The sequence below is a fragment of the Puccinia triticina genome, chromosome 3A (assembly GCF_026914185.1).
Source record: "Puccinia triticina chromosome 3A, complete sequence".
Classification (NCBI taxonomy): domain Eukaryota; kingdom Fungi; phylum Basidiomycota; class Pucciniomycetes; order Pucciniales; family Pucciniaceae; genus Puccinia; species Puccinia triticina.
The window spans coordinates 1320366-1391922 of NC_070560.1; the positions used below are offsets into that span (position 1 = coordinate 1320366).

General features: G+C 46.0%; 8 protein-coding genes across 8 annotated transcripts; 5 read left to right on the forward strand and 3 right to left on the reverse strand.

The window, feature by feature from the left end:
- Window positions 1–12202: 12202 nt before the first annotated feature.
- On the reverse strand, window positions 12203–14567 carry PtA15_3A151 (uncharacterized protein; the record flags this gene model as incomplete). Its single annotated transcript, XM_053167091.1, has 8 exons — window positions 12203–12510; window positions 12703–12799; window positions 12878–13116; window positions 13211–13641; window positions 13831–13951; window positions 14026–14118; window positions 14202–14289; window positions 14373–14567. 8 exons carry the CDS (start codon window positions 14565–14567, stop codon window positions 12203–12205), a joined length of 1572 nt encoding a protein of 523 aa, XP_053018342.1.
- Window positions 14568–14722: 155 nt separating this feature from the next.
- On the forward strand, window positions 14723–15310 carry PtA15_3A152 (uncharacterized protein; the record flags this gene model as incomplete). Its single annotated transcript, XM_053167092.1, has 3 exons — window positions 14723–14785; window positions 14858–14981; window positions 15063–15310. 3 exons carry the CDS (start codon window positions 14723–14725, stop codon window positions 15308–15310), a joined length of 435 nt encoding a protein of 144 aa, XP_053018343.1.
- Window positions 15311–18223: 2913 nt separating this feature from the next.
- PtA15_3A153 (uncharacterized protein) lies at window positions 18224–20390 on the forward strand (the record flags this gene model as incomplete). The annotated part of the gene is made up of 7 exons (XM_053167093.1): window positions 18224–18268; window positions 18356–18731; window positions 18812–19009; window positions 19109–19211; window positions 19289–19866; window positions 19936–20080; window positions 20195–20390. 7 exons carry the CDS (start codon window positions 18224–18226, stop codon window positions 20388–20390), a joined length of 1641 nt encoding a protein of 546 aa, XP_053018344.1.
- An 8134-nt stretch (window positions 20391–28524) lies between these two features.
- PtA15_3A154 (uncharacterized protein) lies at window positions 28525–30463 on the forward strand (the record flags this gene model as incomplete). The annotated part of the gene is made up of 4 exons (XM_053167094.1): window positions 28525–28644; window positions 28728–29262; window positions 29324–30204; window positions 30455–30463. 4 exons carry the CDS (start codon window positions 28525–28527, stop codon window positions 30461–30463), a joined length of 1545 nt encoding a protein of 514 aa, XP_053018345.1.
- Window positions 30464–31130: 667 nt separating this feature from the next.
- Window positions 31131–32220, forward strand: PtA15_3A155 (uncharacterized protein; the record flags this gene model as incomplete). Its single annotated transcript, XM_053167095.1, has 5 exons — window positions 31131–31456; window positions 31521–31659; window positions 31763–31874; window positions 31954–32068; window positions 32148–32220. The coding sequence occupies 5 exons, from the start codon at window positions 31131–31133 to the stop codon at window positions 32218–32220; spliced, it is 765 nt and encodes a 254-aa protein (XP_053018346.1).
- A 6187-nt stretch (window positions 32221–38407) lies between these two features.
- PtA15_3A156 (uncharacterized protein) lies at window positions 38408–40280 on the reverse strand (the record flags this gene model as incomplete). The annotated part of the gene is made up of 6 exons (XM_053167096.1): window positions 38408–38459; window positions 38568–38954; window positions 39056–39768; window positions 39829–39891; window positions 40004–40146; window positions 40211–40280. The coding sequence occupies 6 exons, from the start codon at window positions 40278–40280 to the stop codon at window positions 38408–38410; spliced, it is 1428 nt and encodes a 475-aa protein (XP_053018347.1).
- A 21970-nt stretch (window positions 40281–62250) lies between these two features.
- On the forward strand, window positions 62251–63729 carry PtA15_3A157 (uncharacterized protein; the record flags this gene model as incomplete). Its single annotated transcript, XM_053167097.1, has 2 exons — window positions 62251–63615; window positions 63721–63729. The coding sequence occupies 2 exons, from the start codon at window positions 62251–62253 to the stop codon at window positions 63727–63729; spliced, it is 1374 nt and encodes a 457-aa protein (XP_053018348.1).
- Window positions 63730–68286: 4557 nt separating this feature from the next.
- On the reverse strand, window positions 68287–69821 carry PtA15_3A158 (uncharacterized protein; the record flags this gene model as incomplete). The annotated part of the gene is made up of 3 exons (XM_053167098.1): window positions 68287–68478; window positions 68552–68815; window positions 68913–69821. The coding sequence occupies 3 exons, from the start codon at window positions 69819–69821 to the stop codon at window positions 68287–68289; spliced, it is 1365 nt and encodes a 454-aa protein (XP_053018349.1).
- Window positions 69822–71557: the final 1736 nt, after the last annotated feature.

A 71557-nucleotide genomic window follows, 5' to 3' on the forward strand; every position in this document is an offset into this window, starting at 1 on the left:
AGGTACGTCTCAGCCATAGGTGGCATACTCTCCTCAGTGGCTGAGTTGCACCGGCCATCGAAGGGAGTAAGGACTCTGTCCGATGGCTGTTCCAACTCAGCCCTGGAAGCCCTCCATGGCTGAGTTGTAACAGCCATTGAACGGAGTTGTTACTCCGTTCAATGGTCGGTGCAACCCGGTCCAGCGAGCTGGATACTGATGTATCCAGCCCGCCGAGAGGGTTCCTCCCAGTGAGCTGGATACTTATGTATCCAGATCGCTGGGAGGAGTCCTCCTGGCGAGCTGGATATACAATCCAGCTCGGCAAAGAACATCATTTCCCATGTCCACCCTCAGGTTTGGGCGAACGTGAGAGTGGATCTGGGTGGACATGTCAAACACGGTCCCTTGTGACATTGCCCACCATGTCACAGGGGCAACTGGGTCATCGCAGGGAGACTCCCTTCGATGGCCAGGTTGTACTGGCCATTGAAAGGAGTGTCTCCCCTCAATGGCTGGTACAACCCTGCCATCAAGAGGAGTTCACACTTCCTTCAATGGCCGAGTTGTACCAGCCATCAAAGGGAGTGTGTACTCTCCTCAATGGCTGATACAACCCAGCCATTGAAGGGATTGTGTACTCCCTTTGATGGTGGGTACAACTTGGCCATCACGGGTAGACTCCCAAGGAGTCCTCTTGGCAAGCTTGGTATATATATATATATATATATATCCAGCTTGGCAGGGAGGTCTCCAGATTGCCAGGAGGACCTCCCTCACCAAGCTGGATACATATGTATCCAGCTCACTGGGGCAAGTCCTCTTGGCAAGCTGGATTCATATGTATCCAGCTCACTGGGAGGAGTCATCCCAGCAAGCTGGTATGTCAGCTCACTGAGAGGAATCCTCCTGTCCTGTTGGGCTGAGAAGGCCTGTTAGGAGTGGTCCCTTGTCTTGGCAAGCTTAACCAGCTTGGCAAGGGAGGTCCTCCCAACAAGCTGTTCACATATCCAGCTCACTGAGTGGACTCACCTCTTTGACTGGAGGCATTCCTTGGGTCAATAAGGTGTACATAAATCTGAAAGGATTGATTGATTCCTCCGTTCAGAGGTGTGTAAACCTCCTTGAATGCAGGGATTCATCCCATTAAAGAGGTGTACATAAATCCAACAGGAGGGATTGATTCCTGTGGTCAGAGTTATGTACACCTCCTTGACCATAGGGATTCCTCAGGTCAAAGAGGTATGAACACCTGCTTGACCAGAGGGATCTCTTTGGTCAAAGAGGTGTACATAGCTCTTTGACAGGAATCCCTCCGGCCAAGTTGGTATGCCTCCTCACCCAGAGGGCTTCCTCTAGTCAAATAGGCAGTACACCTTTTTGACTGGTGGAATCCCTACAATTGAGGGGGCAAACTGTGATTGGAGGCATTCCTCCTGTCAGAGCTGTGCAATTTTTTGAATTCCAACCAGAGCCTCAGAGGTCAATTTCACTTGCAGCACCACAGTTGTACTGTTGTATTAGATGTAATCCAACAGTAAAAATTTGGTGCAAATAAGATAAACCGCAGGACACAGGTGTACGGAGAGTACTTGTAAAAGATACTTACCTGTTTTTCCGCCCAATATCCCGTAACCTGCACTGGCACCTGGCACCTGTAGATGAGTACTTGTTGTAAGCCTGAAATTACTCCCCTACAGGTGCTGAGGTACTTGCCCAGGAGTACTTTGTGCAATAACTAGAGATGGGTGCTTCGCATCCGGGTACCCGCGGCCAATTTTAGCCATTTCCTGGCATCCGCATCCGCATCCGCATCCGACAGCGGCCACCCGCGTGCCTGGGCGGATACCCGTGTGGGTATCTTCGGATACCCGCCCCTCAAAATGTGCTTACCGGTTGACTGCTGCATATGTCAGTCAACCGGGAGGCACTTCTCCTGGCTGTTGACCGGGGGGACTTCTCTTGGTTGACTGCTGCATAATGCTGTTGTCCAGGAGGGACACCTCCCGGTCGACTGCTTGATATGGCTGTTGACCGGGAGGGACTCCTCCCGGTTGACTGCTCAATATGGGGAGGGACTCCTCCCGGGAGACTCCTTGATATGGGGAGGGACTCCTCCCAGTTGACTGCTTGTTATGACTGTCAACCAGGAGGGATTCCTCCCGGTTGACTGGTGTGTATAGTTGTTGACCGGGAGGAATCCCTCCCAGTTGACTGGTATGTATACTTGTCAACCGGGAGGGATTCCTCCCGGTTGACTGGTGTGTATAGTTGTTGACCGGGAGGGATTCCTCCCGGTTGACTGGTTTGTATAGTCGTCCCTCCCGGTCAACTGGTATGTATAGTTGTCAACCGGGAGGGACTCCTCCCGGTTGACTGGTCAATATGCCTGTCAACCGGGAAGGACTCATCCCGGTCAACTATTGTATGTTGCTGTTGGCCAGGAGGGACTCCCCCCAATCAACAGCAACATAGAATGGCTTTATGCCTGCTGACCGCTGCAGCTCCCATACCCTAGGGAGAGCGGATACCCGCCCGAATACACGGGTACCCGCTGGATTCTGCCGGAATCTCAGACATCCGTGTTGAGTTGTCTGTTAGTCTGCTACCATGATGTATCACCACAGTATAGAGGGCTGTTGGATCGACCCATGAGCACTACCAACCAACCACCCAGCTGGCAGCCACAAGCGTCTGTAGCCTAGTTGGTAAAGGCAGCACACTAGTATGTGTCTCAGCATAACTGAGGTCGTGAGTTTGACTCTCACCAGACACATCTTCATTTTACAGTCTCTACAATCCGCATCCGCTGGCGGGTACCCGAGGGCCTCCAGCGGATAGTGGATACCCGCAACGGGTTACGTGCGCCCATCTCTAGCAATAACTATGAATAAGCATGAATTGCAATGCTGCAACATATGTCATAGTTGATGGTTACAGAAGAAAATATGCCTGGAAGTATCTTGATTGCCCCAGCCTCATTCTGTCATGTTAACTTACCATATAATACAAGCATTACTAAAGCAGACATTGATATCAGTTGAACATAACATCAAGCTAGCACATGACTGAGTTGAAACTGAGGCACAGATCACATCTGGCAGCCTTCCTGAAAGAAGTTACCATCTGGCACTCTCTGGAGAGTGCAACCATTCCCCCCCTGGTGAATATGTATAACTTTTTTGTTCCACATACTAGAGACATGAAAATTTGAGAGCACAGAGATTTATGCATAAATTGTACCCCCTGAATTTCTTAGCAATAGTGTGCCATCAGAACATGAGATATAAGGGGTGCGTGTTGGGCTTAGTAGGGAAATGACCGCCAGCCATATAAGGTTTTTTTTACACACACAAAAAGTCCAAAACTTTCAGGAATCTTTCCATAATGCATATAGTTTGTGCTATCAAATTATTAGCAATAGCTTTCCATTGTAGAATGACATATAAGGGGTGCGCGTAGGGCTTAGTAGGAAAATGACCGCCAACCATATACCTTTTTTGTTACACACCCAAAAAGTCCAAAACTTTCAGGAATCTTTCCATGATGCATATATTTTGTGCTATAAAATTATTAGCAATAGCTTTCCATTGTACAATGATGTATAAGGGGTGCGCGGAGGGCTTAGTAGGAAAATGGCTGCCAGCCTTATAACCTTTTTGTTACAGACCCAAACAGTCTGAGAATTTCATGAAATCTTTCATGTAGCATATTATTTGTGATATGAGATTCTTAGCAACTTGATGTGATAAAAATAGGAGATATGGGGTGTGCACGGCGGGCTTTATCTGCACACACCTTATATCTCTCTCATTTTGGTTACACCCCATGGCTAAGAATTTCATGGAAAGCTTAATATGCTACATTGAAAGTTTCCTGAAATTTTTAGACTGTCTGGGTCTGTAACAAAAAAGATATGAGGTTGGTGGTCATTTTCCTACTAAGCCCTCCGCGCACCCCTTATACATCATTGTACAATGGAAAACTATTGCTAATAATTTTATAGCACAAAATATATGCATCATGGAAAGATTCCTGAAAGTTTTGGACTTTTTGGGTGTGTAACAAAAAAGGTATATGGTTGGCGGTCATTTTCCTACTAAGCCCTACGGGCACCCCTTATATGTCATTCTACAATGGAAATCTATTGCTAATAATTTGATAGCACAAACAATATGCATTATGGAAAGATTCCTGAAAGTTTTGGACTTTTTGGGTGTGTAACAAAAAACCTTATATGGCTGGCGGTCATTTTCCTACTAAGCTCAACATGCACCCCTTATATCTCATGTTCTGATGACACACTATTGCTAAGAAATTCAGGGGGTACAATTTATGCATAAATTTCTGTGCTCTCAAATTTGTATGTCTCTAGTACATGGAACAAAAAAGTTATACATATTAAAAATAATAAATAATAATGCAAAAAATTAGCACAACAACTCCCAAAAAAAAATTATTTTGGGTTGACAACTCCCAAAAAACCCGTATCCAAAAAAAGGGTCTAGGTCGATGTTGAGCGCTGGTCAAAAAACAGTTGCGCTGACGTATGGGAGTCGTTTTTGTTGAGTTACACAGACCTATCACAGGAGCGACTCGGCGACTCGGCGGGGTGAGGAGGAACAACTGCGGTTTCACTATCATCATATTAGGTTTAGCTCCCAAGCTTGTATATTAGAAGATAGTTCATACCTTGTGTTTCCCCTTTCTCTCTTCCTCACTCACATTGTGTCTCATCGCCCTCACCATCTTCAGGTGCATTTTCATTTGTTCGCTTCTCTCCGTAGCTCACCGCCTCCATTCTGGCATTTCATAGGTACTGTTCTCTTTCCTGTTCTGGTCCATGTTCCTCTTTCTTCCTTGTCATGCAATGCACTCACTCACATCGTGTCTCATCGCCCGCACCATCTTCAGGTGCATTTTCATTTGTTTTCTTCTCTCCGTCCCATCACTCGGTCCGTAGCTCACCGCCTCCATTCTGGCATTTCATAGGTGCATTTTCATTTGTTTGCTTCTCTCCGTCCCATCACTTGGTCCGTAGCTCACCGCCTCCATTCTGGCATTTCATAGGTTATGAGCCCAGCGCTCCACTGACGCTAGAACCAGAACTCGCAAGAGCACGGAACCGATAGGACCGGTCCCCTTCTTTATCTTTCAACCTCGTAAAGCGAAGCACCGTGGCAGACCCAACAGGCTTCTCCAACAATCAGAAACCCCCAGTCATCTCTGATTGATCATCTCCATCATCATCTACATCAGGCGTGAAGGACGAAGACGAACAACAGTCCCTCGACTCCTTTCATACCGATACTACAGGAGAAACCGCCCGTCTAGCCAAGCAACTACAGCCAGAACCCATCATCGAGGACGCTACTCCTCAATCATCATTAAACATCATGTCCGAATCATCCCTCGGTCTCAACTCAATCAAATACTATACCAAAAAACTCAATGGGACCAACTTCACCACCTGGAGACGAGAACTCTACACCTCAATCAGTCTCCTAAACCTCGATCAATATGTCAACAAAAGCCTTGAATCTCTCCCCTTGACCTCCGACCGCGATCAGAAAGCCAAGTTAACCAACAACATCATCAGGATGCATCTCAATGGAGAAAACTCAGCCAGGTTTTTGGACGACGATGAAATCGACATCTATAAGCCAAAGGAGTTATGGGACTCCATCTGCAGCTACTACGCGGCCAAATCAATGGAGAACGGTGCCAATCTAATGCGAACTCTTGTGGCCTACAATTTCGGTACCGACTTGGCAAGCTTGACCATCAATGACTTCCGAGGCTTGTTCAAGCTCTTTGTTGAAGTCACCAAACACAAGTGGGAGAAGAAAACAGTTGAGGGGCTGTGGGTATACTGGGTCCTCATTACACTTCCGACTAAGTTCGCTCTGTTCAAGACACTCAAGTACACCAAATACGGCAAACCAGATTCAGTTATCTCAATGAGCAGTTTTCTTGCCGACCTGGAGCAGGAACTCAAACGCCAAGCGGACCCATCTGTCTCTCTGAACGCCTTGGCAGTGTCAAATCGTCAAATGGGACAAGGTCAATCCTCTTGATCCGCTCACCCCAAGAAGCCACGTTGGATCTGTGAAAACGGGGTGCACAACCCGGAGACAAACCATTCAGCTGGAAACTGCTATCAGCTTCATCCCGGCAGAGCGGTTGCTTATCATGAGGCGGCCCTAGAGAGACTCAAAGCCACCGCTGGAATAAATCCGAAATCCGGGTTACATGTGGGACATGGGATTATGGATGCAATTGTACTCAACAGTGGTGCCTTGGGACACTACCTCAGGCACAGGGAGTATTTCAACAACATGAAGACTGTTGCTACTGCTGTCTATGCGGCCAACGGATCCACCATTCCCATCATTGGACAGGGATCAGCAATCATTCACTTCCTGGCAGGTTCCTTGTGAATCAAACAAGCATACTACGCACCCAAACTTTCTGTCAGAAAATAAATGGCTCCACCAGGACTTGAACACAGGTTGGGCGAACTCTAGGTGCCTGGTTTACCACTAAGCTACAAAGCCTGAGTTGCAAGATTCATAATCTAACATCCTCCCGGAATCTGGATGCTCTAAGGCTCTCCTAGGCCCGCTGGTGTGCTCTCTCCTCTGCAGGTACGCTTGGCTCTTTGAGCTTGAGACTGTAAGTCTGTCAGAAAACAAATGGCTCTACCAGGACTTGAACCCAGGTTGGGCTAACTCTAGGTGCCTGCTTTACCACTAAGCTACAAAGCCTGAGTTGCCAGATTCATAACCTAACACTTTCCAACTCCCTCATTCCTCTCACTTTCTATCTACAACGGGGGTTCTCTCTTGCTCCAACTCATGGCGGGAAACGGTTCGAATGTCGCTCTCCTCAAGGTGTTCTCTTCACTGGCACCACTACATCCAACATACTCTTGATCAATCTCAATCCGCTCAAGGCATTATCAGTCAACATCCCGAGTGTCCTGGATCTTCATTGGGCGCTCGGTCATCCCAGCATCAACTATCTCAAGAAGGTGTTTCCCGACGTTCCCATCGACAAGGTTGACTGCTTGGTTTGCGATCTGTCCAAGATGCACCGGGTACCATTCTCAGGATCCTTTCCCCGACCCTCACGACCCCTTGAATGCATCCATATGGACTTGTGTGGACCAATCACACCTGCATCGCGAGGGGGGAACAGGTACTTTCTCAAGATTATCAACGGCTTTAGCAAGTATCGTTTCATATACCCCTTGCAATGTAAGTCCAACACTTTCCAAACTTTTGTCAGCTTCCTCAATCAAGCTGAAAATTTCATGGGTCATCTCCTTTAATCCGTAGTCTCCGATAACGGTGGAGAATTTGTCAATCATGCGTTCAAGACCCTATATGAAGGCAAGGGTATCGTTCATCACACCACAGCCCCGTACACGCCTCAGCAAAATCCCTTTGCAGAGCGGGGTAACAGGACGACCGTCGAGAAGGCGAGGACCCTCCTCATGACCAGCGGTATGTCCCTGTCGTGGTGGGGGGATGCTGTGACCACAGCCGTCTACCTTGAAAATCACACGCCCAACAGCTTGATCCAATGGGCATCTCCTTATGAGCTCTGGCACGGAACCAAGCCAGATCTCACTCGACTTGTTCCGTTTGGCTGCCGAGTTGTTGTCTACCAGGAGAAGAAATGGAGAGACTCGAAGTTCTCTCCTTCGGGGGTGGAAGCCATCTTCCTCGGTTATCATGATGGACATCACACCTACAAAGTGTGGGTTCCCTCTCAAGACCTCATCCAACACTCTCACCACATACGCACCTTTCCTCATGTCTTTCCCAATCTCACCTCAAGTAGTGAACCGGTGGGGCCCAAGTCATTATTTGACTTTGAACTCCCAGCGGCAACCATCCCAGGTCCTGAAGCTGAATCTGTGAGATCTCCATCCACGCCCAACGGGGACGTCCCGCAAACCTTGGTCATCAATGACAAAATCCCCAAATCCCTCGCTTCCGCTGACCACGACTTGCTAGTTCCCGCTCCGTCAGTCCCGGAGGGGAGTCCTATCTCTCCGTTTAAAGGGGAGTCCGATCCTCCACAAGGGGGTCCTCAATCCCCATCCAGCGGAACCGGCGCTAGTCAGGAATCTCTCATTTGTCCAGTAAGGGGTACGTCTATGTGCCATTCTACGACACGGCACCAAAGGACATCTCAAGCGACATCGACCCGGCAAACATAATTGCTGGGGGACGTCGAAACATGGCCATGCTGTTAGTGGACGAGCCGGCTTCCCCGAAGGATCCCATCACGTACGCGGAAGCGGTGGGTCGTTTGGATGGCGACGAGTGGCTTGTTGCCATCGAGGTTGAAGTGAACAACATCAAGCGTCACGAGGTCTGGGTGGTCGCTCCCCTCATACCGGGGAACAAGGAGCTTGATACGGTCTGGGTATTCAAGAGAAAATTCAATGCCGATGGGGAGCTTCTCAAGTACAAGGCTTGGCTTTGTGTCCGTGGGTTCCGAAAAATCAAGGGACTTAATTACAATCATACCTTTGCTCCGACCGGCAGAGTGTGCACTCTTTGCATGCTGTTTGGTCTCGCGGCGGCTCGAGGATGGGACATCCAGCAGATGGACGTCAAGTGTGCTTTCCTCAACGGGATTCCCGATGAGGATATTTTTATCAAGGTACCCGATGGCGTCGACATTGACATCCCTCCGGGCTACGGACTCAAGCTCCAGAAGTCACTCTATGGTCTCAAGCAGAGCCCCCGGTGCTGGTACAAAGCGCTGAAGGGCTTCTTCGAGTCTGTCAACTTTCAGCCAGCTGCTGCCAATCCCTGCCTCTTCATTCATCAAGACAAGTCGCAACCCTGTTTTGTGTTTGTTCACGTTGATGATATGGTTATCTTTGGTCCTGAAGTTCTGTTTTTCAAAGATCTCATCAAGGCTTGATTTGAAATGGAGGACCTTGGCAATTGCAATTGGGTTCTAGGCATGAGGGTAACGTGGAACAAAATCAACAAGACAGTCTCTTTGTGTCAGGACCGATACATCTCGGAAGTCCTGGAAGAATTTGGGATGTCAAACTGTCGGCCCATCACTGCACCCCTTCCCCTCAATGCACTCACGTGTCCCACCAATCCCTCCCCAGTCACACCCGGGTTCAACTACCGACGTGCCATTGGACTACTGAACTACCTGGTACAGTGCACTCGGCTGGACCTGGCGTTTGCATGCAGCTTCTTATCTCAGTTCCTCAACGCGCCAACCAAGACACACGAAAATTTTTTCCGACATGTTCTCCGATACCTCAAGTACTCAGCCCAACTGCGTCTGAACCTTGGCAACGTGCCTGGGGAACAACGCCTAGCCGGGTACTCAGATTCAAGCTACGCCAACGGTGTTGATGCCTCGTCCTTCTCGGGAAGCCTTGTCCTTTTTCATGGACCGGTGGGGTGGAGATGTGCCAAACAGGACAATGATGGCCCGGCACTATCCACAACAGAAGCAGAATACAGGGCCTGCTCCAAGACTGGCCAGGATCTCCGGTGGGCGGAACAATTGCTCAATGACATTTCCCCTTTTGTGAACATTGATTTCTTGGCTGTTCATCTCTACTGTGACAATCAAGGGTCACTAGCGCTCCTAGAAAATCCAATCTACCAACACCGGTCACGCCACATTATGGTCCGCCATCACATCAAAAAAGCCAAGGACTTCACGGTTTCTTATGTATCGACCAACAACAATGTCTCCGACATCTTGACCAAACCGTTATCTCCCATCAAAACCAGAAGGATCTGAAAACTTCTTCACCTCAATCTCCCATCAACCTAGGCACTGCCTGCCAAGCACGGGGGGCTGTTGAGTTACACAGACCTATCACAGGAGCAACTCGGCAACTCGGCGGGGTGAGGAGGAACAACTGCGGTTTCACTATCATCATATTAGGTTTAGCTCCAAAGCTTGTATATTAGAAGAAGTTCATACCTTGTGTTTCCCCTTTCTCTCTTCCTCACTCACATTGTGTCTCATCGCCCGCACCATCTTCAGGTGCATTTTCATTTGTTCGCTTCTCTCCGTCCCATCACTCGGTCCGTAGCTCACCGCCTCCATTCTGGCATTTCATAGGTACTGCCCTTTCTTTATCTTTCCTGTTCTGGTCCATGTTCCTCTTTCTTCCTTTTCATGCAATGCACTCACTCACATCGTGTCTCATTGCCCGCACCATCTTCAGGTGCATTTTCATTTGTTTTCTTCTCTCCGTCCCATCACTTGGTCCGTAGCTCACCGCCTCCATTCTGGCATTTCATAGGTGCATTTTCATTTGTTTGCTTCTCTCCGTCCCATCACTCGGTCCGTAGCTCACTGCCTCCATTCTGGCATTTCATAGTTTTCCCAAAAGTTGGGAGTTGTTTTTCCAAGACCCTATTTTTGTTGGCTTAGAAATTTATGATTTTATGGTGTTATGATTTTATGCAAGTCAACTTTGAACACCCTAAATGTAAACTCAAGTTCTAGGTGGAGCATGCATTGCGTTCTTGCATTTCATCTGTCATCAGTTTTTTGAGTTTTGCTTGTAGTGGATGACTTCCCATTTGCATTGAGAGAGATCTATATGCCCCTCTAAATCCTGAATACCAAAACCCCAAACAGCTCACATGAAAGCAGTGAACTACAGGCTTAAGAAATCATTTTCATTTTTACCCAAAATTACAAGTTTGGGTGATCAAATTGAGATCTAGGAGGCTCCCAGACTCAACAGGAAGTCATCCAGTAAAACAAAAACAGATTTGGAGCTGGATGAGTGACAACATTTGGTACAGCAATGGCAGAAAAGCTTGCCAATTCATGTGGCTGAAAATGAATCCTGCATTTCAGCCTCCAAGCCTGCATAGCTCCTGTATTTTAGGTTGCTTACATTAATGTGATCAGAAAGAAAACCTGCTTTCTTTTTTTCTAACTTTGGGTCCTCAAGGGTTGCACCATTGGATTCCTGGAGCAATTTTAACCCCCTCCCCCTCCCCCTCACACCACTGCAATGTCCTATGGCCAGCCCAGCACTCTAGTCAAGCCAACTCATCAGCCTGAAAGGGCAGGTCTGGCCCTACAGGATCAAGCAAAAGGGCAGGGAAGATGTCACACTTGCCTATTTCCCCCAAGAACTCCCTGTACACTTGTGAAGCTGTGATTCTTGCCATGCCTTTTGAACAATTGTAATCACAAGCTTCTCAAATTATTCTCCTCCACGTCAGACTCCTCAATATCCATCCCCCCTGGCAAGAAATATCCTGTAAATTTTGTTCTGTGATGGATTTATGTAACTAATCTGGCCACGTTGAGGCCTAGGAAGCTCAGAATTTCAAATTTTGAGACCAAAAATACCTGGAAGACCACTTCAGAACCAGTCCAGAGTAGGTGGATTGGGCTAGTAATTATGAGGGATAGTGAGAAAAAAAGCAAGGAATGAAAGCTGAGATAGCAGGCTACAAGTCTGTCTACTCAGTTTTTTTTAACCCACAAACTACACTTTTTAAATCATTTTCAAAGAAAATACCTGTTTTTTACAAGAAAAACTAAGGCCCTGTTTGGAGCCAATATAAATATAGGTGATATAATCATTTGTAAATTCAATAAAAAATACAAAACTCAACATAAAGAATCCATTTTTTTAGGAAACCTACAGTACTGGTCTCATCAACTATGAAGTCAGATTTAACTGATTCAGCCATCTTCAGCACCATAATACCATTATATTGCTTTGTTTTGGTCAAAAGCAATATAATGGTACTACAGTACTGAATATGGCTGAATCAGTTGAATCTGACTTCATAATTGAAGAGACCAGTATTGTAGGTTGCCTAGAAGAAATATTTGGAGGTTTTATGTTGCATTTTGTAGTTTTCATTGAATTAACCAATGATTATATCACCTATATTTATATTGGCTCCAAACAAAGCCTAAAGTCTGTAGAGCCAATGGTGTGACATTGGAGGTAAGTCTCTCCTTTGGAGTTGCCTTGCGCCTCCTTCAAGAGGCTTAGTTAAGCTCATTCCCTGATGGGGTTTTGACTGCCTGTACATTGAAGCTGTACAGGCCTGTGGCTGAAATGCAGAAAACATTTCAGTCACACAAATCAGCAAGTTTTTCTGACATTGCTGTAAAAAATTGACAATTCTTGAAAGTAACAATCACAAGTCAATGTTTTATGTTAATAGAGAAAGCTCAGTTAGTATGATGGGAAAGTGGGATCAACCACAAGACTGTAGGTCTCTAAGCCACCAACAAAATCCGTGAACTTCTCCTTTTTCCTACATTGGTTTTCTTGCTCCCAGTTGGGAACAGAGGCGGAAATGGACTTGTTCAAAGCATTTGCGGCCAATAGTGAATCGTTACCACGTCGACATACCACTAGCCAGTCGTCCTCGTAGCAGAGTGTACGGGCTCTATTTTCGTTCTCCGATGGGCTTCTTGTTATCTGTCTTAACTTTTCGATCGTTAACTCCGGGATTTCCAATACTTCAGTTATTGGGATGTCTTAATTCAGTGAATGTGATGATAAGTGTTGTCAATCCAATGCAGACAAGAAAGAAATAAGAACTAAAAGGTCAGATAATATATCCCTCACGAAATCGATATGATTTCTGGAAGAAATCCAGGATGCGTCCACTGAAGAAGAATGGATCTTTTTCCGACGAAGTCAATAAAAGGAGGAAAAGGTATACTGACTGATGGAGTTTGGCAGTGCACAAATCTCAAACTGAGTTCTCGGTCGGACATCGAGTAACCGAAACTGATTCAGCTGATATTTATTCGCAAGTAGATCCTAGGGAAATTGAAAAATAAATCACCATCGTCGTCAATAAACACAAAAACTTGAGCCCAAAAAATCTGATTAACATACACTAGCTGTGATACGCTTTGTGGAAGTTTGAAGGATGGGCTGCTCAGAATTCATCGAACACGCTTTCGCAAAGGTAGCCTCTTCCGAATTAGCTTCCACATGTTGCTCTGATGCTTGGGCTGCGATGCGCTCCATAAAGGCAGATTTACTGGTGGCGCCGCATCCCAGACAATCTTTGTTTGCATTACGCAACTTGATTGTCCGGAAAGATGGCACAAGCAGTAATTTCGGCTTGAGGTCTAAAAAATAATGAATGAATATTCGGAGTTGGATGTAAGCAATGCAAACTTTGGTGGCAAGAATATGACATGCAAAATCAAGGGTACTACAAACCGTGGTTGCCCATCAACAGACGAATAGCTTCCCAGGCCATGAGAACGCCGACGACGCCAACTGCAGGTCCCAAGACACCTTCATCTGCGCATCGCTCGGCACGGATTTGATTTGTCTCGGGGAATATACAGCGATAACATGGACCGCAATCGTGGGAGGAATCGGATAAGGGTGGCAGGTTCCAGACAGCTAGTTGGCCCTCCGTCCGGATCGCAGCACCGGACACTAAGGGGATTCCATAGGCGGCACAGGCATCTGATATCAAATAACGACTTGCTGGATTGTCGGTGCAATCGAGAACCAGCGAAAATTGACTCAGTTCCGGTAAGCAATTTGAATTGGAAGCAACCGATTTTTCTGTTCTTGGGCGCGACATTCTTGACATTAAAAAGGGTATTGGATAGGAAGTGATTTTGACAGATGAATTGCCCCTGAGTTGAAGAAGATCCAAAGGTATACATTGTCAGCCACTGAACTATTTCAGGCTAGCATTCGGTACGGGGTGATTCAGCCTCATTTAAGCATATGTTCACTTTGGCATGATTTGATTATTTGGGCTTGCCAGCGCATCTCGTTAGTGTTAGTACGCTAATATCCCAGTTGTTTGTGGCTGGGCTTACGCTGATAGGTTGATTCGGGCGGATTCCGCCTTGTTGAAACCAACGGTGGAGTCGGTATGCAAGACTTGGCGATGTAAGTTGGAGAGCTCGACGGTATCGTGGTCAACGATTGATATGTTTCCTAAAAACACGTCAAATGATAATGAGAAATATGAACATGCAGGCCATCTAGAGGAGAGACTGAAAAAAAGTTACCAACGCCTGCTCTCACAAGGTAAAGCAATGCGGGACAACCTAGCCCTCCTGCGCCAATGACAAGAACCGATGCTTTATTTAGTTTTAGTTGACCTGAAAATCAATCATGTCTACCATCAGCAGGCGTCCATGATTTGTTATTTAGAAGACAGATTTCATGGACGTAGGGACCATACCTGATAGTCCTACCTGGGAGACGATCATTTGACGTCCATAGCGTATATAATCATCGAGCGATAGCGGTTCCTGCTTGACCAAATCAACCTGAATACACGGGTGCGGGGCGGAAACTCAATGTTAGATTTTCACAATTCACTCTTGGGGATAAGAATGAAATAAACACACACATTTCGAGATTTTAATGCGTTACTGAGTTCGAGTTGAAGTTGAAGTAGTTTGGCATGAGTCTGCTGGATTTCTTTGGTGATTTCTTCAATCGGCCTTGAATTTCCTGGGTCGGTGTTTGCGTGCGGACATGGTGAATTACTAGTGGCCGTCATTCCTGGAGTGAAGTTGGTGTCCATCGGCCAATTGTTCGCCATACTTTTTATGTCAATACTCGAGCGCGTCCCGCAGCATCAATGAACCCCAAAATGGGGCCGAACGGCAGCACGAGGTCCAAGCTACGGTTTGAATTTGGCAAATTTCGAGGACGGCTTGAGCACTCCACAATCCAAAAACGAAACTCATCGACTCGATGGCCGCAACCACATCCTTGCCACCACCCGCACCGAGACCAACAGCATGGGAAGCACTGCAGGTTCGCCAAGTCTTCCCCATTCTTATGGACAACCACTCAAATTGACCTACAAATTCGCATACCTCTGTATAGTCGTTCAACCTCAACGATAGCCTTCAGGAGAGATTCGCGAGGGTACCATCTCAGAGAAAGGCGCTAATGTTTGGTATGGCAGGTGGAACATGCATCGGTGCCCTCCGGTTTATTTCAACCAGGCGTAAGAGATTCACACATGTTATTATGATTTTCGTTCAATTGTGGTCTCGAGTATGCGTACTGACGTTTTCATAAAAACCAGGGGGGTGGTCATCAGCCAATTGGGGTGTATACTCTTTCGTATTCTTATCTTCGATATCCTACTATGAACTGAGTAAAAAACGGCAAACCGAGGTCGAGCAAATCCAGCAAGTGGTTACTAAAATGAATCAAGTCAAGCCAAGTCCCAAGTTGACTGCCAATCTAGCTTCAGAAGGCGAGAGGCTGAGTGAAGAGAAGACGACAACTGCCGATCAAACTCAGAATAAGAAAAAATATTGGCTCTGGTGATTCCATTGTGATCGTCTTCCTGATCAGAGCATGTATCACAAACCCACTGTAAAGTTAATAAATTCATCAACATTCTCATCATCATCCACATGTCCGATTTTACTAATTAGATTATCCTCTTGATTCATCTGATTATGTGGAAAACTGTCTCACAAATCAGTTCATTTCTACTATTTTTTAAGGAAAAAAGCAACTTCTGAATGAATCAAACAAGGGGATTAATGTGCTGTAGATTGAATTTGCATTTTTTTGGAACTAGGGATTAAAACCCTCAACCAATAGTGATATTAACTTGAACCTCTTATCTTCATCAACACACCCAAAAACTAGGATTTACAAGAGATTGGATTCTCACCAAATGTGGCCCTGTGGAGATGGTATGGTGCCTTTGTAATATTGCATGTCAACTGGCAGCAGTTTCTTGAGTTTTTTTTTTTCACAGTGTATGGCATGTGAGAGAGATATTGATGTGGAATTGAATTCTGGGACTAGCCTTCAGGACAATACCACAGGTGCAAAAACAGTTCCTGTAAGACTAATCCCAAACGTTTGCAAAACAAATTCCTGCCATACCAATTCCAAACATTTTTGTGCTGAGAACAATGGTGGGCCAGCTACGCTAACCGTAGCGTTAGCGTGGCGTAGCGTAGCAGAATTCCGCTAAATTTTAGCGTAGCGTTAGCAAATTGCGCCTTCTCTGCGCTAACGCTACGTGCAAAGGGTGCGCAGCTAATTTAGCTGTTAGTGTAGCGTTAGCGCAGATGCGCGCAATTGCGGTAACGCTACACACGCAGGGCGCAAAAGAGCGCGCGCTACGGTGCGCCACAGTGCTTTTAGCTGAAAAAAAGGCATTTTTTTCCGCTAAAAGCGCTGTAGCGCAGCGTAGCGTAGTGTAGTGACTGTAGCGGCGCGCTAACACTAACAAACAATTGGCGCGCTGTTAGCGCCGCTGAAAATTAGCGCAGCGTAGCGGCGCTAACAGCGCGCTAACGCTACTCAAAATGGGCGGGCGCTTTTTGCCGCTACGCTAACGCTAAGTGGCCCTGTAGCGTAGTGTAGCGTAGCGGCCCACCGTTGCTGAGAATGGCCTGTTGGAATGTTTTGACTTCCAGTTTTTGGTTTGTTAGTCCCTTTGTGTAATATTTAGAGGGGTTCAAAGGTGACCAGGTACCACTTATAACATAGGAAATACACTTTTTCAGGTAGGTGTTTCTTCAACATAGTATCAAAGTGCATGGAAGCCACATTGTACTACATCCCCTGAGGCTGAGCCAGCTTGAACATTTTTCTTGTTACACCAGGAAAAAACAATGATCACTTGTCTGCAGGTGACACAGCAAAGTACAAAGGGGCCTTTTTACTATTTCATGTCACTTGTAGGCAAGTGATCATTGTTTTTTCCTGGTGTTAGTTGGTGTTCAAGAACAGCTTTGAAAACCAACTCACAAGTGCATGCAAGTTGTGAGGGGTCAACTTTGAATATGCTCAAAAAAAGAAAAAAGAAATAGAAAATAGAAACTTTCTACATTGGCAGGTCTCAGTCCCCTTCTCCCCTATTCTGGCAGAGAGCTTCTCTCTCCTGGCTAGGTGAACACCTTTCTCTCTTCCTACTTTGCTATCTCAGTTGTATTCTAGTTGTACTTACAATCAAAGAGCTTCTTGCTCCTGGCCAGTCCCCTTACAATCAAACAGCACGCCAGTTTGGAAATAGAAAGGTCTCAGGCTCTCAGTCTTGTTCTCCCTGCCAGTTTCTACATCATCATCAGTGAGGTTCCACTGGACCCTTATAACTTACTGTTGCAGGGAATGTAAGATGAACAGACCCAAAGTTCACTGGTGACTAACCTGTGACACTTTGGTGAGTGGGAAAAGATGGTTTTGATTCACTAAGAGGAAAACACCGGTAGCAATCTTGTAGTGACTATATATGTACAAGATTTCTGTGTTTTTTTGAAGCATACCATGTAGATACTATAAGCATATAGTTAGCTTAACACTTACAAGGACTTCCTGTCAATCTGGAATAAATCTATATTTTGAGATTTTGCAGGGAAATTTAAAATTTGGAACTCTGGATCACTTTGGGGAGCTTCCAGGACCTGTATTTCCGCACAAAATCTGAAATCTGTCAGCTTAGATCTGAATTAACAGATTGACAGGAAGTCCTCTAACTTCCCATTCATATTTACAGACCTTGCATCCTCTGGGCGCCTGCAGGGGCTGCAGATTGGATGGGAAGGATGACTTCCTGTTGGCTAAAATGCTTGATCTAGAGGGACATGCTAAACTTTACTGGCTAGTGGAGGACTTCCCGTCAATCTACAGCCCCCTGCAGAGTCAGATCTGCAGCCAGAAAACCTTAATTTTTGCGGGGAAATGCTGTCCCAGGGGCTGCAGATCTGGCTCTGCAGGGTCTGTGGATCTCGACGGGAAGTCCTCCAGTGAAAGTTGATTGAGAGTGGGTTTTCACCAGCAAACAAGGTTTAGCAGACCCCTCTAAATCAAGCCATTTAGGCAACAAAAAGTCCTGCAATCTTCTAGTGCTTCAGTGCTCCAGTTGGAGGTGACTTGCAAATCTGGGATGCGGACAACGACACAAGGGATTTGGGAAATTCTGGGATCTGTGGAATGAATTCCAGATTAATGGAGAGCTGCGTTGGTTTCTTTATTTGCTTGCTCCACTTGCGTTGTTTTGTGTTGCTTGTGAGGGATTTCCTTCGGGTTGATTCTCGAACACGGTCGAAGGAATCGGTGTTGAATTCGAAGGAGCGGGACTCCGGATCGAGCGGATCGATGGTGTCATCATCCACTATTACCCGATCCGGGGTGTAAACATTCCGGCTGTGAGGCCCAAGCCAGCACATAAATATATCACCCATCGGCCAAGAACCAACTCGAACACTACTCATCGGCATGTCAGACGCTCACCAACCGACCTCCTCTCGATGGTTTTGCCATGTACATAATCCATCTGCATCATCCTCTCTCTTATCGCAGTGTCACTTGACTGACCACTCGGAAATTCTGTCTGCTTTCCTACTCTAGGTTTGCGAAGCTTATTTCCCTCAGCCTTTCGACCCTCAAGAACCCCAGTGTGTGAGCTGTCATTCGAGCTTCGTCGAAGATATATCTGCCTCGTCGGCCTCCGAATCGCCTCTCAACCATCGGTCGAACCCAAATCTTTCCCACCACCATTTCATCGATTCCTTCCAAGATGACGATAGTCCGCCGATCCCAAGTACCAGGCAACGATACGAACAACAACAGCAGCAGAACCCTCGCCATCATCAACAAGGAGCCAACCGACAACCGTTCCACCAAGCTCCTTATATAAACTTCATCGACCCCCTTATCAACATCCTCTCAGCTCCCTCGATTCCCGATCCGGCCGATCATGATCAGCCCCCGCCCTCTTCTCGTCGTAAGCTTATGCTTCCGAAAACTCTAAAAAAGAGAGAGTAATTGAATCCAATTCTAACTACCTCATTCCATCCGCCTTAGCCGCACCTCAGCATCGATTAGGGCCTCATTCGTTCAGTAGTATAGGCGACTTTCTTGCTCAACATTACTCACCCCGGACCTTTGCAAGCCCAAATCCTTTTTCCGACCGCTCAGCTCAAAATAACGAGCATAACAACCACAACAGCAACAACCAAAACAGCCAAGATCCGTCCACCGGCCCCCGTTCGGATGCTCAGGGTATTTATACCTTCACCTTTGCCTCCCGGCCTTCAAACCCAAACCTCAATGGTTCAAATGAGGCTCATCATCGTGCCACTGATCAAAGGCCTTCAACAGAACTGCCAAGGTCATCGACTGATAGAAGAGCCCCAACCGAAGACGGATTTACGTTCGGTACTGTTGGTAACTCACCCCATCAGCCTCTAAATGGACTCTTATCGTGAGTGATTTTGATACAAAAGCCTCTTTTTACTCTTTCCAACCGGTTGAATTTGATCTCTTCTGAAATTCATCCAGTCTACTTCAGTCTGCCTTTGGCCTTACCCCCTCAAACAGTGCAGCGTCTGAAAACGAGCGTCGGACGCCAGAAAGAAGTGATTCGGCCAACACCCCCGGAGCCCAGCGACCTACTTCTAACGAACAGCCCCCTTCACCTCCATCTTCTTCGTCCGGATCCCCAGGGACTCGAACTGATCCTCACGAAGATCGGTCCGAGGAAAACTCTCATCGAACTCACCCCCGTCCTACTCCAAGATCGCCTCGGGTAAACATAGAGGAATCGCATCCCTTGCGCCAATTCATCAACCTCCTCAACTCGCTCAACCAATCTGATACTACCTCCCGCACCGGCGTCAACGGATTCGTCTTCAACGGGCCCACCGGCGGGTTCGGCTTTACCACTCAGTTCGACATGGAACACAACAGCCCATTCGGCCAAAACCTCGGCGATTACGTGCCCAATGACTCAGCTATGCAGGATATCTTGAACCAGTTGATCAACATGACCGGCGCTAATGGCGGCCATAACCCCGTCCCTGCCTCTGAATCTACTATCAAATCCTTAAGGAAATTCGAATTTGATTCTTCTTGTATCGGTTAGCTAAACTATTCCCTTCTCATCAATCATAGTTTTACGTCCTTGTATGTTAAAGGTTTCTCTGCAGGTCAAGAGGAATCCCTCGAATGCGCAATCTGTAAGGATACCTTTGCGGCCGGTGATTCATGTATGGAATTGCCCTGCAAACATTTCTTTCATGATGAAGATTGCATCACACTTTGGTTAAAGCAAAACGGATCGTGTCCAGTGTGGTAAGCTACCTATCTTTCACGTCTCTCATTTGGAAAAGTTATGGTTTTAGGCCAAGAATCAGCTTTGATCTCATAACACAGCAGAGCACTGATGATGATCAAATCTCCAAATAGTCGGTACTCGCTTGTTGACAACAACAACGATGATGATAATAATGCGCAAGGAGGAGAAAGAGCGAGGGATCGAAACGCACCAGAATCTTCGACGTCGGCGGACGACTCCCAGTACCGACCTGACCCAGCAGACTGGCTCGACCCGGACCGTTGGTACGACGAGGAACACTACGAGCCTCCGTTCGACTACGATTGATCCTCCCGCTAGCACTCCTAGCACTTCACTCCCTTTATTATCATCTTTTTTTGCTGTTTTGGTCCGACCCTGCATACATACATGAATGGCACAATAAGAAGATTTGTCACATTTTGATACATGTAAACTACGACGAAGAACTTACCCTTTCGTTCATTTTTCTGTTCCGAGTCATATTTTTCCTTCTGTTTTCCTGTTGCTTCACACATAGTAAGGAGAAATTGAGATGAGGCGTGTGCCCACAATATAGATATACATCTGGTTGATATATGACAGGAAGCCTCTCGATATCTTCTCTCCTTGTCATCTCTTCACTGAGAATACGCCTCATCATACATGTACTTTAGAATCACACTGTCAAATATATATGCCTCTGCTAAATTATATAGGTTCCAGAGGTTTTTACTTTTCTACTTAGCTTTAATTCAATGCATACTGTCAACTGCCTATTAGCCCACAGACCTTGGTGAACCCATTTTATAATGGGTTATAAGGCACATTGTGGGTGACCAGTGACAGTCTATTAGTCCATGAATTCATATGTTTTAAATGATAGCACCCTGTTAGCTCATCAACATCATGGCTAGAAAGATGTTGATAGGTCACAGCTCTATCAAGTTTAACCCCCAGCAGGCTATAGTAGGGTTTAGATAATGTCAATCCAGACCTGATGTAAAAATAAAGGTTGGTCTTGGGTAAAGATTTCCAAGTTCTGCTTCTCTTCAAGAATGTTTACCGGGCTAAGTGGTCACCAATGATGTATGATCCACACTACTATGTTCTGCTAATCTTCAGAGCTTCACAATATCTTCAACATAAAATTCTGCAAGTATGTAATGAGCTTCACACTCTGCAAGTAAAGTTTGCAAAGGTGTAATGTCAGCCCTTGGCTAGTCCAGACAGCGCCAAGGCTGACACGGCACGCACCACAGAAGAACTGTGTGCGCATAGTGCTGCCCCAACACGCGCCGAAGGCAACGAGTGCGCGCGCGTACGCAACTGAGTAGAATGCCTTTGAGTGTCATACCCGGCTGGGTAACACTCACGAGTTGTCGTGCTCAAGTGAGCACAATCCACGCGCATGTTCCACGCGTGGATTTAGTTGTCAAGCTCGAGTGAGTACAATCCATGCACGCGTGGATGTAGTTCAACAAGAAGCGTCGTGGAAACACGGTGCCAAAGTGCGGCCTTGGTATTTTGGCTATAAGAGACCTGGGGCCTCCGCCCCACGAAAGGTCGACCAGATTATTTTAGATTACAACGCCCGTCACCCTTGTTTGATACAAAACGACCGGGGCTTTCATCTAGCCATATCTCACTTCCTTTTACATCTTCAAACCGTCCTTCTATCACCTTCCACGCTTCCGCCTCCGCCGTCTCTTCCGCTACCACCTCTCCCTCCGCCGTTACCAGTTTCTCTCCACCTTCTGCTTCTCTCCACTCGCTACCTTACCCGGTAAGCTAGAGTTTCTTTTCACGAACCTTTTCAGGTTCAGGTACGACTCAGCTCTACCAGCCCCTCCACCGGAGGCGCGGCTTTCTCCTCCCGCTCCGCAGTCGAGTTTGAGCGTGTTTTCCTTTTTAGGAACTCACCATTTGTTCATTTCTATTCAGGGCGTCGCCACTTTAGAGACGCGCCCTGACATGTAATAAGAATGATGATAGTGACATAAAAACTCTTTCAATACTCAAAATACCGCTGTAAGTGTAAGTAAAGTGATGAGTAGTAAGTAGGATGATAACAACCTGAGAAAGAGAAAACCATCCAATCTATCCTCCTTCCTTAGTAATCCTTACTTCCACTCTTGTTGCTTCCTTTCCCACCCAACTCTTCTCAAAGGTGCTATCCCACACTAGTTTGTCATCTCTGCCCAAAATCTGTATGCTCTGCTCCCAGGCTCTCCTCCTCTCCAACACTTGACCTCCCATGTCCTCTGTCTAGCCCCCAACAGCCAGTCTCTCACCAGTGCCTCTGACCCAGCTCCACCCATGGTGGAACCCACTTTGACTGCTACACCACTTCTTTCCAGTCCACACCTTTGATCCATTGGAGTCCAGAACTGGCCCTCTGCTCTGCTCCACTATCCAATTGTAGCTCCCACTCTTTCCTCACCGCAATCTGGTATTTTCCTGGGTGAATTCCCTGGTTGCAAAGCATTCCACCTGATTTTTTCTGAGAATTTGGAAATCACCCTGCAAATGCTTAGGTGAGCTCAGCTGTGCATGCATTTCTGCCTGGGCTACCACCCAGTGGACATTCTACCAACCCATGTATATATAAACCACCACAACAGGTGCTTTTTTGGCACAATTGCACTGTTGGTTGCCTGCCTCCAATGTGTGTACGTTTGTTGCCAGGCTCTAAGTGTGCATGTCCATGCACCCATCCAGCCATCAAGACTGAACAGTCTTGCCAGCTGCAGCCTATTTTCCATTGAAAATTTTCAGTCAGTCTAGATCTTGACAGCTGAGATGATCCCTTCCCAGCAGCAGTGAAACTGATACTTTACATGTATTGTGTATTGTGCGGTATTGTATTGAAATGCATGTATTGTGTATCTGTTTTCCAATACAATACACATTGTTTTTGGAAAAGCTTATTGGACTGCCCAATACAGTGTATTTCACTGTGTATCAGTGAAAATACATGTGTATTGTATCTGTCACCAGGAAAAATCATTTGTCACCAGACATCAGGTGTAGGGATGGCACTTCGTACCCGGGTACCCAAACGGGTGCGGGTACCCAGACAGAATTTCACTAAAATCAGACACCCGCACCCGCGGAGCGGGTACCCGGGTGCAAATGGCGGGTACCCGGGTACAAGTCGCCTGTACCCGGGTGCAATTGGCAAGTACCCGGATGCAAGAGGCAAGTACCCAGTTGTCTGCCTTTTTCAACTAGTTTCGGTCATGTTTTAATTGCTATGCTAACTTCAATCCTCTTACTCTATCACAAGCACTCTTCCCTTCTCCCCTCTCTTTTGTTTCTGCTCAGCTTCCTGATTCACTTTCAACTGACGCAGCACTCCACTCTCTATCTTACCGTTCTTGGAGTAAAAAGCTACTGTCATCCCTCTTGTGAGGGACAAAGAACTGAGTCGGTGCCTTCTCGCCGACACATAATCCCGTCCAAAGTTGAAGGATCGCTCGACATCCACCGTTGTTCCTAGTTTAAAATACTGGTAGTTAGTATGAGAACAAGAAAAAATCCAGAACCAAATCACATACCTGGGCAACTGAGCACATCGAGTGCCATCTGTAGCAGGCCACCGTGAGTATTACCCGCACGGCCTTGTTGAATCCACCACTTGAGAGGATCAACTGGCTGCCCTTCTTCATCCAAGGTTAATCCTCCCACGAGCCAGATGTTGAGCGGATCAGTTGACAAATGTCCTTGCCGTGCTTCGCAAGCCCCGCTGAGTTGAGCAAGAACACCGGTCTGAGGCTATTGAGTTTTGTTAGCTTGTTTTTTGAATGGCTAGGAGGTGAAAAAATAACGGATAAACTTACCTTAGGATGGGGATTGGATGATTTGGATCCGGCTGCCTGAGGCGATGGTTTGTAGTGAAGCTCCCACATTTCTCGGGTCAGTCTGATTGATTCAGCAATCCATTCGCTTTCCCATTTCGCTAGTTTGAAGTACTCATCCTTGAATGAGGGATGGAGAACTTAATGAAGGAAAAGTTAGCATCCAAACCCGTATTGAATTACAAAGCAGATAATATTCATAAACCTACCCATAGCAACTCAGTATAGAGGCGAGCAGTCGGTCAAGGTGTAGTATTTGTTCGTCAATTGGAGGCCCCCACGGCAAGCGTTCCTTAAGGCTGGGGGATATACCTCTCGCTGATCGCTGATAGCCGTTGATAAGTGGCTAGTTATCTGGTCAATGAAGACCACTACCTGTGATATCCGAGCCCCTCCACGAGTCAACACTTGAAGGGTGATATCTTGAAATATCTGAAGTATGTTGACCAGGTCTTGCGCCAAGTCGAGGTCAGCCTGATTAATGTGATGAGCTCGCAATGTTCCATGCCACTTATCCTTCTGCCACTCAAGGCTGGATAGAGAAAGTTAGCATTGTTCATTTACATGAGTAACAAAAAGATCAGCTCACATGGCTTTTGAGCATCGTAGGATGCTTAATAGTTGGACCAATGTTGAATTCCATCGTGTCCTCACGTCACGCTCCACGGTATGCGGCTTTGAGCAATTCATTTCCTTACATATCTCGACAAAAAGCGACTTTGAGTTGGGAGACTTGTTGAGCTTGCGTGCTATAGATCGGAACTGGAAGGTTTTAGAAAAATTAAAAATGAAACAAAAACAATCAATCACTTTCAATTTTAGTGAAGGGAAGAGGTACAAGGGTCACCTTGGCCAATGTCTCCTTGCACGATCAAGAAGTATATCGGTCGTCATCCTCTTCATCACTCAACTCAAGAACATCGTCAATCTCCAGCTCAATCTCGTCATCATTGATCAGATCTGATGCCAGCTCTTCATTTGAAGCTGGATTGTTTGCATTATCTTCGTCGTCAGAATCTCCCAGTCCTTTATTAATGCTACGTGTGAGGTAATGAAAAGACATAATTAGTATTGATTGGATAGCAAGGGGAAAAACAATGACATACATTGCAATCTGATCTTCTGCATCGTCCCAATCCTCGACATCGGAGTCATCCTCGTCTACTACAGCACTTTTTTCTTGTTTGTGGCTTCCAAACGGTCGCAAGATGACCTGGACTATGAGATTCAAGATGTGGGCGAAACACCTCACCCAGTGCGCCTCACCTTTGAAGCGTTTCCATTTAAACTTCTTGATCTTTTCAACCATTGCCATGTTGTTTGTCGCGTTGTCGGTTACAATACCGCAGATCTTGCAGATAAAAAAATACTCATCAGCAAGAGTAATGTGGAATACTAAATATAATATACTTGCCTGATCCTGTACCCCAAATTTTTCAACAATTGCGCGGACTACTTCTGCCAGATACACACCAGTGTGTCTTTCTTTCAACCTAACAAAATCAAGGGGGACCGCCTCCAAAGAAAATCCCTCGGTTTTGCCTTTGACCAAGCGGTATATCACAGTACCTAGAACATCAAAGCCGTTTGGCGACTGCCAAGCGTCGAGCCCTAAATACATTGCCCCTTGATGTTTCTACGTCGTACAAACAAAAAAAGCCAAAATTACTATTTAGTCTGATAACAAAACGAAAAAACTAACCTTGAGTGTTTCTGTGAGCGATGACTGAACTGCCATATATATCATACCAATATCGTGCGAAACTGCCTTTCTTGTTGGTAGATTTTTCAAGACAACTGGATGTAGTATACCTCGGTGTGCGTCTTCACCAAGAGCCGAGAAAGGCCGAGCGCCTTCTGCGCACCAAATTGCACAGAGCTGCGGAACCTGTTGAATTGGAAAGCTGAGTCAGTCAAGGGACAGATTCAACAATTGGGGATATTGTGATGACTTACTTCACAGGGATCAATATCCCCAGTTCCGGATACCCCCAACGAAACAAGTCTTTGAGATTGGCGGTCCTCTTGCTGTTTTTTAAAACAGGTGGCAACATGCTTTGCAAGGTTTGTGGTGGAGTTTTCATGCCTAGGACGATTGATTTGTTTTCCACAGCTGGAAAGTAACATGATTGATCTGATCAGTAAATATCAAAACCAAATTCAGGTCAGAGAATCTACGCACCTCTTACAGGGGTATGCAATCATTTTTCGATCGTTTTTGTCCAGGCGATCCGACAGGAGCGGGCGGTCAAAGTTGGAGTAAGATGCACTAAGCTTATTTTGATGTAGTTGAACCGCCCTTGCTATTTTTTTTGTATTTTTTCAGTTATTCTAATAGTTTTCAGCAAAAAAAGAATAAGATGATTACCAAGCTCCCGTTTGTCCAATTCAAAGTGGCTTTCCAATGTTTGACTGTCTCCAGGTGTTGTGGTGTCCACGTCGGTGATTTGCAGTTCATCGTTGGAATTGGTGTGGATGGTTTTTTGTCTTTGATGAGTCGGTTCTTGAGAATGAGCTGCAGGACTGTTGACCAAGGATGAAGGTGAAGAGGGTATATTGCGACGCTTCTTGCTGATCCTTGTCATGGTGAAGGGCCGGTATTGGCTGGTGTGGCTCGTGGTCGGTGATGTGGAGTGCCTGGGATATGTGCCTTGCAGACTCATTGCAGTACACGGACTGGTGACAGGTGGGGCTGTGACATGTGCACAGACCCTGCGCACAGATTCTTGCAACTGTATCTGCTCACCAATCCATATGCATATGGATCGGTCAGATGGGCGGGTACCCGGGTATTTACTTTTTGGCTATCCCTGACACCCGCACCCGCACCCGTATCCGCAGGCGGGTACCCACGCAGAGGGCGGGTACCCGCCAACGGATACCAGGTACCCGCCAACGGGTACCCAAGGCCATCCCTACTTCCAATACAATACACAGTTTTGCAAAACTGTGTATCACCAATACAGATACAATACATGTATTGTATCAGTTTCACCATTGTTCCAAGCCATCAAGACTGCATGTCTTAGGCCCCGTTTGGCACCAATATAATTATAGGTGATATAATCGCTGATTAATTCAATAAAAAATACAAAATTCAACATAAAGCCTCCAAATTTTTTTTGTAGGCAACCTACAGTGCTGGTCTCTTCAACTGTGAACCCAGAATCAACTTATCCAGCCATCTTCAGCACCATAATACCATTATATCACTTCATATTGGTCAAAAGTGATATAATGGTATTATGGTGCTGAAGATGGCTGAATCAGTTGAATCTGATTTCAAAGTTGAAGAGACCAGGACTGTAGGTTGCCTACAAAAAAAATTTGGAGGCTTTTTGTTGAATTTTCTATTTTTTATTGAATTAATCAGTGATTATATCACCTATAATTATATCGGTGCCAAACAGGGCCTTAATGATCAGCCATTGAGACTGTAAATTCTTCATGGAAAAGATGTTCTGACCATTGAAACTGTGCAGGATTGTCTTGATTTTTGATATGGCTGGGAAGTAATCATCTTGGCCATCAAGACTAGTAGGGCAGTCTGATGGCCGAGATGATTACTCCAAGGCATCAAGCAGTCCTGCAAGTCCCCTCCATTGTGACTGCACCGCCTTGATGGCCAGGACAGAATCCCCTTCAAGGCTGTAAAGCCTTCATGGACAAGTTTTTTGGGCTATGGAGACCATGGAATCTTGATGGCTGGGGCAGTAACCGGGTAACACACCACTTTTTGGCCAAAACCGAGCACCTAGTACTGCACTTGGCACCACCAGCGGTGAGTGTAACTGTAAGTGGTGCCTGCCAAGCAGTGCAACAGGTAGAGTTGAGAGATACTTTTTTGACTTTGTTTTTTTTTTCAGATTGCTCAGTGCTTGCTGTTGTGCCAGTTCCTATGGCAATTTTGGGAAGTGATCTTGAGGCATAAAAACAAGCTTGGCATACCAATTTTCCTACAAAAGGAGACACATTTGGAAAATAAGGGGACCAAAAAACAGGGTGACAGAAGGAGAAGGGGAGAAAAATCAAAGGAAAATGATGCTGACCTCTTTGCAGTTATGTTTTGTTCCTGACTCCATGGGTGACAGTCTCATCTGGATTCTGATCATCATGTCTAACTTTAGCTCTTTTGCTTTATCTGGTGCTCTGCAGGTTGCCAGTTCTGTAATCATCTTTGCATCATCCCTGTCTTCTTCTCTATCTCCAGACAGTCCTCTTTTTTGATTCCCTGGTTGGCAGATTTTTGGCTGGATTACGTACACTGGCTGCATATCATGTACAATTCTGTCCTCAAGGTAATTGAGACTAACTCTCAGGACCTTTTGATAGGATGCCGTGTTCAAATACGCATCCTCCGGCGTGAACATATGAAAAGCCCGACTTTCATTGCTTTTGATTGAGGATAAACCTGCTTTTTTTGGGTGAATGAGGTTGAGCATTTCTCCGACTTCCAAACGCGACGCGATGGTCCACCGGATTATGTAAGCCACACACAATTATCTGTGCTCGACTGTCCGGTCTCAGCCAGCATCCTATGTACCACCAACCACCAACTCCACACCTCGACTCACCAAGCTAGCATCCCAGAATATATATTTGAAATGCCAGTCAAATCAAACAAGAATTCGCTCCAATACCAACTCTCCTTGGTCTCAGCACCCGAAGACTTCCCACCCGAGCTCAGCACACTCAGTGGCTTGGATTCTGCTCTCAGGTGTCCAGTCAGTTGTTTTCTGCTGTATGTATCTCGCATTGTCTGGATTCGAACCCTGACTTCTTAACATACATATGCCGTATCTAACAGGTCTGCAAAGAATTCTATCAAGCCCCGGTTATAATACATATCCAGAAATGCTGTCACACGTTCTGTTCAGCCTGCATCCGGACGTGCTTCAATAATAACTCGAATAACCATAAGATTGGCGCAACTGGATTGGGCGGGGTAGGTAACAGCCAGCGGTGTCCGATTTGTAAAGTGGAAGCCCAAGAAGAGAAAATCAAACCGGTCCCGACTCTGGAATCTGCTGTGATCAGTTGGCAGGATGCTAGAGAGGAAATTGTCAGGATCATCGAACGCAACCAATCACTTGAATCTCAATTGAATGAACTTCGATCCCGTTGTTCTGCTGACTCAAACCCACCCGCGGAAGAGAAAAATGGGAAACAGAAAAAAGCTCTTCACACGATTCCTCAACAGCAACCTGAGAAACGCTCCGGCCGTCCTGAGCCGAAAACCAGGGCCCAAAAAGCCAAGCTCAAGCGCAAGTCTCCAGAAGAACCCGCACAGGAAGACGGATCTGACGATGGAATTGAAATTCTAGATCACAATCCCACTGATCGTAAGCATTCTGAGCGCTGTCCCTTTTTGTAGATTAAAACCAATCTAATTCTTATCCGCAGCCTCGGCACCAGTCCGGTGCCCAATCTGTTCTACTCAGATGCTCAATGCCAAGATGGATTCACATCTGACAGCATGCCTAACGGAGAAGAGCAGAAATCAATCACAGTCAGCAATACCAGCCAAGAAGCTCAAGACCTCCCATCAACGCGGCACCAAACCGATCCAACAAAGAATTCCACTCCCACACTTTGCGAGTCTCAAAAACAAAGACATCAAAACGGAACTATCGAAACACGACTTGAGATCGGACGGAACGACGAGCATCCAGATGAGACGATTGAGTAGATACATCACCTTGTTCAATGCTAATCTGGATTCCAATCCTCTGTATCAAAAGTCACTCGAATCGTTGAGGAAGGAGTTATACGAGTGGGAAACCTTGCAAGATTCTGAGAACTTCAATCTGGATAAAAACCGACGAAAGATCTTTAGCAATCAGACCAGTTATCTGAAATCTAATCATTCTCAATTTGCCTCGTTGATCGAGCAAGCCTCTAAATCTTTCCAAGTTGCCCAGAAAACTGTCGACCGTCAACCTGTAGATTATCCTGGACCAGCCGAACCGACTGTTGGAGATGGCCACGATCCTCAGACTGATTCTAGAACAAAGAAAAATGTACAGCCTCATTCAGATATTGTCAGCTTAGAACCTACTCGTGATGATCAAAAACTTACCGAAACACTAGAATCATCAGATAACCATCATCCTCAAAAGGAAGAACCTACCCATAAGCCAGTCGACCATCCTCCTCCAGATCCTCCTCCACCACCACCTACCCATCCCCTCAAATCGGCTTCTCCAGACACTGATCATCATCCTCAAATCGACTCGCGGAAGAGTCAAATCGTGGATTCTAACTCCGATATTCCTCATCTAGAAGTTAGCCAAAAACACAATCAAGCCTCAACGACTGACCCAAAAACCAGTCACTCCTCCACATTATGATAAATCATCTAGAATCTTCTCGATGAGATCTTTGTTATACTGAGAAACTAGTTCGAGTCCTCCTTATATATAACTCTGATTTCGTTAACCTAGAACTTGAGTCATAATTCAAATGATCTCAAACATAGTGTTAGCAACATTTCCTTTTCTTGTAGACAGGTCATATGTTATATACCTTTTTCAGCTTTCTTAGATTGTCTTATATTTATTTAAAAAGCTTTGTAAATCCATCAGTAATCATCACAATCACGGTATAAAAGACTGTAACATTGTCGGCATCGGATGCCTATCCGGTTAAAAAGCAGCAGGATAATCACAGGTCTGGTTTTGCTTGCCACACCCCGAACACGGTCTGCCCCACGGCCTGCCCTGTGGTGTGAAGGATGGTTACAATTTGTGCGATGACTGGGTCTCTCTGTACGTTTGACTCACGCGGTGGCATCTGATTACTAGTTTAATCCAGAAAAAAATATCACTCGACTGCTTGTTTTCAGTTAGCTGTCAATTGGTCGGTGGCGACTGGGGGGAAAGCTGGGGGGATATGTACGAAAAGTGTGGCCCACCTGGGTCCACGACTCCACCGGCCTCAGCCGGGCCAGTTGGAGTCTTTGGCGTATGGGAGCCTGGCGGGATTTCTCCTCGAATTTTCTAACTCAATTTGGCAGGTACGCCAGACACCTGCCACCCTCAGTTCAGACAGGCCGTGTTTTTTGGAGAACGAGCGAAAAAATATGTAGACTACCATCCTTTTCAGAATCTGCCTGTGATATACATCTCAACAGCATCGGGCATTCTCATCCCCCAGTAGCGACAATTTTGCATTAACCGCTTGCACTCCCTCGTGCTGTTTTACACCAGTCATGGCGGCTCTTTCCTCTGGCATCGTCACTCTAACACTCGTTTTATTACTCCTTTCCATTCAAACAAATGCTTGGAGATCAACCCACGGCAAAACCCAGAACCAGCACACGAAAGCTGCCGCGAAGCTTAAATATGCGAACACGCACTCAGGCTATTCTTCAATCGCCAATTACCAGTCATCGATGGTCGTCCCTCGTCCGCCCACTCTAAATGCGGGTCCCTCATACCTACCTCAACCTCCAGTGCCGATTATCGCCAATCCAGTACCCATATCCCATCCTCCAGCATCACAGGGTGGCGCAGCAATCTCCGAGATGGCTCAAAAGTATGTCCGGCTTGAATTCACACTTTCGACTGCTTCTACAAGTCTGATGATGGTGAACATTTAGCTTTGTGGATGAGCACAACAAAGTGAGAAACGTTTATGGAGTGCCTCAGCTCACGTGGAACCCGCAACTGATCCCGTCGGCACATCGCCTCGCTGCTGCTTGCGCCTTCCGACACACGGACAATAACCCCTATGGAGAGGTGAATTCATGTCTTTTATTCATCAGTTGTTTCATCCATCGCAGCTACCGGAAATGATTTGTCTGCTCGCCTAACTTGTTTTTGCGTACAACTTCATTTGTAGAACATCGCGGCTGGCCAAACCTCACCGCAGGAGGTGGTGTCTCAGTGGGTCGAGGGACCGGAAGAAAAACTAGCATGGAACCCCAAAAATCCACAAGATTCACATTTCACCCGTGAGGCCACCTGGTTTTGCTCCTCATTTCATTCTCGAGATGAGTCAACTTAATTTTTTTCTGTTAATGCCTTTCCCAGAGGTTGTATGGGAGGCTACCCGGGAGCTAGGCTGTGCTGTTACGAGTTGTCCAACGATGGTTGGTGTTTCATTGCCCCAGTCTCCTATTCAATTCTGGGTATGCGAGTACAATCCGTAAGTCTGGTTCCCTGTGACAAGATGTTAATTATCAGGCCAGCGACGATCAAACACTAACTCCCTTCCGTGTTTCCAGATCGGGAAACGTAGAGACTCTTTACTTGAAAAACGTCCATGCTCTTGCTGGAGGCAAACCATCCCGTCGTTGAGTTATCTGCACTTGATGAAGGGCTTTGGTAACTGCATACTCGATGATGCAGTTGTTCATCTCCCTCTATCGCCCGTGGACCTCCTGTGAATTCACAGTGGCTCCTTAACTATACTCCCGTCTTTCAGAACAAAGCCTCGACTTAACATTCGCGCGGAATCAGATCTGCAGCTTCCATCTTTTCAAGCTCATTCACTTTCATCAGTCATTTGGCCTTTCTCAATTCCAATTTCAACTCCAACTGCTGTACTCTCTTTCTTTCCTTTTTCTTTTGTTCTTTCAACTTGCGTATGCACATATTTCAAATTGCTCTCCTGCATGCAGGTTTATTTTGCTTTTTTGTGGCTACTCCTTTCTGAAATTGTACCCACCAGTCTTTTCTGCTTCATTTTACAAATTTTGTTTTGTTGACATGAATAATTCACATTAGATAGTTATGGTGTTCAAACCTGATGCAATTTTTGCATAAAATTGTGGAGAATTTGGAAGGGAACTCAGAGTGGATGTAAGTGACACTTGATTTGATAGCTCCAACTGTTCAGCCAAATTAATAGTAGGGGGTTTCAAAGTAGATCTGTGCGTGCATGCAAGTCACTTTCCATAACCCAGTTTTGCGGGGAGACTGCAAGTCAACGTTCAACATTTGAGTTGAACGCTGGCTTGCCTTGCCTTGCAAGTTGTATGCGCGGGTCTACTTTGAAACTCCTTACTTATGCTGGAAGCAAGTCTAACAAGCTGGGCTACGCTGCAGAAAATGGTGATTACAGCGCAGCGCAGTGCCTGGCCGCTTTTTTCCCAAGGCAAATAGTGAAAGTGCCACTACCGCTACAAAAAAGTGTAGCGCAACGGCAGGCCGCTTTTCCCCGCCTCTACTCGATTTTCCACGTTATTCCACCACTTTCAGTGTTTCAAAGCTAGCTAAACAGCATCCCAGCAGCTGTGAAAGGGTGCCTCATCCGCTTTTCCGCTGCTTTTCGCTATTTTCCGCTGTTTTGGGTGCCTCTACCTAGAAGCAGGGTGTCCCGCTGGGCCGCACTACAAAACAGCGGAATGCCGCTTTTTGCAGGCTATTTTTGGTCAATATTAATCTTGATAAAATCTTGCAGTCCTCAAAAAGGAAAAGAGCAGCGGTTTTTGGCTACAAACGATTGTATCCCAGCAAACCAAAATCCGCTGCACTGTTTTTAATGCAGCTGTTTCAGTCTTGCTGCAAGCTCCCCCAAGACAAATTATTAGTGGGATTCAAAGTAAAAATCCGTGTGCATGCAAGTCACTTTGCATGTTGACTTGCCTCCAGCCAAATTTGAAAGTAACCTTGACCCCCCCACTTTGGGCCTTGTGTCCGCTTGATACAAGGCTCAACACCCAACACCCAACTCCAGCCGCCACCACTCCACCCCATTCAACCCATCCACCCGAGCCCGAGCCATCCACCCCTCCAACCATGCCACGACACACAGAACGGGCCACCCCCATCCGACAAATGACCCACCTCATCCAAGCTCAAGTTCGGGGAGCTCTAATCAAATCTATCTTTCTTTGTTTGTGCATAGTTTTACTCTATCTCTCAATCCGACTCTCCCCTTCTATTTCTTTGTCTGAAAATCATATAGGAATGCGATCTTTACGGGCAAGAAGATGTTGACGACACCAATGTCTGGCTGGGATGAAGATATCTCAATGTTCAGTTGCTGGGGCATCACGCCCTTGGGCACCTTTGCCTCGGACAAAAACCAGGACGCTTCTTTGAACGCCGAGACCATTGAGGATAGCCATGCAAGCACCCAGCCTCCGGCGGTCCAGATCACCTAAGGATGCCACCCGGACCCAGGAAATCCGGCTCGCCCCGGTTGGGTATTGGGTTGGGTCAGGTGATGTTGCATTGAGGTGGCTGATCTTGGATGAGAGTTGATGTGTGTGGTGGTAGGGTGGATGAGTGTTGCTGACAGGGGTGTGGTTCATGCCGACTTGCGTGGCAAGGCAAGCCGGCGTTCAAGTCAAATGTTGCCGACTCAGGCGCTCGTTTCCCCGATGCGGCCAGAGTCGGCCTATCGGCGAAACTGGTGGATGATGCCATTGCAATGGGTCCGGAGCGGATCCACCTCTCTTTCGATTTCAATCCCCGACCATCAAGGGAATTGCTGTACAGAAACTTAGGGCTGACAAAGGAAGACGCCTTATCCTCGGTTAAGTCCCTCATTTCCTCACACTCTTTAGATCCAGAGGCGTTACTGGTTTTCAGCGATGGGTCTTTCCACTCGGAGAAGGGAGGAGCGGGCGCGGCTATTTGCCCGACTCTGAACGTTTTCAGCGCATATTCCCTTGGGAAGAAGGCGATCCTGTCGAATCACGAAAGCGAAGCAGCGGGGGTTCTGGCTGCTGTCAGACTGGCCAAGGAGCTGTACAGGAAATCACAATATCGGCAAGTGTTAATCTTTGTTAATAACCAGGGTGTCATCCTGAGAACCAAGAATCCAGTTGCTCCGAAGCCAGGGCAATGGTTATTTTCTCAAATTAATGAAGCCATCGCAGACCTCCCAGCATGCTTAAAGGTCTCATTTGTATGGTGTCCGGGTCATAAGGACATCGTAGGCAATGAATTGGCGGATCAACTAGCCAAAGACGCGTTGGAGTCCCCCTCAGCGCAAATTTTGGATGTCAACAGCAATTGCAAGAAGGTCCTTCGTAGGATGGTGGAGGGCCTATAGACGCGTTGGAGTCCCCCTCAGCGCAAATTTTGGATGTCAACAGCAATTGCAAGAAGGTCCTTCGTAGGATGGTGGAGGGCCTATCCATCATAAAGCCGGCGCCCTCTGACTTACCTATAGGCTACAGCACTCTAGTCAACCAATTGGATTCAGGTCATTGTGCGCTGAAAAAACATCTTTTTCGCATTTGCAGGGCCTTCGATCCTCTTTGCCCAAATTGTGGGGCCAAGGAGACGGTGTTTCATCTGATGAATTTCTGCCCGAAATTCAAGGATCAACGGGCGGCTCTTCGAAAACAACTCCGACACTTGAAAGTTCGATTCAGGGCGGAGAGATTAGACAAAATCCTCAATAACCGGAAAGCGGAAGTGGCTTTGGCAAACTTCCTGAGCAAGACGAGTCGATTTCAAGATCAACTTCCCCCTCGATGATTCCCATTTCCCGTCTTTTCTTTTTCTTCTCAATTTTTTCTCCTTTTGTTTGTTACCAATTAAACATGTTATGACCTCCAGACCTCAACTTGATTTCACCCTCAGTTTAAATGTTGTGTAGTAGATTGTATAGTTGTTATCTCCTCTCATCATGACGTCTCTAAGATTCATAGTGAGCAATGCCAAAGGCCAAATTTCACTTTTTTAATAAATAAAAAAAAGTCAAATGTTGAACGTCGACTTGCCATTTTTGCATGCAAGCCTCCCCGCAAAACTGGGTTATGCAAAGTGGCCTGCATGCATGCGCGGGCCTACTTTGAAACCCCCTATTAATGGATGCATAAATCTCACACACATGGGGCAAAATTTATGAGTCAGCCTTTTTGCATACCAAAAAATTCCCATGCACACCAAAAAGGTGTGCAAGTTTGTGCACACCACATTACTTGGTGTGCATGTCTGTGTACACTACATTACTTGGTGTGCATGTCTGTGCACTCCAAGCATGGAGTGAAAGTTATGTACTCCAAAGACCACATTTTTGTGGAGTTCTCAATGACTGTTCAATGCTGGTCATTGGGTCTGGGAGGACTCATCCCTCCCAATGACCAATACAGACCGGTCATTGGGAGTAGGGATGGCAAAAGGGTACCTGTTTGCGGGTACCCGGCACCTGTGGGCAGGTCCCGGTGTCCAGTCTGAGCAAAATTTGAGGCAGGTACCCGCACCCGTGTCAGATACCTGCAGTCAAAATGCCTCCCATACTGGTTAGGGATAGCCCTGGGTAATAGATGGCAGGTACCCGGCGCCTTTAGGCGGGTACCTGTCTGTTGTTGCAGGTACCCACTGGTGGTTGCCAGGTGCGGGTGTGGGTGTCAAGAATTAGTGAAATTATAACCGCACCCGCAACAGGTACCCGGGTGCCATATGCCATCCCTAATTGGGAGCGTTGTTTCCTCCCAATTACCGGTCTTTATTGATAATCAAGAGGGATGAGTCCTCCCAATGACCAGCACTGGTCATCAAGAGGGTTGTTTCCTCCAAATGAATGGTCTATACCAGTCATTGAGAGGGGTGAGTCCTCCTGATGACCAGCACTAGTCATCATGAGGGTTGTTTCCTGTCAATGACTGGTCTGCCCTCTCCCTCATTGATGACCGGCTCAGAGAGTGCAGCAGGGTGCACTCCAAGGTTTTTTGGAGTGCGCTTGAGTGCACACCTTTTTTGTTGTGCGTGGGGGAATTTTTTGGTGTGCAAAAAGGCAGACCCAAATTTATGGAGATTCCAGTTTACCTATGAAAACAAAGGCATATCTATGATCTTATGCAGCTCAAATTTGATTACCCCTACAAAATGGCTTGAAATTTTTCTCCCAGAAAACATTGGAGGAATTCTTCTGGGCCAAATGCCTTTGTCTGGATGGAAAGGATAAACCTTACTGGCTGGTGAAAATTGATCAAGATCAAGTTTCACCAGCAAACAAGGCTTAGCAGATCACTCTAAATCAAGCCTCTTACATGATGGGAATTCCTCCATCATATGCACCCTGCTCCTGTGTCACCTCCACATAGTGCTGCAGTAGGTAAGTAGCATTTCATCAGTGTCAATCATTATCAGAGTCCAGACAAGGAAATATGGTTTTTTTCAAATGAAAATGAGATGTGTCATTAGTTGTGAATCATTATCAGACAAGGAAATATTGCTTTTTTAAATGAAAATGAGATGTGGTAAACGATATTATGAATGTACACTCATTCTTACTAGCTTTTTCAATTGTGAGAATTTTTTAAAATCATTAAAACTTAATCCACCAAAAATTATAAAGTTCCATATACAACACAGAAATAACAAGGCATGCTGGCCACCTTTTGTTTTACATGGATCAAACATTATCACTGACTCAACTGATTTTGTTCCTTAAGACACCTCCTTGTCACTGAAGACAATACATAGATAAGAATACGGCCAGAGTAGGTCACAATGATTTAGAAATCCCCAGCCCAATTCAATAGATTAGGGGGGTTCAAAATTGAAATTTGTACCACTTGAAAAACCTTTTTGAGGTGTTTATCATGAGCATTTAAGTTGCACTAATTGATCAGTAACACACAATCATGTACAGCTTGCCAGAATTTTAAAATTTTGGTCATAAAGGCCTTAAATTTAGGGTCAGCCTTTAAGCACTCCAATCAATTACCACATGCACTCCAAAAATGGAGCAAATTACTACGTACTCCAAAAATGCCAGAGTGCACAATTCATGCACTCTCCAGAAACTTGGAATGCACACTTTTCCACTCCAAAAATGAAGTGCATTACCTTGCAAGATGTTGGGCTTGGAGTGCACACTTCATACACTTCAAAAAGCATGATGTGCACATTATTGCACTCCAAAAAGGGAAATATTTTAATTTACCTCCAAAGTTATGTAAATTTTGATTGTGAACCCACCTAATCAATTGGAAGGTTGAATTTGAAGAGATTTTGAATTGCAGGCTAAGTACATACTAATGATTCAATTTCCAAAGAGGGTTGATTTGCAAAAGTATCTTGAATATTATTATGATGAACCACATTGAAAATGTGCTTCATTGTGGATTTCATGCAACTGGTAGACAAAATAAAATCCAACAGGGGGTGATTCTCCCAGAGTATCACACACAGGATAGATGTTTTGCAATGTTGGGAAGTGAAAGAGTGAAGGAGATGTTCACTTTGCTGGCTATCATTTGATGACATTGTTGCTGTTGAGACGCGTTGTAGTTCAAACCTCCTCCAAAGAGGCCCATTCCAATTACTTTTTTGGGTTGGCGGTATTTTATGAGCAAGAAGGTAAGAAGAGACAGGTATGTAAACAAAGATCTCAACAGCAACAGAGAGAAATTATTCAACAAGAACAACTGTTTTCTCTTCTTTATATATAATTTTATTGAGTGACAAGGCCTTTTGTTTTCTCTAGAGACACATGGATGGGGGACAGAGAGGCAGGGAATACTTAGACCACTGATGAAGCCCGGAAATACTTGGGTGGTAGCTTAGAGTGGTACGTTTAAAGCATGAATGAAAGCGGATTTTCCATGTAACCCTTGAATGCCTTCAACCTGAATGTTTTTCGAGTTAATCGCACCAGGCGTTCAGAAAAATTGGAAAAGGTCAGCTTCGTCGATGGAGCCAAGGGCTTCTGAGGATCGATGAGTTAGTTAACTTGCCATCTAGCTCCAACAGCCCCATCGACAACACGGTGATCGCAGCTCAAGGTGACCTTCATGACCTCAATCTCCTTGAATCCTTTGCCGGCAGGATCATCATCGATCGCCAACTTCTTCTCGGCCCCACCGACGGCCAAGATGCAAGATTGAGGCGAATTGATGATGGCCGTAAAATGACTGACTGAGCCGAACATGCCCAAGTTCGAGACGGTGAACGTCCCTCCTTGGTATTCTGGCGGGGTGAGTTGGTTGTTCTTCGCCTTCGTCGCCAAGGCTTTGATTTCCGCTGAGATCGATCCTAATCCTCGACTACCTACGTTCGTTACAATCGGTGTAATCAGACCAGTTGGCGTGGCAACTGCTACCGAAATGTCTACGTGATGGTTTCTATTGAATGAAAAGGGAAAAGTCGTACAGACCAAAACATGAGTTGTGATTGTGATATTCATTGATTGAAGAAAAAATGGATGAAGAGGCGGGGACTCAACTGTCTGACGAAGTCTTCTTGCCAGCTCGAGTTCACTTCCGGGACATCTGCACAGGCCAAGGCAGAAGCCTTGATGACGAAATCGTTAACGCTCAACTTGGTGGGAGCCTTCAGTCCACCGGCCTTCGAAGAAGCAGCTCGTTCTTCAGCAGCCTTGTTGAAAAGCGCTCGAAGACGGTTGACTCGATCCATCTGAATCTCGGATGTCAAGTAATAATGCGGTACGTCACGCTTACTTGCGCCCAATCGATTGGCGATGGTCCTTCTCATGTTTGATACTGGGAGGTCCTCATAGGGGGCGCCGGACGTCGACGCCGAAGAGGCGGACGAAGCTCCCCCAGCTTTCGAGTATGAGGCTAGGTCCGATTCGAGGATTCGTCCGTTGGGGCCAGATCCTTTGATCGACGCCAATGGAATCCCTTTCTCAAGGGCGATACGCTTAGCGGATGGGGTGGCGAAAATCGCAGACCTCGGTGCGGAGTGGCTGGATGGCTTGGAGGAGGGGGAGCTTGATGAGGATGGTGCGCTGGTTTCTTTGGCGGGCTCTGATTTCGATGGTTTAGGCTCTGAGGATTCTTTAGGAGTTGGTGGTGCTGCCGATGCTTCGCTTTCAGATATTAATTTTTCAACCTCGCTGGTGTTCACTTCCTCCCCTTCTTCTGCAAAGATTGCAATCGCTTTTCCGACTGGGACAGCTTTTGCGCCATCGGCCACCTGCATAGCAAGTCAGTAAGTCAAGTTGGATACGAAACAATTGAAATTCAGATTACTAACAATGATCTTCGCAATTTTACCATCGTCCTGAGCTTCAACATCCATTGTAGCTTTGTCAGTTTCCTGATAAAGCATGAAAATTCACATGAAAAGGTAAAAGATGTTAGCCAGGATGTTTGCATGATTGTTTCTCGGATTGATAGACGGGAAAGAAGCTCTGAGAGATAGAACTGACAATCTCAAGTAAGACATCTCCAACCGCAAAGCTTTCTCCCTCTTTCTTCTTCCAATTTGCGATGCCGCCCTCAGTCATCGTAGGGGACATAGCGGGCATCGTGAACTTGCTGAGTGCATAAGCCTGTGCCGAGCTATGAAGCTCTGGAGAGGATGGCAGCGATAAGTGTCGAAGAAGACAAACTGAATATGTAAAAAGGGCACTTACGACGAGCGGATGCTGTTGACCGCCGCAAGACCGAAGCTGATAAGGCATGGCGAGAGAGGACACCGAACATGATGGCGGGGGAGATGTTTCTACTGTTTGGCTGATGGATAGAAAAGCCGAGAAGTGGTTGGGACCGAGAAGGTATAGTGGTATCTTGCAGCTCGGCGGGAATTTGCTCGATCGATGTTGGCTGGTGTAATGGCCCTGGCCTGGGCGGAGAAGCCCCGTTGGAGTAGCACCCCCTCATAAGTACATAGTACTTCCGGAATAAATACGTTTCTGACCCACTCCGCTCCTGCGCGAGCTTGGGCTAACTCGGCCCAAGCTGCGCTGTCTGACTATGGACTTATGTCACCCTGAACCTCCCATTTCTTAATCTTTTGTACCCTGAGGCAGTGATTACCACCCAAGAAGTAGATCAAGGTCATTCCTGCATAGGCGTATGTAGACACGAGCACCAGCGAAGCAGCCAAGCTGCATGAGAGAAAGGCTCCAGTTTGTCGGGTAGGCCTCGCTGAGTTTGATTGGGTTGGGGTTTCATGTCCACATGGGAACCTCTCCCCGTAAATCACCGGTGCCGGTAGATGTAACCCCATCGAAATTGATAGCAAAGTAGTTGGAGTTGCTAATCTAAACAGGGGCTCACTGATTGCTCAGCAGCAATCTCATGCCATCAGATGGGGATGGCGCTCCACATTCTTAATACGAAATGTATCTTGTCTCACTCGTCACTTGATACCGCACAGTTATTCAGATCATCCTGCCAGCAGGTATTGGCTTGCGTGGAACCAGATAAATCAAATCTTTTTGTTAATGTCAGTTAGGTCTGTTTTTCGCATTCATGACATATGAGTTTTCATCGGAACCTTTCCCTAAAGAGGGGGGGATGCAACTTTACAGAACAAGTGAACAGCCCTTACATTTACTCATAAAATTGCACGATAACTGTACTTAAAATTCACTCAAAACAGCTCACTGGGAGATTAAACACTCGTCACATTTGTCAAGCTTACTCGCTATGAAAAGGGATACTTCCAAATTTTTGTTGACCTGCGGACGCCACCAAACATGTTGAAGTGCTGTGACTTTGTCAACAGATGTGAATCTTTCTGCAAGATAACCAGATCAGGAGTGATGATCTCTTCATAATCAAGGAATTCTTTTGATGTTCACCAGATTTGAAATATCCTAGTCAGTCAATTTCAAAGCTTGTGGCTGGCCTCAATTGTGACCTCCTTGCCTTTGAAGAGTGAAAGATATCCAGGAGGTTTGATTTATTTTCTAAAATGTTTTTTGGTTTTGTTTGTTTATCTAGGAAAGTTGGAACTCAATTTTACTTGTCATTAAATTTTGTTTATTTATGTTCAGAAATGGCTGCATAGTTTCATATAATTTGTAAGTAATTTTGACTGAGAATGGAGGACCTCCCATGCAATCTGGGACCCCCAAATTTGGATTTTTCTTTAGAACAAAAAAGTCTAGATTTTTGGTGGTAAATCTATCTTTTGGGCTCTAGATCACATTTGAGAGGCCTGCAGATCTTGATAGGAAGTCATCAATTATTAAGCAGCTCCAAGAAAAACATTTTTCAGTATTACAGTTTTATAAATTTGTGCAAAAACTTTGAATACCCCTCATAGCTGTATAAGCTAAACTTCAAACTAAGGCTCATTTCGTGTAGAGTTTCCAATCTTTCTGGATGATGATTCTCAAACCAAGTTGTATAAGCAAATACTGCTGTTGTTTCCAATAAAAGAGGATCTTCCTCATCAGAAAAGTATTTGATTAATTGTAGTTGAAGTGGTTGAAATCCTTTCCAGCTTCTGTTTTGTTCGCCCTCCCAAGGTGCAAGGTTTATTTCAGCTGTATAATAGCCGAAGAGAGGAAGTGATCCTTTGGGCCTGATGAGAATTTCAACAAGCCAGCCATATATTTGCTTTGTACTTGCCTTGTAATCATCTTGTGCGGTATAGAAGTGTTGGTGAGATTCAAGATGAATGTAATTGATTGCCACAAGGAGTCTTCTAAGCTTTCTATACAATATGTGCTCTTCTACTAATCTTATTTTAAAATCAGAATTTTCCAGAACATGTAGAACTTTTTTATCTGAATTTCCTCCCTCAAAGTAAGCTGTGATGGGCAATCTGGGGTGATTGCTCTGAAACTTTTTTTTCAGCTTTCCTCTGAGAATACGCAGGTGATTATGGAAACGCAAGTTGGAATCTGATGTGGAAATCCCACCTTTAATTGAGTGCTTAGGATAAGAAATCAGATTGGAAAACACTTCTTTTTTCCTTGCCAAGTTCAATAAAAATTCCATGTTTTGCTTGAAATTAGGACTTGAGGGAGGTTTTGAAAACTCTTCTGGAAATTCAGTTGGGGATGATAAATGGACTGACAAGTTGTGATTTTTACATATTCAAAATCAATTCATACCACATGTGAGTTTTATTTGAGCCATTTTGAGAATCAGTAATGTAGCTCATGTGACACCTGAGAGTAAATTTGTTTCCACTCACTTAGATTCTGAGTCTTGAAGCTTTGAAACAGAAAAGTAGCAGTTGGAAGTGCATTGACCTCATCACCATCCTGAGAGAAGTAATATGCCAATTTGACCTGAGTATCTCGATAATCATAATTGATATTCCATTCTAATTTTGATGATCTATTGATTCCAATGATTGGACCACTTTCAAGATCAGATCCAGAAATTTCACAGTCAACCCAGTCCAAAAGTTTCTCTTGCCAAACTAAGTACTTGAATGTTGGAATGTCACAAGTGTTCAAATATTCCTCCTGGAGTAAGTACAGGACTCTGATTAAATGATGGTAGCGAGTGAACAAAATCCTCCTTTTCTTAGAAGCATCCTTGGAAGAATTTAATACTCTTATTGCCACAGGACTTGTTTTTCCCCAAAACAGTGCAAGTGGTAATTTTGGATGAGGGATGAATGGGTTTTTGGAGGAGGAAGTTTGGATGCCAAATTCTGAATCAACCTTTGTACAGAATTTATCAAAACGCTGTTTTAGAACCAATAAAGAATGGTATCTAGCGGTCAAAGAATGTTCAGAAGTGCGATTGGTCACTTCGTTCTCCGGACTCAGATATTCAGCAGCAGATCTTTTCCTTGATCCATTTGAAGTTAAGCTGGCGTTGATGTCATTCGCGGACTGGCTGAACGGAGGTCCGATGATGCACAGTCGGCCAGCTGTTGAGACAGAAGCGAGTTAACTTGATGAAGCCTGATTCAGGTCAGCTACACCCATATGCTAACCAGACTAACCTGCTCCGGTATCACCTCTGGAAAGCTCTTGGTTTATCATTTGAGAAGGAATGCCACCAGCAGGCGCCTGATCCGACTCGCTCGGGTCCGTATGGACTCGATCATGGGCTTCAAAACCTGAGTTTTGGAGGTGAAGAATCTCTGATAAGCTTACAAAATCCTTGCCAATGAGTGATGTCAATCTAAGAGCCACAGAAAGAGAAACTGACTTGAACGAATGATGTATGGATCCCTGTTAGAAGTATTAGATGGATTGGAAGAAGATGAAACTGGAAGAAATGGATTGGAAGAAGATGAAGTCGGAAGGAATTGTTTTTCCCATTCAAGCAACATGCTTGGCGACTTTGGGGAGAGTGGAGCTGCATGAGGATCTTCGACTAAAAAATCTGCAGGCGATAATAGTTGACCGATGGAATGAGGGTGAACTTCAACCCCAGGATCTGTTTAAGTAAAAAAATATGCCGTAAGTTGATGTCCTCCTGGTAAAAAAGTCTTGTGCTCTCACGGATCCACCTGAACTAGAAGCATGGGTATTGTCAGTAGAAGTATCCAATGGATGGGGGGGAAATGGCATTGGAGATAAATCTTTTTCCAGTTCAAGCAGCATGCTATGTGAGGTTGGGGAGAGAGGTACTGAGGCAAGATCTTCAACTGCAAAAACTGAGGATGCTTGTTCATTTTGCATCATGGAAAGGGTTTGATCTTGTGCCTCTTCACATGGATTGGTAAAATGATTTGAAGAAACTATGGGAGGGGGCCATGCCAACAAATTAGCAGCGTTGAGTTCCTCTCCGGAGAAGCATGATTCTTCGATCGAGTTCACCCAATGATCAGAAATCTGCAGCTTGGCCAAGTTAGTTGGTAAAACTGTTAGAACAAAATGCAAGACCCGATTCAGCGCAAGCGGCCGTTGGAAAGTGGCATAAAATACCATATTTGAAGATTGTGCAAAACTTGCAACGCCAGAATCGGAAGAACTTCTCACGAGTATATATTCAGGCGTTGTCAAACCAATGTTTAGAAACTGGATGAAACAAGTTTCCTTGAGCAACTTTACTTATGTTTGCACTTTCATGAATACAAATGTACATAACCTCCTGCAATATTCAGCTTGTGTGGTGACGCTGCTCACTGAAGCATGGGTTAATTTTAAAAAGGGGCAGGCTAAATGCACACCAAAGATTTACTTCATGCACTCCAAAAATGGAGTGAACAGTAGTCCACTCCAAAATTTTTGGAGTGGATGATGGCAACGGTGGGCCGCTACGCTACACTACGCTACAGGGCCACTTAGCGTTAGCGTAGCGGCAAAAAGCGCCCGCTCATTCTGAGTAGCGTTAGCGCGCTGTTAGCGCCGCTACGCTGCGCTACGTTTCAGCGGCGCTAACAGCGCGCCAATTGTATGTTAGTGTTAGCGCGCCGCTACAGTCACTACGCTACGCTACGCTACGCTACGCTACGCTACGCTACGCTACGCTACGCTGCGCTACAGCGCTTTTAGCGGAAAAAAAGGCCTTTTTTCAGCTAAAAGCACTGTGGCGCACCGTAGCGCGCGCTCTTTTGCGCCCTGCGTGTGTAGCGTTAGCGCAATTGCGCGCATCTGCGCCAACGCTACGCTAACAGCTAAATTAGCTGCGCACCCTTTGCGCGTAGCGTTAGCGCAGAAAGGCGCAATTCCGCTAACGCTACGCTAAAAGTTAGCGGAATTCCGCTACGCTACGCCACGCTAACGCTACGGTTAGCGTAGCTGGCCCACCGTTGATGATGGTATACTCCAAAAATCCCCAAAAATTGGAGTGCCCAACCATGCACTCCAAAATTTTTGGAGTAGAAACCTGGACACTCCTTTCTACCGGTTGGGCAAGAGGAAACAAGTATAGAATTTCTGTCAAAACGTACCCAGGTACCATTTACACCGCCGGTACCCTCGCAGTTTTTACCAAAAACGGGCACCCGGCACCGCCTGGCGGGTACCACGGGTCTTTTAGGCGGGTACCAGTGGTACCCGCCAGCTTTTTTTCATCCAAAAGGTCACCAAGAGGTGTGCTTGATGACCGGAATGGACACGTCATCAAGAGGTCCTCCCCTTGATGACCGGCCTGTTCCGGTCATCAAACAGGTTGGTCATGGTCATTGAGGGTGCTCCCCCAACAACCAGCACGCACTTGTCATCGAGGGGAGTAACAACTCCCCTTGATGATTACACCAGGGACCGTCCTTGATGGCCGGTCCTGGCCGATGACCGGTCTATTTTCAGTCATTGAGGGCAGCTCAAAGTGGGCCAAGGGCCAGGGGTCAAAGGGTTACCCAATTAACCCAGCAGGGCAAAGCGGTACCCGGGTACCGCACCACTTTTTCCAAACAAATGGGCACCTGGAACCGTCTGGCGGGTGCGGGCGGTACCCTGGTACGGGTGCCGGGTACCAGTTGAAATTCTCTAGAAACAAGCATTGGTCATCAAGAGCAGAGTTGTGCTCAGCTTAATGACCAATTGGACCAGTCATCAAGAGGAGTGGTTTACTCCACTTGATGACCAGTCTCTGTTGCTCATCAAGAGGGTTGTTTGCTCTTCATGACCAGCCCAACTGGTTATTGAGGGGAGTGATTTGCTCCTCTCAATGACCAGTCTGCGCCGGGCATTTAGAGGAGGGTTTTGTCCTCTTGATGGCAATGGCTTTTCTGGCCAGTCATCAAGAGGCTTGTTTCCTCTTTCAGGTTTCTAATCTAAAAATTTTGGAGTGCATGGTTGGGCACCTCAATTTTTGGGGATTTTTGGAGTATACCAATTGGCATCATTCACTCCAAAAATTTTGGAGTGCATGGTTGGGCACTCCAATTTTGGGTATTTTTGTAGTATACCATCATCCACTTCAATATTTGTGGAGTGGACACATGTGCACACCAAAAATTTTGGTATTAGCCGCCTTTTAGTGGGCTTCTGTTACACTCCTGCCAAAAAAGTGCTGCAACACAGCACAGTAGGGAATGCCTTCGGGTACCCGCTGGGGGGTACCCGGCACCCGCGGGCGGGTACCCCTCACACCCGTTGCGCACCCGCCAGGCGGTGCCGGGTGCGGTGTCGGGTGTTGGCTTTTGGAGAAAAAACAACCCGGTACCCGGGTACCCGTAAGGGTACCCCCCCTTTGGGAGGCGCGGGGCGCGGGCCGGTGGGGCGAGGGAGGGATCATGGGCGCCGGTCAGACATTGGGTATCAGCTTAGTACAATCCACATCGAGAGCAAAGCTGCCATCTCGATGACCGGTACTGACCGATCATCGAGAGCAAAGCTCGCGATGTCCGGTTACATCCTCTTGAATCCCGGTCAGTAGCCGTCATCGAGAGGGCAGCTTTGCTCTCGATGACCGGCACGAGCCATCGAGAGTGTGTTTTCCTCTCGATCGCCGGTCAGTGCCAGCCTTCAAGAGTGTAGTACGTTGCTCTCGATGACCGGTACTGCTCTCAAGATGTCCGGTTACATCCTCTTGATGCCCGGTCAGTACCGTGACTGCCACCTCTTGTACATTTTTTTTATCTTCATGAAATTTACAAGCTTGTTTTGTGCGCTAAAAATTGGGGGGTACCCGCGGGTACCCTCCAAAAGTACCCGCGGTACCCGCCAGGCGGTGCCGGGTCACCTGTGAACAGCCTATAAGATGGTATGTTGAAGCCCCAGACTCGCGCACAGGAGAGGCTTCACAGAGCCTTTCTGGGGGGCCTTTTTTGCTCCGTGGATTCCATGGATTCCACGGAATCTGGGTCGCCTGCGCCTCCCAAAGTCCACCCAACTCAAAGTACACGAACTATCTGATCGGTCAACTTGGTCCGAGCCTCTTGTCGGACCGAGCTTGTCCGACAAGCTTGCAGCCCAGGCCGAGAAAAGTGTACAACTCTTGATCGGATAAACTCAGGCAATGCAGTGAGGTCCCCCACCGCCACTTTTTGTTTTCATTTTTTCATTCTTTCTCACTCCCCCCCTCAGCAGTATCAAGTTCCATGGGCCAAAGGTTTTGTTTTGGCCGATCAACCGTACACTTGTTTCTCCTCGCTTTTAAATGCGGTATACTCACACCTTGGCTGCAATCACATTTTTTTTCTTTTGTCGTTCGGCGCAATAGTTTTACTGTTGCACATGTGAGAAAATAAAAGAAACAATCATCTTGATCATGATTGGAAAGGAGGGAAATGAATTCGCGCAGCACAGCGAGGCCAAAATTATACAAAAGTAAAGAACAACACACAGATGCCAAGGAGAAAAATGAAACAACAAACTATATGAGGTTTTTCCTCTGCTTAATCAGCTTGGTGACTGTTGTTAGTTGCCAGATTCTCGTTAGCAATGTTCAGGAGATTTAACATGTCACCTGCGCTGATTTCTTCGCCATCTACATTGCTACCAGCGTCCTCTTCACCTTCGTCAATTCCCGCAAGTATAGCTTCTGAATTGTCTTCGCTTTCGTCATTGTCTGTAGCATGAAACCTTGGCGGTGGAAGGGAATTCACCAGTGAGAACCAAGGATGATTGAGTGGGGTCGGCCCATAAATAGTTTTCCAGAGTTCAACGACATCTCCAGCCCAGGATCGCATCAAGGCTTCATGTTCTGAGAGCTCTTCATCAAGGATTGATTTCACCAGGGCCAGTTTGTCTTCCTCTTCGCACTCGCCTAGATCAATGGAGGTGATTGGTAGATCATCATGTATCCTTGTGTTTCTTTCGGATCCCATACTTTTGTCTGAATCAGCCTGGCTCTCGAGAGCATTTGATAATCAACGATCTAGCATTCCACGCATAAGACCTGAGCCTGTGATCTCTCCAGGCATTTTTCCTAAGCATATGACCTGACTCACCAACATCATCCAATTTTGCCTGGATGGAAGCATGAAGCTTGACAGCCCACGAAATTGCACATTTGAACTCTTTTCCAACAAGAACCTTTTCTTCATCACTCCTGTCTATTGCTAGGACTGCCTGAATCCCCGCTTGTACATCTGCATTTTTTGCCCACGGCGCTTGCGAATGAAACAAGTATACATCTTGCCAGAAGGAACTTTCTAGCGAAAGATTGGTGAATGTATGATAAGTGAGGGGCTGGTTTTCTGGAAGGTTGAGCTGCTCGGGTGCAAAACGTGTCAGATAGTCGCTCCGATACCCGTTGAATTTGTTCACGGCAGCTGTGATTGGACCTTTGCGACGTTCAATTGCGGCTAGAATTCTTGTGCTGAGAGTGGTTCCAATGTGCGTTCCCCGATACAGTGGCTGTCGCTCAGCATGCAACTCCACCGCGTGGGAATAGAGTTTTGATTTGGAATGCCATACAAGAAGTCGTGCATTCTGCTCCTCAGCTGTTGTTAACAGCAAATTAAGTCTTGATGGTCTTTTTTTTTTTTAAAAAAAAAGGATGCTTACGATTTGTCCCGACCAAAGCAGCAGGAAAGGATGCAAAATCCACCTCCACTGAGCTCTGCAGCTCTTGAGCCTCGGATATTTCAAGAATAGTTTCCATTATTGAGTCATATGTACCCGGGTTTTCTCGGTGAGCTGCCAGTTGGTTGATGCGCCTCCTGAGATGGATAAGTGGTTTGAGCAAGCCTGAAGTCAATACTGGCTTACTATAGGGAGCATATTTACCTTAATGTTTCCAAAGTGGCATGCCGGTCTAAATAAACTGCCAAGCGCTCACGTTCTTCGGTCTCAACATCTGTGTGGTTCTGCTGAAAGTTCCGCTGATCTTGCCACTGGGATTCAAAAAATTCACGGTTGTAGGTCGATTGATCCAGAGAAAATGGGTTTTGAACTCTGGTCAACTCGTTCAGCCGGGCACTTGCTGCGTCACCCTTCTCACATGCCATCTTGTATTTGTGCTTAATCCACACAACTAGATATCAAGAAATTAGTTGAGCTTGAAATTCATAACAAACTTTATTAACAAGTGAATCATGCATCACACATACCCACCTAGAGAAATAATTCCTTTCTTGTTGTGGAACTCAACTTTGAGTTGCAATGAACCAAGTCGATGATTTCTGGTTGCATGTCTCAAAGCACTGACAAGCGGAGACAAAACAGACCAAAGCCGTTCAAGCCCTTCACCATCTGAGAGGCCCCACCCGTCGTTGAAACGAGGGCTAAATTCCAACTGACACTTCCAGTTGTGCACATATGAGTGAAACACTGATGTGCCAAAATGTAGCCGATCTGCTTCCTCCGCAAACATGTGACGCTAGAATGACATGAATAAGTTGCATGGTTTCAATCAGGAGCAGAAGTGAAATAATGCTCACCAAGCCAATGAACTTTTTCATTGTACAACCAATATCGTACAGGACCCGCACTTCTCTCTCTGAATCAACATCCTGCAGGATCTGATTCATAATCGCCAATGGGTACTTCCGTTTCTCCCCCCCACCAGTAATGTTGGCAAGATAAATAGCCGCGTCATGCCTACAGCAGCTCCCCATCAACCCAGTGTCGTCGCAGGCCTTCCAGGTTGATGTACTTCTCTTGTCGTCAGCAGCTTTATGTGCATCTGCACATCGATCGGCCTAGTAAGGGTAATTTACAAAATTGAACAGGCAATGAGCAAGGTTAAAATCTATTACAAATCAAAAGGAAGAACTCACTTTGTTGCGAACTCGGTGCAAGTTTTCCTGCGCCAGAATCTTATTGTTCATCTCTTGAATGGCGTCCGGGTGGATAAATTTGCTGGGGGTGATGAGGTCCAAGTAGTTCTTGCTAGCGGCGAAGTGATGTCGATGTTGGAAATTTCCATCAAGACAGATGATTAATGGTTGAGAAGCGGCTCGGGCCGTCGGACCAAAGCAGGCAGGACAGGATTCTTTAGCCAAGATCTCCTGCCCAGATAAATTCATAACGTCTTTGAATATGTTGTTAGATCGATTTGAAAGCGCTCGGTAAATATCCACAGCAGCTGTGAAAGATCTTCGAAGGTCGCGTCTCTGTTGTACCATCACAATATTAGTAATATATTACAATAAATCTACATTTTTAGTGGAATTATGAGATCATTTACCTTTCCCGAGCTGGTCAGGAGAGGATTGGACCGCTCCTCTAGCCAAGCTTGCATGGTATTCATGAAAGGCAAGTTACCCACGGTGCACCACTGCCATAAGTGGCTATGAAAGCCGAGTAAGTTGAAGGAGAATGCTGTTTGAGGGGCAACCGGCGAACAGCCTAGATAACCATGCGCAAGAAGATGGAGGAGGTCAGGTATGCATTTACAGAATCGCATCCGTCTTCGCTTCTGAACTGTCAGCATAAATCATGCCAATTGTTAGCTGGCTGTTGCTTGAGCAGACCGCACACCAATGATAAATAAACATAGATTGAAATACAAACTGTTCAGATCTATCAGGTCCACAATACGATAATGGCAGCTTGCTTCTTCGCAGTCACAGAAGATTTTGGACCTATCGTTCCCCCAGTCAGATGTTGTCCAATTCGCCGTCTCCGACTTGAGAAATAAATATGCGCCATGGAGCGCTGGCATCACCTCAGCCCAGTTCTTTTCTTGTCTTTCTTGTGCGGCTTGTTGATTCACCTGAGTGTGGTACCTACGCGCATGACCCAGAAGATCAATGGTGACATCGCCGCTTAAATGGTCATGGTCTAAGGGGTCGCGGTCGTGATTGCCGGTATCGAAATGTTCTGCCTGTAAGGAGTTTTCGGTGTCCACAAGGTTATCTGCATCTTCTTCGGCACAATTGAGGTCGTCTTGCAGTCCCTGGTGTGCGGAAATTAACCCAGGGTTGAAGGTTCGTTGAGGTCCTTGTCCACTAGCGAATCGCTCAAGCCGTTCATATTCACGAATCCTATCTTCAAAAGAGGCAAACGGCTGGTATGAAGTCCTTCGCTCGCGAAAAATTCTTGACATTTCCACTGTCTACCAGATTTTTCTTTTGGGCTTTGAGAGATGGGCATACACGAATCAGTTTTGAAAGAAAAGTGCATGAAGAAGTGATTGATATCACAGAAAACTTACACCAGGTAGTGAAAATCGAACAAGTTGTATGCTTTTCGGAGAGATCAGTTTGATTGCGCATACCAGAGAAACTTCAGACTTGGCCGCATAAATATGTACATATTTACATAAATACATGACAAGAGTGGAACTTGTTTTTTCCGCATACAACATTAGACTTGGCCAGCCATTTGGCATACATACAAATTACCATGGATCATGACCCCTAGTCAATACCAACATCAATCATCTTATTTATGATTCAGCAATCAACCCATGAGCAAATAATGAAAGGTTCAAGTTTTTCAATTGATGTGAATTGATCAGAACTGAATCACTGTTTTTCCCATTTCATGTGCGGAATTTGTGCAATATATCACCTCAAACTTTTCCAGAGTGGGTGAATGCTGGAAACCTCAGCTAGTATTTTGCTTCCAAAGAATAGATTATTTGATCATGAAGGTTATGAATAAATAATTCAAGCTTTGGAATCAAGTAAATTGGGTGAGTATAAAGAAACAACATGCAGCTTCTATGTGTGCAATCCAAAAGAAAAGTCAAAATTTACATATTCCAGTGACTATGTGTTGTTTCTCTTACACTCACTCAATCTAATTGTTTCCTAAGCATGTATTATTTATTCATAAACTCATGATCAAATAATCTATGCTTTGGAAGCAAGTACATTGATTTATTCTAAGAGAAGGACACATAGTCTCTATCACTCTGGAATTCATGTGTTTCTTGTGTGTGAAATTTAAAATTGAAATTTCACACACATTCCACCAGATGCTTATAATCATTCAAGTTACTAGCTTCCAATCATGTGTTATCTATTTATAGTCTTCATGAAAAAATAGTACATGATCTGGAAGCATTGAAATTGAATTAGTACCAAATACAAAACACATGTTCACTGGACTATGTGTGTTTTTATATTGCACATATATTTGGATGACCACACTGTGCACATTGGAATTTGGTGAGTTGAATAACAACATAAAACCTCATATGAGATCCCCATGAAATTTTTCCTCCATTCACCAATCACATTGGTTAGTGAAGTTCAAATTTTAGCCAAAAACTACTTGTTTTTTAAAATCAAGTGATAGAAAGCTATATTCTTTTAATTTTCAATAGAATTGTATCTCATAGCAAGCAAGCCCCTTAAAATCCACATCCAGAAAATTTATCCAATAATACTAACATACACAACCCATCACTCTTCATACCTAGTAAATCAATATCAAACAAGTGATCACATGTAAATATGAATAACTGAAAATAATTTCAGTGTCTAAATTTGCCACCACAACATATCTGCCTTCCGTGGCCCCAGAGCATATGCCACATGCAATTTTCATGCCATTTCAAGAAATGAGTTCAACAATAGTTTTTTTTTTCCTTTCTCACATGGTAAAAAATTCACCTCATTAGTTTGATTCAAATCATCACTCCAGGAAGAATTGAGAACATAAAAATACTAGATGCCATGAAGCTTTCAATTTTTCAATAGTTGAAGCCAAGCTACCACATAAAATCAATTCCATTATCTGCACTAATTTTATGTGCACAGGGCTCAAAAAAGCACCCACTACACTGCACCATGCACTTATTAGCACTTTTGGCCTCTTTTGCCACAAAAAGCATTGTAGCATAGCAGAAAGAAGTGTAGAAGCAGGCTAAAACTAACCCAAAAAGGGTGACTGTTGGTGCCACTTTTCTAAAAAAGTGGCAATGTAGCTTTGTGTAGGAAGTGTAGCAACCAGCTCTACTTCAAAACCTTCAAATCCCCAAAAGGAATCATTCTAGATTTTAAATATATATGAAAAGAATGAATTCAAACTCAATAATTCTCTCCAGGAATTCTTTATCATTTGATTTGTGGTCAATGAGTTATCCTATCCGGTGGATGTCATATTTAGAGACAAAACTGCATCCCTCCACACATCCCACATTTTTTATTGGTTGTGTTAAATCCAGTATTGTGTAAAGCCAGTATCCATTTTGTAAGAATTTCAAGATGAGCCCATGTTTATGTCATTGTGACATGAAACCAAACATACAAATCCGGTGAGTGAAAGTGAAAATCACAGTCTTGCAAATGTCAGGGGCCGGTGCTACTCTCACCTGGAATTTGTGTTGTACTACAGCAACACATGTCAATATTCTTGGCCAGATCCCTCTATTCGACTTTTAGAATTCTAGGGAACAACACAGCTTTGCCGAGGCCCAAGTAGCATAATACCAAAAAACCCCAATAGCCGCAGCCAGAGTAGCATAACACTGAAAAACCCCATAAAAGCACCAATTTGGCCCATTTTGAAACATATAACTCAGAAATCTCTGACCAATGTTCTCCTGTTGTCTCTCTACATCTACTTGTACCACAAAATAATTGAAAAGTGTTGATTTAGATAACTTTTACATACTTCTCCAGTGAGAAAACACAAGAAAAGAACTGCAGAAATGAGAAAAGAAATGGACAAGATGGAAGAAATCTGCATGATAAGAGTAAATAAGTTCTGAAATCAAAGTAGAGAAGAACTAGTATTCATTGTAAGCCAACAAGCAATCAAACAAGAGCTTGCAAGCCTTGAACCTCACTCAAATCTGCTTCGGCTTGACTTGAATCTTGGATAAGTGAAATCTGTTGGAAATGCAATGCCTTAAGAATGGCATTGATTTGATCCTTTGAGTATTTGCCGGTATCTTGGTCAAGCAGAGTTGTTTCAAGATCCACCATCCCTATGTCCGAAGGGTTGATCACCTCTGGTTGAATTCTGAGGATGAGATTCAATTCCCGTAAGACCCCACGAGCCTTAGCAGGCCATCCACGCGATCGCTTTCCTTGAGTTGCTTTCACTGCATCAGAGGCAAGTGTCAGTTAGACAAAAAAGGCACATAAAAGTTCCTACTTACGCAGCAAGCACCGCAACTTCTCCCTCATGTCGGCTTTCCTCTGGGCTGCATTGCCAGCTTCCCAAGGCTCAACTGCACGCTGAGGCAATTTCTTGATGGGTTGGGCTGCTGGATATAGCTCGGCATCCACCATCATTCCGGTGACCCAAATATGGAACTTCTTCCAGCAATCGTGTTTGGCCTTAAGTATGTCCATGTACATCTCACCGAGGGGAGTTCCTCCATGTAGGAAGACCGAGCCCGCTGCATCGCTTGAGACAATCAAGACAAAACCTTCCACCTGGTGATCCGCTCTCAGATGGTTAAACTGGAAAGGAACAATACAGGTCTATCAACCTCTGATTAAAAAGATGAAATTATAAAACATACCTTTTTTGTTACACCATTGATCCACTTCTTACATACTGATAGAGCCTCGGCGCCGCTTCTACTAGCCTGTTGTACTTTCACAGCCGGTGCTACCATTCTGTTGTTCTCCGCTCGAGCTTGAAGAAATTCCGTGTCAATCTCCCCAGCTGCGTCGCGATCCTCTTCCTCTATGTCTTCAGGATTGTCAGCCTCCGCAAGACCAATGGCTTGCCGCAGTTTGTTGAGAAACTCAACGTCATTATACTTGAGCTGCTCGGCCTCGGTTAGTCCTCGCCACTTTTCTCCGACTTGCTGCATCCGTTCCCCAGGGGGGAATTCCTCTTTGGGATTGATAAAAACAAAAAAATGAGCTGAAATGACATCTTTGTAGATAGTCAGAAGTACCCTTACTTCTGGCAAAAAGTTGGAGCGCTTCATGAGCGTATCGACAATAGTTGTTGAACCTGTTTGGCCCTTTCATCTTGTTGAATCCATCAACCCACTTGAACAGGATCTCCGATCGTACCTCGTGCGTAATTGCCAACTCGTGTATCTTCTTCTGGTACTCAAGGGTCAAGTGCTTGAGTTCGTCTTTGATGCAGTTGGTAAGCCGTTTAACTTTACCAGTGGCATAGGCGACTTCTCGGACAGTAGCCGAATTTCCATTGCTTAAGCGAACATCCAATTCAGCACGAGCTTGGGCTTGAGGTCCAAGTGCCGCCGAATGGATGGTCGCAGGTGCTTCATTGGCCGCCGCGGCTGGTTCAGATGGAGGTGGGTTGCTGGAGGATGTGGACGGTTGAGTTTCTCCAGAGATCTTGGCTTGGCTTCTGTTTTTCTTGGTGAAGTTCACCCTCCGTTTGCCTCGTGTACTCGTAGTCGCCTTTGAACCACCCCTGCCTCTCCCTCTTCCCCTACCCATACCGGTGCCACCGCCGCCACGAGAAGTAGTTCCGGAGTTGATTTCGACGCTGGTTTGAGCAGTGAAATCATCATTGAATCCATTCAATTCGCGTTCGTTCCCAGAGGGTCCTTGGGTAAACTGGCGACGGCCGGCGGCAAAGTTAAAGATGAGCTGTCCGTTATCATCGAGTTGATAGCCTTGTAGATTGGGTTCAATATTTGGGTCGGCCATGTAGTAACGAGATAGCGACCAGGCACAATTCACGACAATAAGGTACCTGTTCAAGCTGGGATAAGGTCCAAATCACAATTAGTTGATGTTTTTGAACTGCTTGAGATTTCCAGACAAAGTTTGACGTAGTCGTAGAAAAATGTGTGGTGAGTTGGGACACCGGTGTGGGGACTTTGACTTAGGTGGACTTTGGGAGGCGCGCGCGACCCAGATTCCGTGGAACCCATGGAATCCACGGAGCAAAAAAGGCCCCGCAGAAAGGCTCTGTGAAGCCTTTCCTGTGCGCGAGTCTGGGGCTTCAACATACCAACTTGGGGGCTGTTCACAGGTGTGCCGGGTGCGGTGCCGGGTGTTGGGTTTGGGCCAAAAAACAGGGGGGTACCCGGGTGCCAACGGGTACCCGGGTCCACTGGGGCATTCCCTACAGCACAGTAGCTGCTTTATTTGCGGCTTGCGCACATAGCCATGAGAGGAAGGTTGCTAACACCTACAGAAAAACCCTGGCACTACACTACACTATCACCAGTCTAGTGGGTCAACCTTTGCAAGTTCTGCAGATAAGGCCCCAATTATAAACACTATTTTGAGATTATTTTGAAATCTTTTTGGAATCAAAACCAACTTCGTTTTGATTTCTTTTCATTTCAAAAAGAGTTCAAAACTCTTCAAACACACCCAGGAGGGCTGTTTGAGATTTCAGAAATCTAAATTTCAACAAATCAAACTTTTGAACAGGCAGTATGCCTGTATGGTTGCCAGGCCACTGGTGCCTCAGACCCCCCCCCCATTTAGTGGCTGTATTTGGGTTGGCAGAGTTCGCCGGGCGGGGGTTGGCTGGCACATGAAAAAAGTACTGCCAATATGTATATTGCCTCAACGTTCTACAATTGGATCCCACTGACTAACAAAAATCCCGATGGCCTACCATTGCAAACACCTCCAGGAAACCCGCGATCACCAGGGGCAATATGATCCTGACCTTGGGGGCGGAGGCACAGGACAAAACACTTTTCAATACGGCTTCGATCTTGCCGCTGATGATCCGAATGTCCATGGAGGCAGCCACGCGGGAAATGACACACCTCCGAGGCTGAACACTTGAGCTGTATTCTATCCAGCTTGCCCGTGTCACAGACACCTTGCCCCTGCCTACCCACTCCGGCAGGCTACTTGGTCAGGGATGCACAATATATGTGCACCCTGTTGTTTGAAGCTTGCCCAAGAGATTTTTGAAATCAAAAATCTTTCATTTTTGTTTCAAATTTCTTTTTGAATAGTTTCAAAATAAAACTCGAATATCCAAGTATATTAAAGCCTCAGGTTTGTAGAAAAAAAATTCAAGGGTTTCCCCTTACCAAAGGCCAAAATTACAAAAAAAATCAAAGGTTTTCCCTTTTTTAGTACAACAAGCCAAAAAACCGCGGTTTTGCCTACAAGAAACATGCACACACCAAAAAAACAGTCTACAAGCAAAAAATACCCGCAACCCACAACCAGCCACCCAGCACAGCAAGCTGACGCACAGTGGCCCAACACCCATCCCTGTCTAGCAGGGTCAAAAAGTGTTGGGAAGAAGACCCCCAGCCCAGAAGGACAGGGGGGTCCACAAATATCCCCTGCCAGACTGCGCAAATGCAACAGCGGAAGGGGGTGAGACAACCCTCAAGCTGGAAGTACAGCCCAAGAGTTGCCTGAGGAAAAATTTTGGCCTCCGACTCTCTTCCTTTTATAATTGTCTGGCACCCCGCCCCCTAACAAATTCAGACCACGCCCATCTGCCAACATCCTTGCTACAGGCAACAAACTCACCTGTGGCACTATAATTCTTTGGCTAAAAGCCAAAGGAGCACTGGAGCTGTTAGGGGTTAGGGCAGTTTTTTTTAAAAAGAAATTTGCAAGGTTTATAGTATGCTGTATTGGTATGTATGGGATACGTATTGATACATATTAAGGGTGTTCAAAGTTGAAATCATATTTTTTTCGAATCATAAAATTATAACACTTTTGCGTGATCATTTTTTATGTACCGTATTATAATTGTTGCTCTTTTTTGAGTGATTGGGTGTTACACATTTTTTTCAGATTGAAATTTTATGAATTTATGGTCTTATGATTTTATGCAGTCAACTTTCAACACCCCTATTGGTATGTATTGGATACATATTGGTATGTATCGGATACGTATTGGTATGTATTTGTTAGTACACTGTATTGGTATGTATCAGATACGTATTGGTATGTATTGGATACGTATTGGATACAGCAATACATTGTATTGGTATGTATTAGATACACCAATACAATGTATGCTAGCTCATCCAGCGCACCAGCTCCGCTGTCCTCCGGCTTTTAGACAAAGGAAAATGCATTATTTTCTTCGGCTAATAGCCAAAGGAAAAAGGGAAAAAACTCAACAAACTCTACCTGACCCACGCCATCAACGCCACCTACATGTATGTACATACCGCAAACCGACACCACACAAAGCAAACTCAATGTAAATACCATCCAATACCATCCAGAGTCGCTTGTCCATCAATACCAACAGCTTGGGCGGCTTGCAACAGTTGTGGAAGAAGCTCTTCCGCATTGGCTTGAGATCCACCAACAACAACAACCACAGCAACAACAGGGATGACGACCACTCCATTGCCACCAACAAGACCCCCCAGCCAACCATAGCCCACTCCCCTCGCCCTCCTCAAAGTACAAACCCAACCTGCCAGCAATCACCTTCTCACAGTCGCAGTACAACCCAGCTCACCACCCACTCCATCAAAACGTTCATCATCATCATCACCCAAAGGCAGCCGTCGGCGCCTCCGCCGCAGCAGCAGCAACCCACTCACCTCAGGTGGAGTTCCAGATCATGTTGTTGAAGTTTCAATCTAGCACTGCTTAACAAAATGTTGCTTACACATCCAATTACCATTGGAGGCAACACCACACATCATCATAAGCATACACCATGGGAGTTTTCTTGGCACTTGCGTGCAAGTGCCATCTCTGAACTCGGTCATAGATTTGGTTGGATCTCAGTTACATGCCGGTTTGAAGGAAAGGTTCATCTCAGCCACAACATATCCTGAAATGAACTGGAACAACACACAATGTATTGTGTAATGTATGTGCAAGATGTATGCCATACCTATGCTGAAAACAAGGCCAATTTAATGATAAGTTTTAATTGATCCTCAATCTTGACCAAGTTCCTCATGTTTTGAAGATCATGATTTTTGAACTCTTTGTAAACTCATACCCTGCTGGTTTCTCAAAAAATATTTTTATATTCATTTTCAGAGCAGGCACCAAAAATCTGCCAGGTTTTCTAAAATTGTTTCTATTATAATGGCTAAAACTTATGATGGAGTGGAGTGAGACTCTGAGAGGTCCAACGTTGATATGGTACTATGGTTTTAATTTGGCTTGCATTGGCTGAGGGGCCAACTGTTGCACAAACGTGTAACATGTGCAGGCTTTTGTGACACATTGTGTCACGCAAACGTACGCGTGTACGTTTTCGTGACACATCGGTCCTCACACAACCATATCATGCCACACGGAGCGCCCCTGAAATGTCAGGGGCTTTGGAGAATCCTTTACAAATTTTATCTGATTTTCATCCATCTGTACAAAAACCCTTTGAGGAGATTATCTCAAGTCGTTCACAAACCCCGTGTAACCTGAGCCTCCCCTGGACTTGTGCCAGAAATCAAACTCCCTTGGGACAAAATTCAGCAGCTGAAGAACATGTCATATAAATTTACACATGTGTGCTAGTGTGTCACATTTTTCATCACTGTGCCAAGTGATGCCAAGCTGAGTGCGCATGCAGCACCAAGGGCTTAGATGAAGCCTTCACAAATTGTATGTAATTTTCAGCAATATTTACAAAAATTATTTTAGGGAGATTTTATGAAGTCATACCCAAGTCCTGGTTAATCCAAGGTTTGTCCCCCTGTACTTGTCCCTTAACTTGAACTATGTTGCAAAAACTTCAGCAACTGAAGAATGTGTCACAAAAATGTACATGTGCATGTTTTTGTGACAAACTAACAGATATTAAGCTTTTTGAAATTTATGATAAACACATGATAAACTGAAATATATCATTCCTGTGGAAAATCCCTTGTTTCTGCCAAGTATTTGATATTTCTTTGCAAGGCAGTTTCAAATGTGTTCTAAAATAGTTCCGATAATACATACAGTCAAGTTGAAGTTGGTTTCAAGTTGACATTGAGCATCATATCAACATAAATTCATCATGACTTCGGCATGTTTTGAGGTTGATGTTCCAGGATATATCTACCAGGGTTCTTAAACAATATTGTGCAATGGCACTTGCACGCAAGTGCCAAGCAAACTCCCATGGTGATACATCTACTGTATTCAACTGCAACATAGAAATGTGTACTTACACTGCGGGCCGCAGCGACATCTGACAACTCAGTGGGGATTCAAACCCTGGGCAACATTTGGCTGCAGCAACACTTTGCTGCCAGTGGCCCTGTGTCACCCCCAAATCTTGCCCGCCTAAAAACAGACCGGTTGTCGGTCAAGTGAGTATCACTGCAAAAAAAACTTGGTCAACTGCTTGCAGTTGACATGCAGGATACTCAAGCCAAGCTACCATTGGAACTCCACCTGAATGCACAAGTGCCTTTGTTGGCACAGTCACTGTGCATTGAAGCTTGGGTTGAGTCAAACCTTGGGTAAGGCTGGTGTAACACCACAAGCTTCCTCAGAGTTACCACATGTCAACTGCTCACAGTTGACACAGTTTTTTTTGCAGTGTATGTACACGCTGTCAGAATAAAAAGCTGGTATGTCAGTGGAAATGTCCGCTAAATGCCTTCTTCAAGAATATTTATGTACGGGCTGTGTGATTATTGGTGACTCGGCTCCGCACTGCTACTATCCGCTAGCCTTCAGCGCTCCTCTCTGTGCCTGATCTATAGCGTAATAATCCGCAAGTGAATAAAGCTCCACACTCCACAAGCACAGAATCCGCAAGTAACTCTGAAAGTAACGATAAGGTCACATATATCTCTCCTAATACTCTAGTACGTCCGTAAGTGTAAGTACAATAATGAGTAATCCATAATTGATAGGATAATAGGATGAGGAAAGAGAAGAGAAATCCGTCCCCTTTTCCCGTCCTTCCCTCCATGCACACCACCGTTCCCACCCAATCCCGCACATCTGACACTTTCCCGCACTAGTCCTTCAGCTCCGCCTGCTTTTCCGCACGTCATTCTCCCAGACTTCGCTCATCTCCGACGCTTGACCTCCCACTGTCCTCTGTCTAGCCCTCGCCAGTCAGTCTCTCACCACCGCCTCCACCCCAGTTCTACCCGCTTTGGCTGTTGTGGCTCACCTGCTGAATGTACTCTCCCCGATGGCCGGCGCAGACCAGCCATAAAGGGGAGTGCTTTTGCTCGATGGCCGGCCTCGGCCGGCCCTAGACAAGGGTACATACAGGAGTGCCCAGGTGTTCACTCCAAACCAGCATAGAGTGTAGGGATGTGCACTCCAAAAAAGACCTGGTTTTGGAGTGAACCACATCCCACTCCAAAAATATTGGAGTGGTCGGAGGTTCATACCCTTTTTTGGCGTGCGCATAGTAAATCATTGGCGTGCCTAAAGCCCAACCCTTTAATTTAGGGAGGAGATAAAAATGTGAAAGTCGGACAAGTCTTCAAGAAGTCACTATTCTCCAAAAAAGATAGAGAAAAAAATAGAAAGCTTGGGAGGAAGCTACCTATGTAGCATTGGAGCTAAGATGCTAGCGCTCAGCTGGGATAAAGTAAGGAGTGCGGCAAGTTGATTGATTTTTTTATAAGAGAGGAAGCAGAAATGCTACGGGTATTTTCAAGATTCTCTCACGCGAGAATCTCGTTGTTAGTTGCAAGCCCCGCTTGCACCTACGGCTGCGCGGTGCCGCGGGCTTTGTTTGCTCGGCAAATCCCTAACTTAACTAAGTCCCTCTATTGGAGGGGGGACGCCGTCCCGCAGGGACCCTCCTTCGGAGGTCGCTTCGCTCCCCCGAGGAGGGAATTAGCTAAGTTAGGGCAAATCCGGGGGCGGGGAGGTTGGCCCCGCGCCAGCTCCCACGTAGACCGCGGTGGGGCGCGCTGCGTGGTGTAGGCTTCCGGTTGGAGACAAGAATCCACGCCGACATCCTGGTTCCTTTGAACAGCTGCTTCAAACTTCAATTCTCATTCCGGCGCTTCAAACATAGATCTAGCCCTGGTCGCAGGGCTGACAATTCAAACCAGTGCGTCTCTAGAATTACTTAACCACACCGCTTCATCTATCTGATGTCCAGTTGTTGGCTGTAGAGGTTAACTTCATGATGTCCGTTCTAGATCAGCGATGGCCAAAATATTGGATCTTCCGTGGCACGTCTTTGAGGTCATCTACAAGTATGTCATCAAGGAAGGCGACAGCTATTTATGGTTAATGCTTAGCGGCCAAGCGGAAGAGAGTCCTCCCGGCGCAAGGACCAAGACAGCAAAGTTGAGACTGGTCTGTCGCCAATGGGCCGATTGGTTATACGTACATTACCTATATCGTACGATTACCTTTGGAAGTGCTTCACGAACGATGCGTTTCATTATCAACCAAATCACCAGACGTTCAAAACACCTTCCACGTGCTACATGCCACAACCTACAGGTCACTGACATTCTGAATTGGGGTCCTCCACCTCGTGAGGAAGAAGCTCTTGGAGCATGGACCGATGATACAATCACTTTCGAAATCTTGGAAGCTCTGATCGAGCTCTTCTCCGATACGATTGTCCACCTCAACTTGCGGTTCTGGAATGTCATGTCCCTTCCTGCGCGAACGATCGAGACGATAGGGCGGATTGAAAATCTGCGCACCTTGACACTCAGTCACGAGTTACCAGACATCGTTCTCACTCCCCGAGATCCACTTTTTCCGCTTTACCACGACAGTGACGACGATGATATCGAAGAAGATATACGCCAGTATAATGCGCGTCTTGAGGAGGGCGAAACGATGGACGATGAAGCTGAACCTCGAGGCGACATGGATCCAGTCAAATCCAAAATCGATTCTGATTGCTTGAAGTCGTTGCTCCTAGCCACTCGAAAGTTGCAGTTACTCGATATATCCGACCTGGATCCTATTTGCCTACCAAAGCCAATCAAATCCAGTCTCTGCGGCCATCAAATACTGCCTACGGTTACTCAGCTAGAAGCTAGCTTAGACGGGCAGAGTCTATCCAGACTCATAGATCTTTCTATTGTCCTTAAAGGTACCTTGAAAGTACTTTCACTGAAGAATAGCTACGATGGTAATTACGGGCGAAATCTTGTACCTGTTTTCGAAAACCTTCACGAATCGCTCGAAGGCCTTTTCGTGACAGACGACAAACTCCTGGAACCAGTTATGCATTTCAAGTTCCCGAAATTGCGTGTCTTCAAAACTGTCTTCTGGGATGGTCCTCTCGCCAATCTTCTGGAGAAGCCTATGATTGCACAATCCCCTATCGAGGTTCTTGCCCTTCGATCAGATTCCGTCAATGACAAACCAAAAGGGAAATCACACGTCAAGCCATTTTCAAACCTTCCCATGTTGAAGCGACTAGTGTTTTGCGACGTTTCTCCTGGTTATTCAGCGCCACCCGCATACACAAAGGCTTGTCATGCCCGTCGGGTGAAATGTGTTTATCTGGGCGCTGGAGACAGTCAAGATTTGTCTTTGATCATGGTCAGCTTCAATTTTCCTTTACTTTGTTTCTCAGTTGCTCCGGACAATACTAACTCAAAGACGGATAAACTGTTGGTGCTTACTCTCCTTCTTCTTGAAATGTAGAAGTTGTAAACTGTCTATCCATTGTGTTTTTTATACCCCAACCTGATGTGCCCTTGCTTGTTTTATGACATGTCTAACCTATCCCCGCAAATATCTTCCGTATAAAACCAAGAAAGTCAAGCATCTGTTGAATATGCCGCGACCCGCTACTTTCTCTACATTCTTTCCCTACAACTAGGGTTGGGAATTGGGCCGGCCCAAACCAGCCCACTCAGTTTTTGTTTGGCCTGACAAGAGTCCGAAGACAATTGGATGGGCCAAGATACGTGGGACTCTTGGAATGGCCCAAGGGTGGGTTGGGCCGGGTTACATACTGATTTCATTGGGTCGGGCTTGAGTCGGACTCGGGTCAGACCCTAACTTAGCTTATTCCCTCCTTGGGGGAGCGAAGCGACCTCCGAAGGAGAGACTTGTGCGCTATGTGGACCCCGCTGCCTGAGAGAATTATGACTTTTGGTGGGGACTTTTTTAGAATCACTCTCCCTCATGAGCCTCTGCACCATTTTTGAAATTGTTTACATTTCTGGGATGGCCCAAGCTGTCCCTATCTTTCTTGTAATCAGAGTTGTAACATCATGGATTCCAAGTTCTGTACAGTGCAACATGTGTGATACAGGATATAGCCAACTAGATGAAGTTGCAAAAAAAGACATTTGAATGTCATTAAATATCCCTAAAAATAGGACAATAGGTGGAAATATTGTCCTTGATGTTCTGCATCTTTTGTTCCCCTACAACTCAATAACATAATGTGATGTGATGAAGCTACACAGGATTGAAAAAGGCCAAGTTCCTGATTCTCTCAGGCTGCGGGGTCCACTTGGTGTATAAGTGTTGAGGGACACCAGGGACTGAAACTAACCTGAGCTGTCAAGACTCACAGGTTTGACTTGATGAGTAAATATGGTAGTATTTCAGTAAGGAAAGGAAAAGGAAGAGAACCGGTAGAGTCGTGGATATGATAGGCTTAGTATAAGCATAACTACATACAAGCATATGATACCCAACATACGGGTAATCTAACATCCCCCCTTGCTGATACCTAAGACTAATCAGTATAGTAGATAGAAAAATAATTGAAAACAATTTTGATATTGTACTGGTAACAGTAGAATATCATTGGTGTAGGCATAAAATAGGATTTTAGTGTACTAAGAAAAATAAAAGGGTGACAGCAGAGATAGTGCAGCTACTCATAAATGACATTGATTTCATCTTCTTCGTCGTGGGAGTCAGAGTTGTAGCCACCCAGTTTGACGGCCGTGGCGGCACCGGCTTTGGTTCTAGTATAGTTCTTTGGTTTTGGGCAGTCGGGGGAGCGATGGCCTTGTTTTCCGCAATTGGAGCATCCAAAACGTTTGGTATTTGCGGCAGAGGCGGAGACAAGATCACTTGCTTTGGTACCGTTCAGGCTAACTTCATGAGCCTCTAGAGTCGCGGTGGTATCGTTGAGAGACATCTCAACGGCGGTATAGACAACGGAATCCCTGACGTTGGACCAGGAGGGATCAAGTCCACCAACGAGGCGGTCGGCAATTTGTCTATCGGTTGGTAATTCGTTTACCGTTAGTAGATCGTCGGCGGCAACCCGAACACGTCCAATCCAGAGTGCGATTGGCTCGTTTGGATCATGTCGAGCATTCCAAAATGCTTCATGCAGGCGGATCCGACGAGCTCTAGTATTCTTCTCGTATGCATTAATGATTGTTGAGAAGAGACGAGAAGCAGGCTTGACTTTTTGATAACGCTGGCCAAGAGCATCGGTCAGCGTCCATCTGATGGTGGAGCATGCTAGTTCCGAAAGTGCGTCCTAGTCGGCAGCGATGTCCTTGGGGTTGTAGCCTTTGGAGTAGTCAGCCGAGCAAGTGGAGGTGTCCGGTTTGGGGTCTTCCTTAGGTCGAGGAAGAGTGCCCTTGACTATATCCAGCGTGTTTTGCATGCCTAGCGCAGCCTCGATGCGAGATTGCCAACGTGGAAAGACAGACTCGGTGCCATCTAACTGTTTGATTGACTGAACCAGATTCGAGACATTTTGAACTTGACGATAATACATTTCGAGTTTGATCCCAATCGATTGGTTGAATAGGAAGCTGGACAAGATTGAGAGATATCGACGACCTAGTAAATCAAGTACTGCAAGCGGATCATATCTGAAACTTGGAGGAGTTGAAGATAAAAAAATTGTTTGTCGAAGTATGAGTGAGACAATGGGTCTCATAACCTGTTGAGGGACACCAGGGACTGAAACTAACCTGAGCTGTCAAGACTCACAGGTTTGACTTGATGAATAAATATGGTAGTATTTCAGTAAGGAAAGGAAAAGGAAGAGAACCGGTAGAGTTGTGGATATGATAGGCTTAGTATAAGCATAACTACATACAAGCATATGATACCCAACATACTGGTAATCTAACAATAAGTCCCTCCTTTGGAGGGTCCCTGCGGGACGGCATCCCCCCTCCACAAAGAGAGGGACTTAGTTAGGGTCAGACCCACAAACAACCACTTGTGAGCTCAGCAAAGATCCAGGATTCTGACTTCAACTCAACAGGGTAGCCACAGGGGTAAGGTTGGGGGCAATAGACTGACATAGCCTTTTGAAGCTTGAGTGTTGACTTGTTGAGTGTTGATTCAACAATGACTTGATGAAGCTGACAGAAGCACACTGGAATTCAATGGGTGCCCATGGGCTGCCCAAAACCCGCTATACAAACTCAGGTACCCATTGGGCAAGCCCATTCACCGCGTGCAAAAACAGTTCATGACTGCACTACAGGTTGCGCAGTCATGTCGCAAATCATGACAGACATGCATGTGCCATGAACTGTCAGGATTACATGACAGGCTGTCATGAGAGTGACAGCTCTGTGAACCCCTCTGCACAGTCACTGTGTATGTGACATGTACCCCATGGTGCTTACATGTTGCCTACATGACAAGGAGACCTGTGAAATTACAGGTCCTTCATGTCAAATAGTGCTGACAGGACAGTGTAACCTGTCCCCCAGACATGACTTGTTTTTGCACACGGTGACTTGCAACATTGGGAGACTAGATGATCCTCCACGGCTGTACAAAACGTCCTAGCTTAACAAAGCCACTCAAACGGAGGTCCGGGGTACCTGCGCAATCTTTCCACCTATTGTCCTATTTTTAGGGATATGTAATGACATTCAAATGTCTTTTTTTGCAACTTCATCTAGTTGGCTATATCCCGTATCACACATGTTGCACTGTACAGAATCTGGAATCCATGATGTTACAACTCTGATTACAGCTCAACAAGAGGTGTTGAGGAGGGGAAAAAATAGTAGAAAGATAGGGACAGCTTGGGCCGTCCCAGAAATGTAAACAATTTCAAAAATGGTGCAGAGGCTCATGAGGGAGCCACCAAAAGTCATAATTCTCTCAGGCCGCGGCGTGCCTGAATGTAGCCTAAACAATGCTAAATGAATTGGTTGCCAATTTGCAAAACAGACTAAAGAAATTATGTACAACTAAAAAAACCCAACCAAATGCAAAAAAGTAGGTTTGCCAATGCAAAAAAATTCAAGACACTGCAAAAAACAAAAAGCTGTCCAACATGTCGGTCCAGCGCCTCCAGACAGGGATTTGTGATTTTATGTATGATTTATGGTATTCAAAATTGCATATGCCACTATTTACATAAAATCATAAAGCCAATTTTGGCTGGGAGATGTCAGCGTGCATAAAACTTAAAGTGACATCTCCCAGCCAAAATTGCAGTTTATGATTTTATGTAAAAAAATCTTATGCAATTTTGAATACCATATACATAAAATCATAAACTGCAATTTTGGCTGGGAGATGTCACTTTAAGTTTTATGCACGCTGACATCTCCCAGCCAAAATTGGCTTTATGATTTTATGTAAACAGTGGCATATGCAATTTTGAATACCATAATTGAAAAGAAAGAAACGCTACACCCGGGGAGTCCATCCACGGGGAAATCACGCGGAATCCACGAGGACTCCACGTGGTAGCCGCGCGCGAGGTCGGACCAGCGGCTTTTGGTCCAGGGAATCACGGGTTCACCACCGGGAGGATCACCCGTGGATTCCACGGCAGATTTTGGCACCGCGTGGAATCCCCGTGGATTCCCTGTGATCACGACGTGGAGGTCGGGCCCACGGGTGGACCACGGGTCCTTCAACCGTGGACTCCCCGTGGATTCGCCGTGATACCCACGGGCGGGTCGGGCCCACGAGATGTGGTTTGGTTAGGTAACCCGGGGGGAGGGGGGGCGGAGCGGATCAAAAACGCGGGTAATATTGCAGAATGTGGCACCACCAGGGTACCACACGCTACATTGCATATCATTGTAAAGACATAAAAAAAGGGATTTATAGATAAAAAAACAAATCACAAAGAGAAGCAAGAAATAAAAGAAAATTGAGAGAAATGAGAGAAAAGTGAGTTTTCAAGAGCTAAACGGTTTTCAAATCCGATATCACGAGTTTTGAGGTATTGGCGAGTTTACTCCTTGATCTGAAAGAGTGCAATCACAAGAAAGATGAGATCGGAGTGAATTTTGGGTGGATGTATCAGCAGATGGAGACGCGGACGTCCATGGTCAGGCTTCCCGGGGTGGGCGCGGCAGAGACACGGGCCCTGTGTTTGGCCGGCGACGGCTCGAGGATGTCAACGGCGACACTGAACCGGGTCTGGGCGTTGGTGATCTCCCAGATCAGTTGGTGGGCGTGGTACCATATCGACGAGATTTGCTGGACGAGCTCCTGCATAACCAACGCCGAAATTCAGGGACGCTTTCTGGGACAAACAGCAAGGGAGAGGGAGGAGGGGACGTACTCTGACTCTTCCCTGGACTTTTTTGCCGTCGAAGTGGGCCTTCAGATGGCCGAAGAAGAACTGCTCGACCTGCCAAATGAGCGGCTCGTCCTGTTCTGCTATCGGCACCGATGGCCCGGCCCACCGAAGCTCAACCTTCCGTACGTTGCGATAGGGTTGCTCGGGGTCAAATGGGTCGAGGTGGAGATTGACTCCGATCGTCGAATAGAAGATGAAGACAAACAGGTCGTCCTCGAACCGGACCAATTCCCAGCCCAACATCTTCTGTATCAGAATATGTAAGATAGAATAATGGTCCTCAAATGGTCAGTTGATATTAAGCGGGCCAGACCGGGACAAGAGAACATGTTGTTGCACTTACGCTTTCGAGCAAGCGCAGCCGGGGAATCTTGATCATACCAGCAAAAATCTGTTGGGCAAAACTAGAGACCCTGTGCTGGCCTTCGGAGAGATTGGGATGTTCTTGTTGGTCGTAGTTCCTAACCCGAGGTTGAGATAAGCTGATGAAGCGGATCTCCGCCTGTTCAAAGAACTCATTCAAGCTAATCAATAACGGCGATGGTGGTACAGGTAGAGTCTGCGGTGAGGGCATCGAAGAGCTTGCGCCGGAAGGATGTGGGTCATGCTGCTGATGACTTGGGTTGGACGGCCGATGAAGATCTAAGGGAGCTTCTTTGACAGAAGCCGATGGATCGGCCGACTTTGATCGCAAAAGCTCATTGGTGTTTTGACCTGGATCGTTCTGGTTTGCCTGGTTGGACGTACCGGCTGGAAACACTAAGCGGCGGGGGGACGCGAAGGACAGGCGGAGATTTTTTGGAGAGCCTGAGAGGGAGCCGGATAGGCGGCGGGATGGAGATGCCGAAGATAACCGCGGAAGGGCACGGATCGAAGATAGTCTGGGGAGTACCGGCTCGAGGGAAGTTCTGGGAAAGCTTCCGGCTCTTGAGATAGACTCAGCAGATGTGCTTAGAAGAGATGGCCCGGAGTTGGAAGGGCCAGGTAGAACCAATGCCGGCTTTGGAGCAGGATTTTCCTCAAAACTCATGTTGATCAGGTCGTCGTGTTCTTGGAGGTTCTGCAGGCTGGGTACGGATAAAGAGGACCGGTTAGGCGGAGGACCGAAAGACGGGCGGCTGGTAGCAGGTTCATGGAAGTCGATCAACGCTGGATCAGCCTCTTCCATGTCTGAGCTATCTTGGGGCTGCAAGAACTCCGAGATTCTGCTCCGAGCTTTCTTCGGCGCCGGTTCCGAATCTTCCGAGTACATCGACGGCCCTGGGTCCTCTTGGTCACGGGCATTGTCAAGTTCGCGTGAGACATCACCCCAGTAGCATGTGGGGTTGATGGTGTGAAGGTGAGCCTCCAGGGGCCGTGAGGAAGTCAGAGGGCGGGATGGCGGGGCCGGGGAGCAAGTCGTCTCTTCCCTTGGGAGCCATTGAGTGTCCTCAAAACGCACACAAGCCAGCCGATATCACTGAAATAGCCCTAACACCGGCAATGCAAGGGCATCCGTGTGAGAACGACGAGGAACTCACGGGGAAAGTTTCCACCGGGATCCCAGAGGAAGCCGTGGAATCCTCGTCATCTTCCCCATTGGAATGACGAGGAAATCCCGGGCAGGTGGAGACGACGGGAAAGCCCGTCGTCTCCACGTATTTTCCACGGGAGGGTGGAGACGACGGGGGGAGCAGTCCCGTCGTCTCCAAAAACGGGCGGGCCAGGAAGCACCCCCGCCGTGTACGCCAAAATGAAAGATATCCCGTTGTTAGGCATAAGCCCCGCTTGCACCCACGGCTCCGCGGTGCCTCGGGCTTTGTTATGCTCGAGATTTGGGCCTTTCGGAGGCTGTTGATGCCCCTTGCAACCGAAGTACTAGGGGGATTCAAAATTGATCCAGGAAGCGTTCCAGGTCAGATTTTCCAGGAAAAAAAATCGACCTGGAACACTTCCTGCGGACCTGCGCTCCTTCTTCCTATGCCTTTCCAGGTCCTCCAGGACGACAGGAGATCAGGAAAAATATAAGCGCACAAAGACATAAATTCAAACTTTTTTCTTGAACACCGGTCCCCCCCCCGGCTCTTCCCCCTATCCTGTCTTTTTTCGGCACCCATCACCACATCTTTGCTAGCAAAAAAATTCATACAACACCATGCCACCTAAGAAGAAGAACAATCCTACCTCCGCAACGTCCGCAACACCGATCAGCACCGCGAGCCAACCCAAGAAGAAGAAGCCCCCTGTAGCGTGGGACAAAGATGGTGAGGATGGCCGAGATTCTAGCATTCGCATCCTCCTTGACTGGCTCGCTGTTGAAGGCAACTACGAACAATGGCGCGGTGATACCAAGACCGGGTCAACCAAGTCCGCCCTAGCAAATGAAATCTTAGCATTGATGGTTGAAGCTGGTATCACCCACCGAGACAACAAAGGAGTGCAAACCAAAATGCAAGAGCTTCAAAACTCCTACTCAAAAGCTAACGACTTCCTCTGCAATACGAGCTCTGGCCTCCAGGAGGATGACATAGCCAATGGAACAACTACCCTCAAAAGTATGTACATTTTTTTCTGAAAATCTCTCCTCCGCTGCAACTTACTGTTTAACACCTTTCAGTTGCTTTGACAAAGATCTGTAAATATTGGGACAAACTTAGGCCCCGTTTGGCAGCAGTGATGTTATGTAATAACCACTGCTTTTCTATAACCGGGCCTCACCGAGGCCCATATCGTATCACTCGCATGTTTGGCAGATTTGAGGAGTTATGAGGGTCATCACGAGTTTCCTCATCACTCCTCATCATCCCCGCCATTTCCGATATAGTACCCCTGGGGGTGTATTTGGGGTGATATCGGCACCCTTACACAACACACGACCAACTCCACCTCTGTTACTCACCTCGATGGCCGGTACAGACTTTGTACCGGTCACCGAGCGGAGTACACACTCCAATCGATGGAAACGGTCATCGAGATTGATGACCGATCCAACACAATCGGCCATCAATG